The 72,089-nt window shown below is 36.3% G+C and overlaps 1 long non-coding RNA gene across 2 annotated transcripts; it reads left to right on the top strand.

The window, feature by feature from the left end:
• Positions 1-24,274: 24,274 nt before the first annotated feature.
• Positions 24,275-56,470, top strand: LOC138107370 (uncharacterized). Of its 2 annotated transcripts, none has more exons than XR_011149455.1 (4): positions 24,275-24,595; positions 44,536-44,592; positions 51,430-51,463; positions 55,936-56,470. It is a non-coding gene; the product is annotated as an uncharacterized lncRNA (long non-coding RNA). The 2 variants fall into 2 exon arrangements; XR_011149454.1 differs by lacking the exon at positions 55,936-56,470 and adding an exon at positions 51,791-52,216.
• The last annotated feature ends 15,619 nt before the right edge of the window (positions 56,471-72,089 follow it).

Raw genomic sequence — 72,089 nt, 5'->3', positions numbered from 1 at the left:
ATAGCATTTTTACATGTTTATAAAACATAATTATTTTGATTTCCTGTTTTCCATCTAGCTGTGTCATACATTTATGAGTTTTCTTTTTCTTTCTTTGGGGTTTTTGTTTCTTTATTTTTATATATCTCAGATAGCTCATGAATTGGCAATGTCATACAACGAAGGAGATTCAGTTAGGCTGTAACAAAAATGAACCCTGATTATTTTTTCCTTTTCTGCTACCTTTTTTCTGAAGAAAAAGAGAAGCATTAATGGCTTATTTAAGTCTGTTATGTTGGTTTTTCACTATTTACACAGTTTTATGAGGCAATTGTGATCTAAAAATAATTGTACGAAGAACTGTGAAATCACTTTTTTATTTAACTGTCAATACAAAAGAGCATTTTCCCCCAGAATTAACAGTATTAAATCCAGTAAATATAATCTTTCCTCACTGAGTGTTCCTCAATGTTTTGAGGACCTATAAAAGAAAAATAAAGCATCATTTTATTTCAGCTTATGGATCTACCAAGAGAACTTAGCTGTGATGAGCAACATACTCTTGATCATAAATACTCTGTGATTCTTGTTTTTAATCATCTTTATTTTCAATTGTTGTATCAGCCTCAGTGCTGACATTACTGATTTGCAGGGCTGTTAGGACTCAATTCAGCAAAGTGCTTGATAAGTGCTCATTTTAAACAGGGGAATAGATCAATCAAGTTACTTATATCTTTAGAATTTAAGTACAATAAAGTGCTTTTATGAATTCCCATTCAAAAGGAAGAGTTAGGATCAAAGGTTTCTTCACATCCTTCATAATTCACCTGCATAGATGGCATATTTGTAACTGATTGTCAAACTTTTATTACCTTTTTCTCTCCACATAAGACTGAAGATGTAAAAGAGATACAGTTTGAAAAGCAGGATTTTTAAAAAATGTATAGTTTTAAAAGATACCTATTTTGGCAACCAAAACATGCAAGATTGTATCATCAGACATATCAACTCAGAAGAAAATTCAGAAGGCTTCCTTGAATATTTAAATAAATAGGACTTGATTGTATTCTGTATAATATTGTCTTCTAATAGCAATATACAGAGTGAAGACAGAACTGGGAAGCTGAGGCAACAGAAAAAAAAGTCTTGCATTTTGCTTATTTGTTATCTTTTGAGGTCGATTCCCTATCAGCATTTCTGTAGTAATATGTTTTCCATATAAATAAATGAAAATTCAGAAAAGGCTAAGAAGCTATTACAAGATTAGTTTTGATCCTGACAGTTTCTAACAATGCAGCCACATCTCATTCAGGAAATTGCAGCTACCACAAGCATTGAGTATCCAATCATTCTGAGAACTATCTTTTGAGATAAATAGGGAAACATCCTGGTGGGGCAATACCATGATCCTTACAACCACAACTAAATTGTTCATATTTGATGAATAATGGAAGAAAATTAATCTCCAAACACAATGCAGGTATTATTAAAAGAGAAAAAAACAAAATTAATTTTACCACTGCCATGGTTTCTAATGTTTCTAAAATTTCAAATCTGAACTTCCTGTAGCAAAATAGATCACTCTTGTTCTATCCATCTGTCCTGGGGTATGATACCGTATTCCCGATCATCTGCTCTATGCCCAGACATGAATCCTGTGCCTTTCTGTACCTTTAGGAGGGAGGGGGGAAAGCTGGTGGAATTCCTTTGGTGCTGTGTTCAAAACACAGATGAGCTCACTGGCTTCTCCTGCCCGGCTGCTCCGCTTCTGCAGCAGGGAAAAGAGCTACATTCCTTTTGCTTTTTAGCTAGGTTCTTGTTCGTTAGCTAAAGTACGGAGCCCTGGGACTTTGGCTTCTTCTTCTTCTCTTCTGGAACTGTTCAGAACACCAGAACACCAGAACTTCACTGGGAGGCCTTTCCACCATGGCCTGGAGGGGCCCAGGCCAAACCCCAGCTCCAAAGAGGAGAAAGCCAGACTCATAAAGGACTCTGAAATCTACCCAGGTTCTCTCCAAAGCGAGAGGTTTTATTATCTAACATTATTCTTTTCCTGTGCCTGCGTGCATCGTGTTTGGTAAATAAATAGTTTTTTTCCCCGTTCACTTTCCTCTCAGGAAAATTCCTTCCGAACCTGGTGGGGGAGGGCTGGCTGTAACCTGCGTTCTATCAGAGGACATTCATTTTGGATGTTCCCCTGAATTTGTCTCAAACTGGGACACCATCATTTAAAGAGAGGATGGCAGATACCTTGTACATTGATTGCATTTCCCAATCCACTCATCAACTGACATGTTGAAACAACACGAGGAAGGATACATTGCCATGAAGTTGTGAGCTTCCAGTATCACTCAATTTTTGCTGGTTTTTGTTACTTAACTATACTGCAGAGAATCTCTGGAGAAAGTGTAAAACATTTTTGTGTTTGCAGCATGCCTTTCAAAAAATCCAAACAATCAACCCCATGCTATTGTATTGTTAGATAGAAAGTTTTAGAAGTTGGTAATCTGAAGCCTAAAGTCATTCCAAAATTATATAATACTGCTATATTGTTTATAATAATGAGCTGCAAACATTGCTATTAAAGTATGTGTACCAGGTTCACTTATTAATTTGTTAATCTGTAAATCAACAAAAAGTACACAATTTAATGGAGGGAAACACTACACTTAAACTTCTAGTAAAAGGGAAATCATTGAATCACTTATAACTGGATAGACAATTTTTATTTTTACAATTGTGACTTACGCTATTCCAAAGATGTGAGGAAATCCTTATTTTGTTTATAGAGGTACAGATCATCTAACTTGAATTCATGTGAGGGAAATACAGTTTTACCTTTATTATTATTATTATTACTGTTACTATTGCTATTACTATTACTATTATTATTTTCACGAGGAGAGGGAGAAGGTTTAATTTACAAGGACTTCCTAGAGAAATCCAGAGAGAGAATCAAACATAATTTTTTCCAAAAGAGACAGTTATCTTTACATAATTAAAGTCAAATTCAACACATGCAGAAACACAGTTGGACAAGATAATTGCTGTCATTAGGTTCCAACTAGATCTACTCTATTCTAGAGAGATAAAGTTCCTGAAAAGGCCACTTCAAGAAATTATTTACAGTAACTGTTTAAAAAAAACAGTTTCAGGCTGACTTTTCTTATGAAGGAACTTAAAAATCCTTTCATTTCTTCTTGAGTATGAATAACAGCTTGAATTTGCAATTTTCCTAATTTTCCATAAATTTAAGGATGATTTTAACTTGACAATAAAGCATTTGCCATCTCTAGATACACGAAATCTGTGGAATGAAAACCTGTGCCTCTTCATTGTGGGAATTTACCTAAACAGAAGAATTTAATGCTTGAACAAATATTTAACACAATATATTCATAGACAGTACAAAGAAGAAAAAGAGTAGTTTGCCATGGATGTGGTTAAATAAAAAAATTCTGCAGCATGCAGCAAGACAGAGAGGAGCATACCTGCATCTGAGAGGTCCTCAGAAGATTTGTTATAGGGCTAAGCCTAAATTAATAAAAAAATCAAGCTACACACATTGAAAAACCCAAACTCATGCACATCTTTTCCCTTATAAACTATAGCTTTCAAATTTACTTAATGAAGGACTTTCATCATTTAGTCAGTCATACAATGCACAAGAACTTTGCTACAAGATGAATGCCAAATAACTAAATTTGCTCCTGTAGGTTGAATGAAGTTTAAGTGCCTGCAGGAAATAATATTTCAATAAGTTATGCTTACACATAACCTATGATATAAAGTAAATTAGTACATGAATATCTTGATAGCTAGTGAATTTGATCCATGAATGAAGTTCTGACATTCAACTTTCCACACAACTATTGCACAATTCTTTACCCTGACATGAGGAGACTGATCAAAAGATTCCACTATGTTTGCTCTGAATTGAGCAATGATTTCATTCAGATACTCTCACCTGCTTGTTTTCTTTTCATGTTGATCACAAAAACGTCCTAATATTATATTTCCTCAGCTTTTATTGCAGCAGAGAGCAAGAGAATTTGCATTTGTTTAGCTTTACTCAGGTGATTTTATGAAAATATTAAATGTCATGAAATTTATTTTTATCAGGTTAATTTAGAATGCTTTTATTTTACAAGTTACTAATATTCAGAATTTTTCTTGTACCATTTATTTAATCAAAGAATCATAGAATGGTCTGAATTGGAAGGGAATTTAAAGATCATCTAGTTCTAATCACCCCTGCTGTGGACAGGGACACTTTTCACCAGACCAGGTTGTTCCATCCAACCTGATCTTAAGCACTTCCACAGATGGAGCATCCACAACTTTTCTGGACAACCTGTTCCAGTGGCTCCCTACCTCCACAGTAAAGAGGAGATTGTAATATTAGATAAAGAGGAAATTAAATCTCTTTCAGTTTGAATCCATTCTCCCCAGTCCTGTCACTGCATGCTCTCGTAAAAAGTCCCTCTCCACCTTCCTTGTAGGCTCCCTTTAGGTACTGGAAGGCTGCAACTGGGTGATTCCAAAGCCTTTTCTTCTTCAGGCTGAAAAATCCCAGTTCTTCCAGCTTTTCCTCATAAGAGAAGTGCTCCATCTGTCTACAGAATCACAGAATAGTCTGAGGTGCAAGGGACCCAGAAGGATCCTCAAGTCCAACTCTTACATGAATGGCCCATACAGGGCAAGCAACCTTGGCGTTATTAGCACCATACTCTAACCAACTGAGCTAATCTAATCCACTTGGTGGCCCTCCTCTGGTCTTGCTCCTGTCAATATTCTTCCCTTGATGGGAACTCCAGAGCTTGACGTAGCACTCCAGATGGGGCCTCACCAGAGCAAAGCAGAGAGGCAGAGTCACCTCCCTCATCCTGCTGGCCACGCTACTTTTGATGCACCCCAGGAGTGCACATTGCCGAGTCACATCCAGCCTTTCATCCACCAGCACCCCCAAATCCTTCTCGGCAGGATCCTGCTCTTGATCTGTTCATCCACCAGCCTGTATTGATATCTGATGTTGCCCTGATCCAGGTGCAGCACCTTGCACTTCGTCTTGTTAAGGCACATGACAATTCTCAAGCTTGTCCAGGTCTCTCTAGCTGGCATCCTGTCCTTCAGGTGTGTCCACCACACCACTCAGCTTGGAGTCATCTGTAAATGTGCTGAGGGTGCACTCAATGCCTTCACTGATGTTATTAAGTAACACCGGTCCCATTATGGACCTCAAGGGACATCACATGTCGCAGTTGTCCATTGGGATTCTGACCCATTGACCACTACCCTCTGGATAAAACTGTCCAGCCACTTTCTTATCCATCTAACAGTCCACTCATGTTATTTATTCATTTCTTTGCAGAAGCTTCAGTGCAGAATTTTCACACTTGTTCTGACCTGGTTTATATTATTCCCATATTTCCAGAAAAATACACATTTTGCATAAATCTAAATGTATTTGTTCAAGCTTCTGTGAGTCAGACGTTTACTCATTACCCAGCTCAAACAAAGTGTACTGAATACTATCAGAATAATGTGATAAGCTTTATTCTTTTTTAATGTGATATTTGATGAATAGGTTTGCCAGTGTTCAACCCGATCTCATGTGACTTGTTAAAAAACTAAGAGTGTTGAATTTTGGGTTACACATCTAAGGAGGAAAGGTTTTCTTGTAACATCACTGCACTTTAGGTTGCAAGTGTAATCTGAAATATTTTAATTGCTCAGTAATGAAGCAGACTAAATAAAGAAAGAAATAAAATATTTACTTGTAAATTCAGGAAAGTTTTTGAGATTGTCCGCACTCCAATGTCTGCTCTCACATCTGTTGTGCTCAGCTATTCCAGTGTATCAGCTTGGTATTTGGAGACCACAACAACATGATTAACCTTCTTTCATTATGATGAACTTGAATTCAAGTAAGGAAGTGCAGGAAATCTCTAGCGGAGTGCAACTCCCTTCATGAGTAAATGGCCATGTGAAGGATCTAAGATCTGATAGGCCTGCATCATCTCTACTGAACTTCTCTCTTCCCTTTTCTCTGTCCCCCATCAACTGCCCTGAAGAAAATATCTTCTCCCTAACAGCCAAATGGAAAAAAGAGCATGGCTGGAGTTTCTTCATTAACATAACCAGGGTAGTAACTCTGAACAGCCACTCTCCTCCAGACCAGGCAATACCCTCTCACACTTATGACCCAAGACACTTCTCTGCAGATGTACTCAAGTTATTTCTGGTCCTAGAGGAAATGGCAGTACTGTACTTGGTTTTATATGCTGAAGCTAATTCAGACAAGCCTTTATTGGGCTGAATTAGATTATATAAAAACATCCCTAATTTTAGATCCAAAGTATTACGGAGTCTATTGGTTTACTGACACCTGAGCTTGGAAAAGTTATGCAGCTCAAAGAACATTGACAAAAAACAGCCTTTTCATCAATGAGCCACTTTTGCTTAGACAATGGCCTTGTTGGATTTTTTGGGCCAGATGAAGAAATACTGAAACATCATAAGAAGCCTATATTCCTGGACTTTCCATTGAATCATAACCAGGGGGAAAAAAAAGAAAAAAAGATGGGAAAAAAAAGATGGTGAAAAGAACTTTTGACATTAGAAATAGCCTATCTTCCACCTGTTCTTCACGAGTCTCTGCTTTCACGCTTTAGAATTTCAGTAGGAAAGGAAAAAAAAATATTCATGAAAATCACTTCTTTGATCTGTGTGTGAAAGAAAAGTTCTCATCCCACTTAATGCTGAGGATGGCTGCGAATTTAACCCTTTAATTTCTAGGAGAAAGTCTGGTATACTTTAAGAAGTGAGAAACTAATACTTGAGACTTAGTTGAGTCTCAACACTTCACCTTTTAAGGTCAAAGGATAGTACTTAACATTTAATAATGCACAGCCACCAGCTGCTGCTCTGTAAGGTATCACTGTGATATTTTAAAAAACCCCTTATTTGCTTATTTTTATGGAAGCATAACATGAATGAGATTTTAGGACTAATGATTTACAGATGTAAGTTGGAAAAAAAAAACCAAACCACAAATAATAATTTTGAAGCTCAATAAAACTAACTGGAAATGCTGAACACAGCTGTCTATCACGTAAAGGCCTTGATGTAGATCCTGACATTAGAAAGTATTTCAGTAGGCTTTCAGTAGTATTTCAGCATTTCACTAAACAGAAAACAATAAAACATTATTAGATCTGTTCTCACATTGCCAGCATTAATGAAGCACCAATAAATCCTCTTTTTGAAATCTTCAGATCAGTGTATCCTCAAGTTATACCTGACTTTGAAATATTTCAACTTCTTTTTACAGTCAACAGGATCTTCCAGACCTGAGCTAAAATTAGAGAGCAGAGGAGGACAGGAACAGGCATGATTTCCTGGTCCAAGGTTTCCCTGATTCCAGTTACTGTCTATTTAGGGAAAATGAAGGTAGACAGGTGTACAGGGTGAAGGTGCCCTGGTGCTAACCTCAGTGGGGGCTGCAGGGAGTCTCTGTGAGGAGAGGCTGGGGCTGTCCCATGTAGAACACAGATGGTTCCACCTGGCTCCAATCCACCCATCACAGGGCACAACTGAGGTGGGGATACCTCAGGGGAAAATGTATTTAAGGAGGAAAAAAAATAAAAACACCACCAAAAAAATGGAGTTGTGAGAGAGAAGAATAAGAACCTGTGACAGTAGCTGCTCTGCAGACACCAAGGTCAGTGAAGAAGGAGGGGAAGGAGGTGCTTCACGAGATGGAGCAGAGTTTGCCCTGCAACCTTTGGAGAAGACAGTGGTGGAGCAGTGTAACCCCCTGTAGCCCATGGAAGTCTATGTGGAGCAGATATCCACCTGCAGCTATGGAGGTCCTCTCATTGAAGCAGGTGCCCTGAAGGAAGCTGAAGACCATGAAAAGGAGCCCACATTGGAGCAGGGGAAAGCTGTGAGAGGAGAAGTGACAGAGAGCAGCTGTTATGGACTAATCCCAACTCCCCCTTCCATCTCCCTGCACAACTCAGGGCAGAGGAAGTAAAGGAGTCAAGAATGAAGAACTGAATTTGAGGCTGGGATGTTTCTCACCATCCCACTGTTGGCAACAGATTAAAATAATCTTCCCATAGTCAAGTCTGTTTTGCTCATGATGGCAATTGGTGAGTGATCTTCCTGTAATTATCTTGACCCATAAAGATTTTCCATCTTTTTTTGCCCCTGTTCTGTTGAGAAGGGGGAGTGAGAGAGTGGCTATGTGACAGTCAGGCAGCTATCTCAACTCACCTTGAGAAATGGCTTAGCATATCTGAGTTTACAAAAATGTTCTTGGTATTATCTCAGAAGTCTTCCTTACATAACTGTCCATATTTCCACTCAAAATAGCTAACAACTTTTGGCAAGGCATTTATTTTTTCTCTAAAAAAAAAAAAAGAAGTAATTTGGAAAAACCTCTATTTATCTCATAAAAATATTATTTATTTCTAATATATTATCCTAGGTAGTAGTTATTCCTGCACACTCTTCTTTTATGTAATATTGAATGTAAATTTTGGCAAGGTGTTCAACAATGGCTTCTTCCATAATGTGAACGCTCCTTCTGTTTTTTCAGTCTCATCTTTTAGACCCTTCTACCTTTAATTGTGTTATGAAATTTTAATCAGACTAATGGACAACGTCATATGACTTTGTAGTTTAGCAAGACTATAGTGCTTGCTAAAGACATTAAAGATAAGGGGCCAGCATCCTCTCCTCTTTGTGTTATAACTTCAGAGGACTGAAAAAATTCCAACTATAGTATCATGACAGAAATAATGAAGTCTTAGTATGTTTTGGCTGATGTGCTGCTACTTGTGTGAATCAAGCAGTGAGAAGGATTGATTGTGATACTTTCACATGTTAAGCAAGTACTTACACAGTATTGCTGGGCATGCAGGTGTCTGTGATTGCAGTAAGTCCATCTTTGTCCTGAATTGTACATGTGAAGGTGAAATTTTTGAACAGTCAGCCTGATAAGAGTTGAAAGAAAAATACAATGTCGTGAAACACTGATGGGAAATCCAGACAAAGAAGAATAAACTTGATTTCAGAAGGTAGTTAGTTATGTAAGGATGCAGGCAAGCATCCAGTGACATTTTTACTATGCCACTGGCCTTTCATTAGCCTTACTGCTCTTGAAAGAAAGGCTATGAGTTACTGAAAATCCTACTTATGTGCATATCTAGGAAACTAAGTATTTAAGTCTGGGTCAGATGGTTTAATTGCAAAACCAGCATGATCTCTAGTTGCACATCATTAGTAAATAGACTGCACAGTAGTAAATTAAATCAGAGTTGGGTGTCTTTCGACTTATCTGTGTGCATATCACAGAAGCTACAACGTGTATGCGAAGAGCAGTGCACCTCTTAATCAGGCTTCATGATGGTAAATAACGGCAAAAAAAAAACCCAACACTTCCTTCAAACCACACCTCTATATTGTCTCTACAATGTTTATTCATTCTTGTGGAAGAACAAAAAGGAGGTGAAAAGAAGTGTTAAAAGCTGCAATCTGTTCATTCATTAGTGCAAAATATTTTGATTTCCTGTTAAAACACATTTTTCAATATGTTGAAATGTGTCCAGTTTTGAATCTAGGAATTCAGTATTGTAGTTTTAATCACTCATTAATGGAGCAAATTATAAGGCTTAGGAAAATGAGTAACAGGGTTAAAAGAAGAAAAAGCAAAAAGTGAAAGTGTTTTGAATGCAGCTCTATAATCTGTTAAAGACACATATTCATGTTTTAAGTTTTTGACAATTCACTAACCACAAATTTTGTCTATACTTATAGGAGACATAAGAAAAAATAAAAAGGGAAGCAAGAGAAAGACACAGAAAGCTACAAAAATTTTCAAATTATCCTATGTGGAACTTTATCTTAAATACCTGTAAGAGCTTATTTTTTGCTTATTTCAAGTTATATATCAGTTTGTTAGTTTACAACAATGTAAAGTTTATAAACTAAATCAATTGTTACTATCAGTAAAGATTTTTTTCTGCAAACCAAAAGCTTCACTTTCAGCAAGAACATAAAGTCATTCAAAGAAATATTTTTTAACAGGTATCTCTTTATTTATATAACAAAGAAGCTTCATTAGTATTAAATGCATTTTGATTATTCAACGATCTGTAGCAACTACTAGATATCTGTTAAAAGAGAAGCTGTCAAAGACATATAAAATCAGATGTGATTCATGGCTACAATCACCTTTTACTTAATGCCCTGAAAGTTCAATGTATACTCACCTCATATTCCTCTTAGTTTATGACTTCTTGTAACAGGTAGTGCACACAAGAATCCAATGCCTTCCATAGAAACTGGTTCTCAGCAGAACTGAGAACAATTAAAACACTACAGTGCTCGATAATTAGAGATTTAAAACTATCATGGATGAATTCAGTTCAACATAGTGTTTAGTTTTTGTGACTCCACTGCAGAAAAAGATAGTTCAACCTCTCTATTACAATTAAAAGTTGCCCAAAATAGGGTTCTGTCCACAGTATGTGATCTTTTTTTCTGGAGATATTTATAATTCTTGTTTTGCCTAAGGACTTTATTGAGATCAGTATATATTCACCATCAATGCACTGCTTGTATTTTGTGATTTTTTTTCTAAGCAGTTCATGCTGCAAGGGAATGAAACCATTAATGCATTTTCAATTTTTTTTTTCCCCAGCAAGAAACCTTAGATTTTCAACTGCATTTTATTTGGTAGCAGAAGATTAAAAAAGTGATGAACAGTAGGTTTTCCATGGCACTCAGTGTCATAGCTGAAATGACTTTGTCAGGCTAGCAGCCTGTATTGGTAGTATTCTTTTTCATGAGCCATGTTTTGACAGATAATATTCCACAATACAGTAAAAAACTGCAACCCCTGTCAAATTTAGATTTACTTCTTACACTAAGAACTCATGGTTTTTATACAAGTAGAACACATAGGAATTTCTAGCATCATCTTTTTTTTATGTGTTACTTTGTTTTTTTCATTATGTTTGACATAGTGAGACAGATGATTGCTATTGATGGCCAGCCATATTCTTAGGAGAGTAAAACTTCAGTGAAATATAAAATATGCAACAAGTTCATAGAAACTTGAAATGAACCTGGCTGTGTTGATAGATTATCCCAGAGATAATTTACTATCTCCAATCAAGTGCAGAATACACATAATATACCTGCAGGAAACTTTCAGAACAATGAAGATTCTTCTTCACTTTAACAGACTTTAACTGAAAAAAACCCTCACATAATTCAAAACATTTGAGATGACTTGTTAAAGATGATTTCATGACTCAAAAATTGCTTCATGGTTTGAATAAAATTTTGCTTTATACCGACATGCATAGTTTTCTGTCTTTTTCTGTGTGATGTACTAACAATTTTAATGTAATTTAGAATTAGGATCTAAAATTAAGTAAAGGTTTGTACTTAGTATGTGTATGACCTTTAATTGTACATATCAGTTATTTCCTATAAAGGCAGCAAAGTACGTTATTTGGTCAAAAAAAAGCAAACAGTATTCTGAAGGAAAGCTATTCAAAGAGCACTCAAATTAGAGAAATGGATAGAAAGAAAAACCATGAAGTTCAGGAAAAGGAACTGCAAAAAGTCTTGCAATTGAGATAGAATAAGGCAGCAAAATGAGAAGATAGGAATTGAAAAGAGCAGAAAGAAGCTTTGCAGCAAAGGACTTAGTTTCTTGGTGGGCATCACATTGACCATGAGTCATGAGTGCACCCATGTAGGGATGAAGATAAAACATGTGTGGTCTGCACAAATAAAAACTAAGCTGACAGATAGAATGATAGGGTTACTCAAATCTGTCCAGTGTGTATGAGACCAAATCTACAGTTCTGTGTCTAGTTTGGGGCTTTGAAGTGCCAGAGATATTTTAGAAGGCTGGAGAAAGTTCCAACAATTGCTGCCAAGATGAGTGACAGGCTGGAGCTCAGAGGAATGAGGTGAGATTGTGAAGCTACAGAACAGAATTTGTTCAGCCTGAAGAAGATGATGATCAGGAAGGAAGAAATTTCCATGTTTAATTACCATAGAATCATTGAATAGTCTAGGTTGGGAGGGACCTTAAACACTGTCTAGTTCTAATCCCCCTGCTGTGAGTAGGCACATCTTCCATTAGACGAGATGGCTCAGAACTCCATCCAGCATGACCTTAAACACTTCCAGGGATGGAACATCCACAACTTCTCTGGGCAACCTATACCAGTGCCTCATTAACCCCAGAGTAAAGAATTTTTTCCTAATCTCTTGAACTAGTTTGAAAACAAACCAGTGGGAGGCATCAAGTCAGAATAACAATTTAATAGGGAAATTAAAAAAAAAAAGTCAGAAAACACTGGTTCAAACTGACAGAGTCAGGATACAACCTGACACCGTTAGTCAGGGTGGCAGTCGCAGTCCAATAAAATGGTGGCTGCAGTCCTCCTGAAGTGGTGGATGTGTTTCAGTTGAAGCAGTGATCCTGTAGAAAGGGTCTGCTCTTCCTCAGAAGGTCCAGTGGTGGCTTTGTAGCTCCTGTCCTCTGGAAATCCAGTGGAAAGGGGGCCTGTGGTGTTCGGAATCTCAGATTATATCCAGGATGGAATGCTTGGTTCTCCCTCTGGGTTGAGCATCTCACAATGGGATGATGAGTCATGAGGCCAGGCATTGATTAACAGAACATCATCCTCTGGAGGGAGTTATCTCTGAGTCATGGGGCAGGGCATTGATGGGCCATTAACAGAGAGAGTCTAGCGGGAGGAGGCAAGGAAACACTGCCCCACCTGATTTCAACAGCTCATGAGGATGGTAATAGAATACACTGCAACTCAGGACATCTCTAAACTAAACCTGCCCCCTTTCCATTTGAATCCATTCTCCCTAGTCCTGTCACTGCATGCTCTCGTAAAAAGTCCCTCTCCGTCTTCCTTGTAGGCCCCCTTCAGCTACTGGAAGGCTGCAACTGGGTGACCCCCAAAGCCTTCTCTTCTTCAGGCTGAAAAATCTCAATTCTTCCAGCCTTTCCTCATAGGAGAGGTGCTCCATCCCTCTAATCATCTTTGTGGCCCTCCTCTGGACTCACTACAACAGGCTCATGTCCTTCTTGTGTTGGGATCCCCAGAGCTGGATGCAGTACTCAAGGTGGGGTCTAACCAGAGCACGGCTGGGTGTGGAGAAAACAGACTCAGGCTTTTTTTAAAGGTGAACAGTGTGAGGAGTAACGACAGTGGAGAGGAGTTTCAACAAGAAAAAAATCTAATTAGAGCTGAAGAAAAACATTTTCACCAGGGATGTGAGCAAGCACGGGAACAGTTTTCAGAGAGATGCAGTGAATTTTCTGTCTCCAGAGATATATGAAACCAAACTGGCCTTGAACAAAACGGCATTACTTCAAATTTAATCTTGGTTTATACAAGACATTGCACTAGCTTACTTCCAACTTCTAACTTGCATCCTTCTATGAGTCTGAGGTATCTAGACATTGCTATCAAGGTTTGGTAAAGGAAAAGGTCTTTGCTGAAACATTTATTCACTGGTATCTTACACAGGCTCTTCTAGCATCTTTAAAATGGAGTTGGAGGTCTATATACCTGTGCATGAGGATGCATACACAAGGAAGTGATGTATTTTATGGACAATATGTACACTGAAGCAACATGAAACTAAAACTATTTATTCCATTAAAACTGGAATAAATATTGCAGTCATATAATAAGTTGGAAAATATTTTTATTTTAACTTATTATCTGTGCTCAGTATTCTATTCAATCCAGACTGTATTCAAGCATCTGACCTCCATCTATCTTTAAACACTTACAGAAGAAAGGAAAAGAATCAATTTACAGTAGATGTTTTACCTCTTAAAGCATCAGTGGTGGTCACGGATTTCTGGAGTTCAGGACTCCCTAATGCATAAGATAGGGGGCACTGCTCACCAGGAATGTTTTGGGTTTTTTGTTTGTTATGTACCTAACAACAACATGAAGAACTGCATGTAAAAAAAAATAACACAGTTTTTTAGTGCTACTACTGGAAGTGATCCAGAAAAATATCTTCAGTTTTGAAATGTTATTCCTGCTTGATTTAATTTAAATATTTATGATCTGGGGAAGATATGTAGTAGACGAAATTATTTGAAGGCATGTTATTACACTCAAAGTCATGTTATGGGCCATAGTCCCATTAATAATGCAGTTAAATTGTGGGGGTTGTTTTTTAAAGTCTTCTTAATATCTATGCATTTTCTCTAATGTTATGATTATCTTTGCAACGTCCCTCTGGGTCCTAAGGTTGATGCTTCAGCCCTTCTCAAGAAGTATGGGAGACAGGGGGTCAACACTTACTTGTCAGCATGTGCAGGTGTCTGCCAAGAGAAGCGTGACATTGATGTTTTCTTTCTCCTCAGGCTTGGGCTCTGGCTGGTGCTATATTTATAGGTTTTCCTGTCACATTCCACTTACTTCTCTTGCACTGCCAGCTGCAGCCTGGCAGTGGCCCCTATCATCCCAAAGGGACTCCAGGCACACAAAGAGGTATGGTTTTTCAGACAGTGACTACAGTGAAGAGGGGTGTCACCTCTCTGTTAACCTCAGAGCTGAAGCTGGAGCAGGAGAAGCAGAAGTAACTGGCCCTGGTGCAGGGATTAAAACAGTGACAGCAAGCTCCATCTGGGCAATTTTCTACTCCTGTGCTTGCTGAGAGGATGTATGAAGTTGATATGTGTTGGATACTGTAAGAATTACATACTTGGCTTTAATACCATGCAAAAATATGACCTGAAAGATGAAACAAAGAATTTCTTATATCAGTGAGCTAGGCAAATTAGTAAGAAGTCTGGAATACAGGATTACAAATACACAATGCTGTTGACAAGTTAAAGGAGTACTTTGAAATAAACTAAAAAAAGAGGAAAGTACAAAATACTTCATCTGGGTAGGAATACTCATCTGTGTATATATTAAAAATGGTAAACAGTGGACTAAATCAAATTTTACTGCAGAATGTGACTGAAGAATTGCAGTGGATCACAAAATATATTATCCCAAAGAATAAGGTGTGAAATAGTCTCAGGTGTCTGTCTGTTCTATCTCTGATTCATTACAAAGAATATTTTGTGTCATCCTTGACCAGTATTTGTCTAGTTTATTCTCAAGGACTTTGAGTAGTAAAGGCTGCCTAAGGTCTCCGGGGAATCTACTCCTATGCTTTATTCTCCTGCTTTTTATGGCAGTTTATGTAATACTGAACTTTTTTTATTTACTGCAGTATAATCTCATTTTTCCTTTTCCATTGTGTGCATAGAGAACATGTTTCTCTTTCTTATTTTGCAACCTGTTATGAACATATAGACAAAACATGCCTTTCCTCTTTAGGTATGAGGCCTACAGCCATGAGATATGTGATGAAGGGATTACAGGTGTTATAGGCTGCTGATAGGGATAATAGGTAATCAAGCAGAGGATGAGCCTTATTGCTACAATCAGCCCTGTGGTACGGGGAGTGATACTGAGGTGCCAGATGCATGACCCACAGTCTTTGTGATCTCGTTTTTAGTTATAAAGAGAGATATTAACTCAAAAGCTGCTGCCTTTCCCTCTTCCCTTCCCCCTCTTTATGAGGGCTGCAACAGGTTATTTGACTACAGTCTTACCTCCACTTCTCCCAAAAGTATAATTTTGTCATTTGAAATACTTCATGGAAGAATACAGGGACACCTCTTTGGTAAGATTTGTACCTCTGGCTGCATCGAATGATACCCAAGTGAAATTAAGCTTGAGTGCTGGTAAAATTAGCCTGACTGAATTACCACATTTATGAATGGCAATTCTGAGTTTGTATCTCCGTAGTTTCAACAAACCACGAATCTGTGATTGTAAAAGTTCTTGTTGAACATGTGCAATCTTACAATACCAAACTGGCTACAATCAGAAATTAAGCCCAGCTACACCTGATATTTCAAGAGTCAGAGACAGTTAATAATAAGCCCAGGGGGTTACAAGGAAAGTGAAGTGGGTTCTGAAACAGGCTCTTGCCTTATCAGTGAATTAAAAAACAAGCCTCACAGCCTCAAAGATGGGGAACAATGTATTGTTTTGCTTAGTTTGTTTAGGTCTACAGTTTTACAGCAGAGCTTGGGAAGGATTTGCCACTGGTAGTGGACAGAGCTCAAGGACATTTGGCAGAGATGAGAAATTAACAAAACCAGCTCAGCAACTGTACTGAAATCAGTCCCAACTAGGTAAAAGGTGATTCCAGCAGGAGGAGATTGCAACATACAACCCACCAACTCAAGAAATCATCCAGCTCAAAAGAGGAGAAAGACTGAATGTGGACTAGTTAGTATGAGAAGCAAGAGAATCATTTAACCAATAGAAGGTTGAATATCAATTAAGAAGAGAACTAGGTAACTTGTAGTAAATGAACCTTAATTCTTTTGTTTATTAAAATGCATATATAGTGTAATTTTTTTGAGAATCGGTGTGCTGGCTTTGTGGATTCACTACCTACCATCCATCTTCACACAATATGAAATAAACAAAGACCTTGGCTCTGTGTGTGAGATTGGCTTATTGTACACTGGGTGACAAATCCCGTTTTTAGGGACAACACACTCAGCCCCTCTGATATCTGAGGTGTGGCTAGAAAGCAAGGGTGTTTATATCCTTCCAAATTTCTATACTCTAGACTTGAAAGTCTTTTATGCAAGCTAGCAAATAAGTTTTCTTGGTCTTTCTGGGCAACTAAGGATGTTGTATGAGGCTGTCTAACAGTTTGAGCTGCTTCAGATAATCATTACCAAAGCAACCTTGATCTTGATATCACTGGTTTCTGTGAGGAAGCTAGGGGCTAATACAACCAGCATTAGTCAGGTTATGCTGCAACTTGACTATTGCTACATCTGAGGCTGGATCTTCAATGTACTCTAGAGACACTTTTCCAACACCCTTCTGCAAGCTCCCATGTTGGAATCCTGTCCATGGCTTTGCAAGGTAAATGGTACATATCTTTACTGTAGAAAGGTATGATGTGTACCTGATTGGAGGCAAAATGGTGTTACAATAGAGTGTTGTATAATTCTGGGCATAGCCAAAAAACTCAAATTGCTCTGTCTGCTGATCAGGTGACAGATCTGATCACTGTAACTCAATAACCTCTAACGTTAAATTAATACCACCATCCCTAGCTTTCTTTGAGATAGTGCAACTTTTTTCCATCAGGAAATTTCCAGCCACAATTTTATGGCTGGCATGGGCCAGGTACAGCTCCCAATAGGCAACCTGGATATAACATCCTTGCTATGAAACCTTAAGGAATTAAATAGGGTGGATATTTAGAGTACTGCTTGTTTACTTCAGGGTCATGGAATAGGCTCTAGTTCTTATTTGACTATTTATAATGCAATTCTGCCTTTTTACCCTGCCCACATCTGGGCACCGCACTCCAAAACATATGTTGGATTAGTTAGAGCAGAAAATTGTGTTCTAGAAAATGTGTCCTAAACAAAATCCTGAAAGAGCTAGTATTATTTGACAGTAAGTAGAAAATATTTCAGAAGCATACAGTAATAGCATTCTATGAAAGATCATGGCAAAGAAGCAAATAATTACACTCTACGCTATGAACAAGACAAGAAATAACAGGCCTATTTTGCAGCAAAGATGAAGCCTGAGTGCATAAATAAAGGCCTCCTGATGGGGAGAGAGCTAAGCACCCAGGTGAGTCACTTAGGCAGTCTATGGAAATAGCATAGCTAAAGATTTTTAGATATACATTAGAAAAAAAAATTTTTGTTTAAGTAGAATTAAAACAGAACATCCTGGGTTGGAGGAGACTCATTAAGGATCATCAAGTCCAGTTGCTGACTGCATATAGGGCAACAAAAAAGTTTAACTATGTATATAAGAACATTGTCTTAACACTTGTTGAACATGGAGAGGTCATAAAACAAACAAAGCAAAAGAAAGGGAAAAGAGACCGAGGGGGAGCAATCTGCTTCATTTTATAGTTAACCTGGTGCACGCCTCTTATGTAAACAAGATTTTTTGGGTCCTTTCATTCACGCACGTGCAGCCAGCCCTTTTGAGCTCTTCTCCACAAAGTGAGCCTGAGGTGGGGCATGACCGAGCATGAGTCTCCAGGTGGAACAGGAAGTTGGCTCAAAACAACATTGCTCCACCTTTTTGGGACCCTCTCTTCTACGTCTGAGACAAAACATGGTTACACTTGGTCCTCTGCAGACACCAACCTCCGAGCTGAGACTATGCATTGCATGAGAGATTACTGGTTGAATGGACCTAAAATAGTGCTGGGGATCATGCTAACAATTCAGAGCTATGTTGTTCCAATACTCCACCTTGTGCTCTGGCTCTGACAGTATCCTTAGTGCAGATTTTAGCCTGCATGGGATGATCAGGTTATATCTGTGTGATAAACCAGTCTTACAGCAGAATTTAAAAGACAAAGGGATTTGCTAGATAATAGCTGGGAAAATATTTAACAAATGTATAGAACCAAGAGAGAAGGCATGGAGGACTGACAAACCTATAATTAATGTTGCTGAACTAGAACAGGGAGAGACATGGTAATCCAGCCTGTTATGTAAGGTTTGATTCAGGATAGAACTCGAAAACCCAGAAGAGAAACTTAAAGTAAATGTAAGTCAAAGATTAATTTGGGGAAATTTTCAAGTAATTTTGAGAGAAAAATATTTCTTAGATTGTTATGTAGGTGGCAGTCTAGGCTAGTGGTTCTTAAAATTGCAAAGAGTAGCTTGTTTTTATGTGGGTCTACATTAAAAAAAATGCTTTAAATCATTCCTCCATACTTCTTTTTTTTTTTTCTTTTTTTTTTTTTTCCAGAATGGAGAACAGCCTGTCACTATCTGTCACTAAACTAAAAAAAAAAAGGGAAAGTGGATTTTTCCCAGCTTCCTGAAAAACTAAATATACACCCCCATTTTAAGGCAATGACTAATCCTGAGGCAAGCAAGGCGCTCTTAACCTATTTAAGGTTTTCGTCTGAAAACCAGGGATTTTAATGAAAATTCTTCAATTAAAAATAAAGTGGAGTTTTAACATTCAGAACAAATATATACATCTGACTTTCTTTATCTAAAAGGTTTTTACTGGCTTGGTGAAGTCACTGAAGCTACTTATAAATGATGTATGAAATGAAAGCTCACTGTCCAAAGCACAGAGAGAACACAGACAACATTTTTCAATCACTGCTTCCATAAGATTTATAATTTACTATACTGTTAGGGGTTTAGTTTTTGTTTGTTTATTTTTTCTCTCTTTGGAAAAGGAGCCACAAAATAACACAGAAAAGTCAAGAAAAAATATACAAAGAAAACTAATTTGTAAAGACAGCTTGAATTTGGGTTCTTACATACTTTTCCATTATTTTTCTGAGGAGCTAGAACTGTTTAAAACCATTTCTTATGTTTCTTTTACTAAGAGAAGTTACACCCAATCATACAGGTACTTCTTCCATAGTCTCTAAGAATAATGCCTAATCAGTTAAATTCCATAAAAATGTTAGAAAATGGAAGCTCTACAATGTAGTATGTAATAGCATTTGAACCTCATTTTAACAACAAAATACATGATTTTAAATACAATCCGAGGTTTTGACTTGGGGGTAACAGAAATGCACCCTTTCTGATCAAGATTAATGTGCAATTCCCATTTTTAATACCATAAAGAACATGGGTAAATTAATTTCTAAAAAAGTTCATATTGCACAGTCTTTACATATGTTGCTGAAGTATGTCCCTAATCCAGATTCAGAGAACATTATCTATATCAGTGAAATATATACAGCAATAATTGAAGGTGACAGTACTTGATGCAGCTTTTCATGTTTTCTTGTTACTGATTGCATAAGTCATGGTTTAACCCTAGCAAGGAGCTAAGCTCTGCACAGCTGTTCACTCGCACACCAGCAGGATTGGGAAGAGATCGGAAGGGTAAAAGCTAGAAAACTCGTGGGTTGAGACAAAGACACTTTACTAGGGAAAGCAAAAGCTGTGCACACAAGCAAAGCAAAACCAGGAATTAATTCAGTGCTTCCCATGGGCAAGCAGGTGTTCATCCATCCCCAAGAGCCCATCAAGTGTAACGGTAACTTGGGAAGACAAACACCATCACTCCAAACATCCCCTCTTTCTCCTTCTAACACCCCCTTTATATACTGAGCATGATGACATATCATCTGGAATATCTCTTTGATCAGTTTGGGTCACCTTCCCTGGCTGTGTCCCCTCCCAGCCTCCCATGCAGCGTCAACTTCCTCACCAGTGTGGCTGTACAAGAAACGGAGAAGGCCTTGGCTCTGTGTAAGCTCTGCTCAGCAATAACAAAAACATCTCTGTATTATCAGTTTTGTGTTCAGCACAAGCCCAAAACACAGTTCCATGCCAGCCACAGGGAAAAGAAATTACCAGCCTAAGCCTGGCACACTATACTATTTTGGGTATTTGTACATACTGATGAAAAGACTGTGTATTCTGATAACATAAGGCTACACTGCTGTTACTAAAATAGTAACAGTCACATACCCTTTGCAAGACTGAAATGTTTACACAAAAGTTTGTCAGAGGTCAATTAAGACCTCTATTTTCTTTCTCATCTGAAGATTAATTCCAATATATGATATGATATGATATGATATGATATGATATGATATAATAATATAATAATATAATATAATATAATATAATATAATATAATATAATATAAGTATTTATGAAGTTGATGCCTAAAAATGTATTATATGAAAATATTTAAGATAAAAATTCAAAACACTTGTGGCATTTATTTTGTGTAGAAGACAAATCCTGTTATACTGTATTGTTGGATTTTCTCAGCTAAACAAGAACAAACCCAAAGTAAATTCTCCCAACCTCAGTTTATAGCAGGTATTCGCCTGTTGTATGGCATTTGTTGCAGCTGAGTCAAGTCCTAGCAAGAGTTAAGCTAAGTATCTCTCCCATGTATCTTAAATTCCAACACTGGATTATTTAACATTGGATTCTCTTTTATTCATTTACTTTTCCTTCCCAACAAAAGAGTTGAGAATATTCAGGAAGCAGAAATAAGTGTTTCCTTCCAGGTCTCTTTTGAATGCATTACTTAACAACCATGTTATGATTGATTTGTCAAGTGTAAGAGATTAATTCTTATTTACAGTGTAAATTAGTTTCTCATCTCAGGTTAATTACTCTAAACAAAAAAATATATATGAAATCCTCACATTATCTTTAGTGGTTTAGACATCATGTTAAAACACCAAGCAGGAACTTGAAGAAGAGAATAAAACACATATAACACTCCTGAATCTGTATCTTATAGTGTACCAACATAGTCAATATTTAATTCCTAAATGTGAACATGTATTTTGAAAAACAAAACCAAAAAATTTAGCTGTAGAAAGCTTTCTAGAAATGTGTCTTTCTCTCCACTACACAAGGAAAGCTATATGTGAATTTCAGAATCTCGCTTAGGTGTCTAAATAGAAGCAGAATGGATATAGATCTTTCTTGAATTTTTGGATGATAAGTGATTTTAAGCACTATGCTGTCTTTTACAATGTGTTAAGGTAGGCTCTTTCTGGAGACAAGGCTTTTTTTTTGAGATTTGTTTGTTCTGTGTTGAATCTGTATCTTTTTCCTTGTAAGTACTATATTTGGCAGACAGCTCATTTAAGGAATACAAGTATTTCCCATCCCATTTAGTGTTTATAATGCTTCTAGAATAATAAGAAAACAAATATTAAGCAATGTTATGTGTGATAAAACTGGAAATGAAAGTGAACAGAAATCCAAGTTGTCCATATTTCTCCATTATCAAACTGAAAAGGAACGTATCTTGGTGCTGAAACTGGTGAAAAGACAAGATAATAAAACACTCGATGTCCATGGTTTAAGTACAGAATTACAAACATGAACTTGGATAAGAAAGTCAGTAACATTTTTCACATATGTGGAATCAGGAGTGTCGGGCCCCTTATTAGCAAGAAAACAGAGAAATTGAAAAAACAAGAGTTGCAAGAGTAGCCTGTTTCACCAATTTGGATATGACATTTAGAAAAGCCATAGCGTTTGAATGGAAATCAGTAAAGAATAACAAACAGGCATGTAAAGCAAACTAACAAGAGGATATTTTTCTTCTTTTAAGCCTGGATTTTAACAGGCTTTGTGTTCATCACTGGTGCTCATCATGCATGAGTGGAGAGAAAAACACAATGAACTACCAGGAAAGGGAGAGACTAACAAAGGTTTTAAACAAATATTATGAAAGCCAGAAGGCAACAACCAGCCTCCACAGCTGCCTACCTGCCAAAAAAGTGCAAATAATTGGGATGCTCCTATCTAAATTGAGTGCGTGGTTCAGTTGCTGAATGTTCCTTTATTAGCTGTTAGGAAATTATATCACTAAACAACCAAAGAATTTGCTACACAACAGCTGAGCATTCTGTAAAAAGTGCAAATGTAATTGAGTGTTTTACATAACAAAAGTACTTCTGAAAGGGATAAAATGTACTCAGTAATTATTTTTTTGTTTATGATACTTGTGTTGCATTCCAGTGCTTGATTAACAAATGCAAAATAAACTACTTCCAGAGCAGCCCTTATGGAACTAAGATAATATACCAAAAGACAAAAAGAAAAAATAAACAAGGGGTACAGGGTAATATTGGTCATTCTATTTTTATTTTAAAATATGAACCTTCTAAGAAAGACAGAAAGATTTCCTTGTTAAACATCAGGAGGGAAATACAAAGACAAAACACAGTTCTTCAAGGTTCAAAGTAAAAGCTACTCATTTATTCCAGGAATTAAATTTGTCAGAGCAATGAATGATAGCCTGGCACATCTCCCTCTTTTATTCCTTCAAACCATTAAATGAAAATCTGGCATGAATCAAATCAAGGATCTTCAACATGGAAAGAATCAAACCAAAGGATTCATTTGATTTTCAGGCTGATTAATTTCATAAGCTCTGTGGATCTGGGTGTGAGGAAGTGAGCACTACACTGTTTAATACTGGCGGAGAACACATTTCTGTAAATTCCCAAGACACACAATCATAGCTTTACCAAATTTTGATTATGTTTTAGTTTGGATAGACTGTTTGAATGAACAACTTCATAATGTTTATGGAATATGCAAGGGTACAGAAGGGAAGAGCATGTGGTCAGCCATCCTTTGTGCTACTGGACTCATGGCCATTAAGCTATTTGAAGAGTGTTGCTTTTTGTTAGCTGCTCAATCATACCATGTTTAATTATTTTAAGAAATAGCAGACTCTGAGAAATAAATTGTCAGCTCAAAAATAGGTATTATCATGTACTACTCTCAATGTTCATATGCATGTATATATATTTAAAATTTATATACATATGCTTGAATATAGGCATACATTCCCAAAAAAAATTAGAGGTTCTAATATTTGTTAAAATTTATCTAGGAAGAATGATACAGATTTGGGTCACTTTAAACTACTTTAGTGATGGGAGTGTTAAAATGGAATGATTAACGTATTTTCTTCTAAACTTATCTACCTTCTAATGGTGAGATACAGCTGAGTACCAACACATTTACTATCTTGAATGGGCCACTACTAAGCATAATGTATCCTCTGTTTACTATAATTAATGACATTCCCATTGATCACAAAGATACATTATTTTTCAGATGACTGATCTCCATATATCAGCATTCAGTCCTAATAACACATCATCAGTAAGTCAGTATCAACTCGGAACAGCAGAGCAATTGAATTGTAGTTCCTTTATCATAAACTTACAAATGAATAATTCTTTCTGCTTATTGCCTCTTCTAGTTTCTGTCACTCCACAATAAATTATCTAGTAACTCTTTTACAACTCACAAAGTTTACTAGTAAAATATAAATGGGCTATATTTGCAGTGTTTTTTTCTTCACATTAATTTCCATGGTTAGAGTCAATATTTTATTAGCCACCTGTACAAAAACTGGAGAAAAAAAATTTGAGAAAAAAATTTCAGGAAACTATGTTAGATGTGGTAGTGCAGGTGGCTCCAGCCACTCTGTCTCCTGAGGAGAACTCAGACAACCACCTGTGGCGGTCAGCAACCCAAGTTTAGCATGTAACTTCAGTCATGGTGAGAACCCATGATTCCCTTGTTCTACATTTTGCATGTTTTTCCCTGATTGGTTAATGTTTTCCCTGTCCTGCTTTATGTATGAAGTTATGAATATTCTTTTCCCTTCTTTAATATGTATCAGTTCTAGAAAGTTCTTTGTTCCTCGATGCCCCATTGGATCCTTCCCTAAGTCCCGCCTATGTGTTGTTCCTATTGGTTTCTTTCCTGTCAACCCCACCTGCTTGTCTCTATCCCATTGGCTGAGATCCCTTTCCTCGCCTATTCTGTACCCAGTATAAAAATCCCTGGACCCTCCCACCAATTGGTCTCTTTGTCCCTGGCTTTTCACGGGACTAAACCTGCGTGGAACACATATGGGGAGTCCCGTCTCTCTTTCTTCTTTGCCTTCACCTGCGTGCCTGCCTGACAGCGACAGAAGGATACAGCCCCTTTTGGGTGAGGAGCTCTGCCCCTTTTCATTGTGTGTTGGGCACTGAGTGCCGCCTTCCAGAGGGGTTTCAGCGTTGACCTCCGGGCTTCTTTGTGTCAGCACGTGAGGGGTAAAGCTTCCCTTCTGCCAGCTCCCAGTGGCTGCAAAACCCCTCAGTTAGATTAGTACTTTCTGAGGTGTTTCTTTATAAATCAGGCTGAGGATTTTGGGACTAATTATTTCTAATGAATAAAACTGCATTAACTACATAAGGTTGGAAGACAGTCCATGCAAAAATAAAAGATAAGAATTTATGGCAAAGGAAAAGAAATAACTCAAAATTCTACTGCATTGTGTATGTAGGGCTTATTCCAATAGTCTTGATATTAGAAGGATCTCCGATATTTCAAAGGCGCAAATCTTTTAGATGAGCTAGTTTTGTGTACCTTTCCTGACATTTTCTGACAGATACTGACTTGATGCTGAGTGAAACTGTAAAATTAGTCTGCTTAAAATTGTCATCCCTACTCCTAGCTAATTTCACTTAACTATTTTATTTTTCTCCTCCCTACATGTGCTTAGTAACTATATCATCTAATAGTTTACCAGTTAAATTAATACAAAACTTGGACAGCAGTGATTGTGCTTCACAGATTTAAACAGTAAATATTCAATTTGGAAACTTGGAATTATTATATCCACAGTTTCACATGGCAAATATTGCATCCATCCAACTTCTTTTTATATCAGTGGTTGTCTATATACCCAGTTTATACAGAGCTGGATCAGGTTCAGAATCAGTGACAAATTCTTGTGCATCAGACTGAAGGAGAACATGCAATAGATTTTTCTCCTCTAATCTTTAAACAGTGAAGGCTAATCAAAATAACAAAATGCCAACTGCATTTCACCATGCACAGTTTTCAACCATGAGCTGTATTCTGCTTGTTTTTTCACCTAGAAGGATCAGTAATGAATTATCTTGGAAGAAAATACATAAAGTTTAAGATCAATAGTTGTTCAGCACACATTGTAGGGGAGAGGAGTGAATATACAACAATAACAAAATATATATATTGCAGGTGATGAATATCATGTTCTTTAATATGGTTCCAATAACATAAAACATTAATGAGAGTCTTTAAACGCAGGTAACTTTTTTGACAAGGATCTATCAGCCAAATTAGTGTTTTATACATTTGAAAATGGGAAGAAAATCTACTCACGTGCATTATTTTATTTCCATATCCTTATATGTTCTCAAATACAGTTTCATACCCATCACACAATATTTGCACTAGGATATATTACAGTGGTGCAACTACATACATCTGTCTTGAAATGGTACACACTCAGTGTATTCAGGTATGAAGGTATCCAGTCCAATTCTGTCCTCACTGTACTTTCTATGAAAGGATTGCAGAAATGCAGGGAAGTGGTATGAACATGACAAACACAAATTCCTTATTATGAAAAAAAATCAAAAAAAGGTCAGTTTGAAATGAAAATATATACATTCAAATGTACATTGCAGACTTTTTATAGTCATTTATGAAGTTTTTCAAGAGACAAGCAAAACAAACCATGCAAAGAATACATTTCCCCTTAATTCTCTTCTGTTTAAAGGCAATCTGCCAGTCTGCTGGAAGGCTCACTTTTCACATCTGTGTAGTGATTTTGATTATGTGAAACCAGTATTTCTTCCATCTGTGAGTGACAGTTTATGACTTTAAAGATATATGCTTCTTCCATTAAAAGAATATATTTTGTTTCCAGAACTAAAAATATTTTCTCTCCTAAGCAGTACTTAAGTTGATGTGAAAGTGTTCTGCTTCTCTTCTAAGTGGCAAAAATGAGAAGTTAAATCAGAAAATGTAATCAGCTGGAGAAAATACAGAAACTTAAAACTTCCAAGTTTTAATTACACATGGTTCAATGGAAAAAATGTAAGGTCATGAGATCTAGAAACTGTTTATTTTTCCATGGAGCATGAGACACATACATGAAACATTCTTCAATTCACTTTTCATTCTAAAATCAGATGTGGCTACCTAGAGCTAATCAATGATTATTTGTTCATGAAAGCTATCAGTCATAATCCTAAACAGTATAAACTATGGTATGTAAAAGTGTATTTGCAAAGACTTGTGCTTTACAACATGTATTGTAATGGTCTCAGGCTTTGTGAGAAGCTGGCTTGAAACATTTCAGGTGCATCTGTGGGGAAAGGGGCAGGTCAGGTCTTGCCCTGCTCCCCACACCCCACACCCCCAGGGGCCGTATCCCAGCCCCACAGTGGGGCCAAGCCCTGGCATATGGGAGGCAATGGTCCACACTATGACCCTGGAGCCCCTAACCCAGGTCTTGAGTGACCAGAAGTCTCACCTGGGGAAAGGGCCTAGGAAAGCCAAAGTGTACAAAGCCAAAGCATCATGTGAGCACATCTTTATCCTACTTTCCCTTGGATTTAAATCAGCTAAAACACCATTGGAAACAGGAGTGGTAGCTACCTTTGCTCTTTTTTATATCTCTTAGCTCTTTCTTCTTCTTCTAACGGCTTCTTCTTGAAGTTTGATTAATTTAAATTGTATGGGTTGGAGTTTGCTAAATTGAATGGACTTAGAATTTGCCAAGTTAATGCTTTGTGAAATACTTTATGTTGATTGAATGTTGCCTTAAACTTTTGCCAAATTTCCCTGATTTTCTGAAGTTTGCCAGTAAAGATTTTGTTGCTTTGACCTTTTGAGAGTATCTTGCCAGTGTTTCTCTTGTGTTCAGGGTACCTAAAAAACCCCAAACCATATGCCGCCTCTTTAAGGGACTTTACCAAATGAGTTCTGGGGCCTTACAAGCTTCCACTATGTAAACTGCAAGTGTGGGCTCCTGCTGTCATTTGTTTGCAGTCTAATCTTAGTCTGAACCTAAAATAATGTCCTAAAATTGAAAGGAGCTTTCAGACCTATATGTAACCCACCTGTTTCGGTTGATACTATAAAATCCTTGCAATCCTTTTTTTTTTTTTTTTTTTTTTTGAGCTGAAGAACTTTAAAGTTTCTTGGATCTGTAGTAGCTTGCTTCCTCATTTTGGGTATCTGAATTTATGGTCCAAAATTCAGTAAGATGAGTTTTGCCTTTCTTTTTACCACTAGGAGAAAATTTAATTCTTCCTACACTCTTAATATAGGTTCTTTTAGAAACAATGACAAAAATGTCAAGCAACATGCTTTGCCACTGATTTGTTATAAAAATGTAATTTTCCATATTTACCTAACAGTCAAGTTTCTGCACAGTCTTTTTACTATGGGTGGCTCAGGTAGTAGGGAGTTATATCATGATGCTTTGCTCAGTGTATAATTTAAAACCAAGCTTCCTAAGTAATCTGAATATTACCATGAATCTTAACAGTTTTTACTGGAGTGGTCTTGCAGCAACACTTCTTGTTTAGTCTCTCCTGCTGTCCTATGCACATACCACAAGTAACTAAAGCAAGTTAGTATGCAGAATAGTTTATAGTTTCATTGTTGTGGGCTTAAATTTAATTTTGCTAAGAATTAAAAATACTATTCTTTGAAAGTTCCAGTACTAAGAATTAATACATAACTAGAATACATGCTTGCTATTGTGCTTTATAGAATAAAATTTCTCATTTTATAACCAAAACCATTAGAATTATATTTCAAGTTGACTGAAATGTAGGTGTAAAGGGGGTAAAGCACATTTTATTTCAGAGTCTACTCTTTGCATTCACTGTTAGAAAATTAATTACAAAGATATACATAGAAATAAATCTATAAGACATATGTAGAAATATATGTATAATATTGGTTGTTTTTTAGAAAACTATTTTTCATACTACTGTGGTATGCAGAAAAAAAGACATTTTTTCTAAAGACTCTTTATGGGAACTTTTTTGTCTCTTAAGGTAGAAGTGATTACCCTGTATTAGAAGGTATTTCACATATTGTAGAAAATTACTCAATAATGATTAGTTACTTCAAGTTTAGACATCCGTGCCATGGGCCTCTTACTTTGAAAATCTTTCTTATTTTCTTATTTTAAATATTTTATTATTTAAAATACACAGCATAGTCTCAAAAGCCATTACAGTCATTTGCTGAAGTTGAGTAAGCAACAGCCGGCTGGGTCAGGGATGACAGAAGAGATAGGCATCTCTCATACACAATACTTGCCTGAATACCTACATCATTATTATATATATTATATATACCAGGAGATCCTGCATCACACATAGAAAAAGTACTTGAGTATAATTGACTCAGAGTCAGGCTCTGCAAGGTCATGTTGACCACTTGCTGGTGCGTTTAAATTCCAATTGAGGCAATAAAAATACAGGCTGGTGTACCATCTGGGAAAGACAGGTGACCCCTTCTCTGAGAGGTGGAGACATAAAAAGAAGGAAGGCTGCAGCATAATATGGTCACATTTTATACCTGTCTCAGAGAACTAGAAGCTATTCGCAAGGAACAGACATTTTGATATATTTCGTATGTCTTTTTCAGGTAGGAAATTCAGTTTGTCAGATGACAGCTGCTTTACCAGCTTATATAGTTGCATTCACCCTCCTTAAATGCTCAGTAAGGAGTTGGAGGTTTGTCAGTTAAATATATGACATTGTTATGACTCTTGATGACATGTGTGATGACACAACTTACCTAGAGTGCTAAAAGTCATCTCTCTGCCAACAATGTGAAGTGACACAGTGCTCATCCACTGCCAGTTTTGACTCTTCAGTAATTGATATATTTGCAACAGTTGTACCAGTGATACAGTTTTGCACCTTTTATACAGTTTTCATCCAGGTCATGTGACAGCTCTGAGAGGCTCCATATTTATCCTGCAGGAAAAAAAGACAAAGAGGAATTACTCCACTTCAAATCCACCTTAAAAATGCCAATCTCATCTGTCCTGTACTTAGTTAAATAGTATTCTCAGATACAACAGGGGCAGACTTTACCCTCAATGCCAATGTTTTAACATTTAAGTCCTAGAAGAAAAACCTCAGCTGAGGTCTGAAAGTGTCTGTAAATACTGAGTTTATTGTGTCTGTTCACATCCCAGAGACATTTTTGAGAATGCAAAAAGTGTTTCTGTTTTGAAAATGGCACCTAAATATTAAGGGAGAACTGTAAACCAAAGTATGAACATACCGCCCTTAAAAAAAAACAATCTGATATGCTTACAGCCCTGAGAAATGAAAATATCTTTTTTGATTTAATGCTATCTGATATATACAGCCTTGTTCACTGTCACTAAAGTAATTGGAAAGCTTCAGCTGATTCCCATAGGAGGTGAAAATAACTTTAGTGCAATAATAGAAAAATGGTTATAGGAATTAGCTTCCTAGAAAAAGGAAAGTTGTTCCTGGAATATATCTGTATGTTTACTGCTTTAGGAAGTACATTATTTGCTACCTCTGACTGTCCTTTGATGCAAAGTGTGATGGTAAATGTCCAAAAATATACATGAGCATTGTAATACTCAGCACTTCGTTATGTTTGTCTCTGCAAGGATATAATTTGTAATCTTTATTCTCAGCTGAAAAGAGAGAGGTGCCTAAGCATGGAACTCACTTTAGGCAAAATACTAAGTAGAAGGGAAAGTGTGCCCACAAATCTGACTTCCACCCAAACTTCACAGAATCACAAGATATGCTGAGTTGAAAGGGACCCACAAGGATCATTTGAGTCCAACTCCTGGCCCTGCATTGGACCTTTAGCTTCTAATTAGGCATTAAACGAAAGAGTTGCAGAATCTATTTCTGCATAAGAGGTAGATGGCAAATGAATTCCCAAGGAAAAGTGGAAACGTGAGCTTGAGTAATTCTTAAAATAACATTTTTTCTTTTAAAGGAAAATCATCATATCTTTTTGCTGTCTAAGCTGAGCCATTACATAACTTCAAGATTCATAGGAACTGAAACAAGAACCACAGTTCAAAAACACTGGGCGGTGCATTCAGCTGCAAATCAAGTGTGACTTCTGCTGCCTGAATTTTTTTAGTTTTCTGTGTTAGGTATGAAATAACTTAAACTTCTCATAGACAGTTTGAACTTACACTGGGTACTATTTATTATTATGTGTAATGGGTTGGGGGTTTTTTTTGCCTATAATTTATTCATAACAAATCACTTTAAAAAGTACTATTCAAATTTTGTTACTGATTATTACTTTTTTTTTTTTGAAGCTCTTTCAAAACTGATAGATTCATTCAAATTGCTAAAAACAGTAAAAAATATTTTGTCTTTAATGCAATACTTTCTGTACTAAGTTTGAGCTATAGTTTGGGAAAAGTGCATATTAGGAAGGTGACAAAGAGCAAAATATGGAAATTACAAATGAAATATTGTGATGAATGCCATTAGATTATATAACATGCAGAATTAAGAAGCCCTTCAAGAAATTGGTGCTTTCTGCTCTTTCTGCTTCAACTTCTAACGTGACCTGGGGCTCGTTGACACGAGCCTCAGCGTGCCCTTGGGCAGGGGCGATGCAGTGTTAGCCTCTACAGGGTCCTCGCTGGGCGACTTCAGAGTGGGAAAAGGCACAAGGTGGACGCGCGTGCTGGCTCCTCTTTGGAGGAGGCACATCAGGTGGCCGTTGGATTTGGCTTGCGTCAGCCCGGAGGCAAAGAAGGCGAGAAGGGCCTCTGGTGTGGGTTCCAGCGAGTTTATTAGTAGGAGGGTCCAGGGACCAGAAGGGCGCCGAGGGGAATCGTGCACAGCTTTTTATGGGGGGGGTGGAACAAGGTGGGGAAAAGGGAAGTAACCAATGGGGTACAGTCAAAGGGGAGGATACAATTTGACCAGAACCAATGGGGAAAACAGGGAGGTGGGAGTCACAACAGGGAAGCAATGAACAACTAAGCAGCGAAGAACTTTCTAGAATGAGGGAGGTAACTCGAACCCGGGAACCACCCAGGGGGAGGTGGCCTAGACTGCAGTGACATCCTCTGATCCGCCCTCCGACCCGCTGTCTTGGGTGGGGAAATCCACCCAGTGGATGGCCCTGGTTTGATTGGCATTCCATGGCCTCAGCCCAGGAGTGGGCTGAGCCACCCCAACCAATTTCCTTTGCTCAGGTTTTGGGGAAGATGAAGATTGCCAAAGACATTAGCAACCCTGTTGCTTTCATAGACTGACATTGACTCATGTTTTGCTATTGAGTTTTAATTTGAATTTGCTTAAAAATCAAAATAAAAGAAAGGTTAAATGCAAGTTTAGTAGGTGCACTGAAAGAAGCATTTGCATTTTGATACCGGAAAGGTTTTGAAACATTTGCAAATATTGTAACTTTTTTCTGATATGAATATTCATCAAATGTAAAAGACCACAGTGTGCCACACATCTGACATACATTTACATTTCTTAAACGAAATGTAATAATAGATATAAAACACAATGTCTAGTGTAGTTTAATTTCAATGGTGCCTTTAGCAACACCTGGCAACAGCTACATGGAAGACAGAAAAAATATGGAAACTTCTTTCTGAGTGATTAAACAGCTTTCCTTTATGAAAACACAATAATGTATTCTGAGTATGGATTAATCTACTCAGAAGTGAAGAGGTTTCTTGAAATATAAAAGGAAATAAAACCCTATTTTATTATTGCATTGTTTGTATTTATGCAAGGCAAAGCAAATGCAAAAGATAAAATGAGGGAGAGTAATTTTGACAATTAAATAATTTCTGTTAATAGTAAGTACCAATAATGATGAAATTATTATCCAGATATGGGAACTGTTGAAGAAAAGATATGCCTCAGATATACCAGAAAGGGGTGCATAATGTACTAAAGCACAGGGACCTTGTATAATTTAAGAAAGAGAATCAATTTGGTAATAAGTCAAGAGTGAAGTAATTTGTTTTTCAGAATTATTTTCTGGTAGATGCATTTTGTATCCCAAGATCTACTAAAATAGCAGCTTAGTAAACTCTGGTTTGATTTTCTTTTCATTTTTTCCTCAAATTAGATGTGTAAGATCACATGCTTCACCTATTGTTTATATTATTTATCAAATGGATAAGTATGCCATGATTTTTCAGGTTTTTTTTCTGTGTAGACTGTGTCCCTGAATTTGCAAGTTAATCCATGCAAATTGTTCCTAAGCTTGTTTACTTTTAAAATTGCAAGGTAATTCAACCATATATAGTACTTAACATTAGTTTTTACTGTGCTCCAAATTTATTTCTGAATAGAAGGATATAACTTCATTTGCACATCCATGAAAACAATATCAAAAACTTTAATAAATTATGAAAGTGCCTTTCATTTTCAACTTTAATGATATTTGCATGTTATGTTTGCAAAGCAGAGCACTCCAAAGTTAGAATAGGTTAGAATGAAGGAAGCTGTGGAATCTTGTCTTCCTGTGCATAAGCAGTATAATTCAGTTTTTAATTAGATGCTAGTGTACTGTTCTGTCCATGAGACCCCTGCATCACTCAGCACACAGGATTAATAGTATTCAGTAAATAGATAGCTATTCAATATTTTGTTTCCTTGTTATAATTCACTGTGCAGCCTTAGGCCACTATTCAAGTGCCACTAGGGAGACAGAATTACTAATCTCCTCATGTTTTATTTGATGGAAGTTATCATTATAGCATCTAATGCTTTACAAATAGTAATTAATTTGCTTTCACAGAACTCCTGTGAAGTGAGAGGGTATTATTCCTGTTTAAAAGGTGGGGAGCTGAGGCAAAGAGATATGAATTACTGAAGGTTAAGAACATTTTGAGATTTCTGAGATCTGTTTCCTTGGAAGAATGTTGAATTTTGTAAATTTCATTTATCAAAATATAAATCTCATTTATTTCAGATGCAGTGTGAGGTGTGCATTGATGCAAAGGTGGGCTCTAGGGCTAGGGATCAACTCATGAAATACAGATGCCTACATTGCAGAAAACAATAGTTGAATTAGATACCCTTGACTCCTTTATTGTCAGTGGAGAGACTTTTAAGCTTTAGTTCATAAAAATCTTTAAATAGATAAGTCAAATGCTACAAATGCCTATTTTTCTCTCTCTTGTAATCTCTCCTAGTTCAAGAGTCAGTGTACTCATCATCATAACTTAGCTCCTCATCTTACTGCTCATTCTTATTAACACTCTAAGTCTAAGACCTTGTGTTATGGTTGTGTATTATGACCTTGTACAATTTCTTCTTTTTGTCTAAGGTACAGAGAGAAGGAAAGCTGACAGACCACATACCTTTCGTACTGTCAGATTCTCATTTTGTACAGCAGTTGTCAGTATTCAACACTAGGAAGTAGAAAAGTAATTTACAATGATAACTGGGAGCAAAATTTCTGTGGGTGGAATAAATTATGTAGTTCCCTAAAAGGATTTAGTGAATTTTGCTGCTAAGATTGAAAAATAAAGATTATATCTGGGCTAACACATGCTTTCTTATAACTTAAACAAAGGAGGTAGTTTTCCATGGTAAGAAACACCTCCTTGATTGCATGGTTCTTCATGTGTAAGCTAGGTCTGTACAGAAGCAGCAAAAAATTATTCAAAGTAATCTAAAACCAATTCCTTAAATTCAACATAGATTTTATTTCAACAAAACCTATAGCTCTGTAAGATCACAGATTATTTTAGTTTGCCTACTTCTAGGAATTTAATATCTTATTTTGTGTGGTTTATATTAATTTAATTGGGTTGCAGTGTTTAGTTCCATGAGCCTCTTTTTTCAAATATCAGATATTTGAAACGGAGAGTGTGGTCTTAAATGTCACAGAACCTAGCTACAAAATCTACAAATCACTGTTTGAAACTCACTGCTACATTTACCTCATGGTTTGTTTTGTGCCTGTCTACCATCACTTGCCAATTGACAGAGTTAATGGAACAATCAAGAATTACCTTTCTTATATTGAACAGCAGTTTTTAGGGCAACCATGAATGATAGATGTGATATATTCCAGACCAATGCATTCCATTCTTTCTTTTTACTTTACAGTTGTGAGAAAACACCTCTCATGATAAAAATTGGAACACATCTGCTGAAGGCTGAGTGATAGAGGTCCCTTGATGTTTAAATGTGCCAAGTGTATCATCACTAATGCAGAGAACTGAGAGAATATGGGGTCTTACTATGAAGCAAATAGTGTGAATGGTGAATAAGGTTACAGCAAATGGAAATGTTTTCCTTTGTTCTGATTTTTTTATCCCTTCACAACACACATGTATCTCTGTTACTGGGTTCCAATTTTTATGCTAACACAAATACTGGAAAATGAAAACTTAGTAAAGCATAGAACCTTCAGAAATTTAGTGGCTTATATAGATACATCTATATGACACATAAATTCAGTCCAACTATTCTTTCAAATGCTTTATTGAAATAAATATTTAACTCTTCAAAGCAGGCTGAGATTTAAATTCAAATAGTTACATTAGAAAATAGATTAATAAAGTCATAAATAATATAGGTGCATTCACTTTTAAAAAAAAGGCAAAAAACAAAAGCAAAACCAAACAAAACCCCAAGAAACCCCTCCAAAATATCATATGGAAGTGTAAAAAAAATCACCATAAAGAAATTTAAAAAAAAATTACTTTACACATTGAAGTGTTCAGATTTATCCTCTAAACTGGGGATAAATATAACTAAGACTGCCTCCTACAGAAATATTTTCTTCCAATTAATTCCTTTATGCTTTAGTGTTTATTGAGCTATTCTGCCCTCAGTTAAGTAGACCAAAAAAGTGTGCACTTAAGAACACAAAGAACGCACAGAAGCAACTCACCTTGCTGCAGCAGAAATTGATATGTACGTGCTGATAAAAAGCTGTTGAAAGATCACCAGAAACTCAAAGGATATCTCCAACATGAGGCAGAATGGTTTTGCTGCAAGAGCTGAAGAATACACAGACTTTAGAGAATGTCAAGCTTGTTTTCTTTTGATGGTCTAGGTCCTTATATTCATATATGAATAACAAAATTAATTTGGGAGACTAAGTGGATTTCTTGTTCATTTATGCTTGAGCTGGAAGGGAGTGATTAACTGACGACAACTTACTGGTATTTAGAACTCCCATGTTTGTTGAAGCCGAATTTGATATTAATAAAATATCTTAATACTAATACCAATTCTCAAACATGAAATTATGTCTACTATGTTTTTATATGATCACAACCAATAAAGCCAAACATTATCATGGTTTTATTTGATGAAAGGAATCTATAATTTTCTCTAATGATATTTTTAATTCTATTAGCATGTGCGAAAGTATTTTATTGTTCAAAGACAAAAACAAACAACCGTCAAATCAGTAACACCTAACAGATGAACACATTGGTGGATATTGGCAATAGTGTTCTGATGTGTCTAATCAGTAACTGAAGGGCAAAACAATAAAGGAGTAATTATAGTCTGCAACTGTTGTATCAGAATTTAGAGCACATCATATTTGGACTATAGTGCTCTACAGATATGAATGACCAGAAAAATAGTAGTGAGCATGAGAGTGGAAATTTTAAAGAATCATTTGAAGTGCTTTCACATGAATATGAATATGACATATTGCATGGCAAAGTCTTACAAGCTTACCCCAAACATTGAGAGGCATGAAAGAAATATTTGCTCTATCTGTAATAGAAAATCAAATTCACAACTGCAGTTGAGCATGTGTAAGACATCTCCTCCTATTGCATCAAGAAATATTTGAACCTGTTAATATATGATTATTATTAACAGGTTGTTATAATTATGCCTGTATTAATGTGCAAAAAAGACCATGCACTGAAGGCAGTAATAGGGATTTTATTTAAACATGAAATCTGAGGTAGAGAGATAGAAAGAAATAGGAAGGGGCTGAGGAGAGAGAGATCAACATATCAAACAGAAGATAGTCACCAGTCATGGATCTAGCGGCATCCCTTTGGTCTTTCCTCACCCTGGGCTTCTCATTGCTGGAGGTTCTGAGGTCATTCAAAACTTTCCACTGTTCATACTTTTTAACAAACAAGGTAAGGGATTCTCATTGGCTGCACAGTTCTCTTATTCTATTACTTAAATGATTCCCTCGCTTCTAATGCTAATGAGTTCATATGCTTAGTCTTTCTCTTCTTTGCATTTGGTGGGATTCTTGATTTGGTGGGACATGAGTTGGTGGTCATGATCTCCCCTCTACAGAATTACCTTTTACCCAGTTAGAGATGATTTCAGCACAGTTGCTGAGTTGGCTTTCTTTGTGGCCCTTAAATTCTACATACTTTGTGTCCATTATCAGTGATAAATTCTTCTCCCTCAGCTTTGTTAACCTCACCCAAGGTCTGAGATAAGATGGTAGTACTGCCTTTATCTTACTTCAAGTTCCTGCTGTGGTGGCTTAACCACAGTTCCAGGTATCCATGGAGGCATCTTCAAGGGGGCTTCAGTGGTCACTGGTGGTCACAGGTGCCATCTATCACATAACTTGGGGTGACCTTTGTTTGGCTGATGATAGGTGTATGAGCAGTTGCTTCTTTACAGAGTTTGCCACAGTGGGAATATTTATCTGGATGCATTGCCCAGTATGTGCTAACTAGATCTTTTGTCTGCCAGGCCTGGATTTAGTGCCATCCTGTCTGTCCATTCTGTGCTTTTCTCATGGCAAAGTCCTTCTATGTCCTTAACAGCTTTTGAGACAGGCAACTGTGCTCTTTAAGTCCTTAGAGAATCATACTATTTTCAGATGACTATGTAGAAATATCTTCTGAAAAGATAATTTATAGTACATACGTAGATCTGTTGATCATCAGAGATTATGTTTAAGATAGCAGCAACAACAGAAGTTTCTCAATGTAGTGAGAATATTTAACAACAATTTACATTAGAGCTGTTTGGCTAAATCCCTTAAATAGGTTTAAATAGAGCAATCTTACTAATTCAGACTATATGGTCTGCATGCTTTAATATTAATTTGGGTGCATGACAGTAGTCATTCATGGTTGGATGGTTTATGCACTGCGTGACTTACATAGGAACCAATGACAGGAACCAGGAATAAAAGGCGTGGTAGGCATCATCTCACTACTAGTCCTGTCTTGAAGACAGAATGGTAAAATGAACAGGCAGAAAATATGGCAGTGCCTTAAATCCCAGTCCTTTCCTTCAAACCATTCAGAAGTTTAAGGTAGCAACTTAATGACTCCTTTTTTGTAAGCATGAAAACAAAGGCTCTATAAAGGTTCGTGACAGACATTTCTGAGTATAACATAGATTTTGGTGTTGCAGTTTTGGTAGTATATGTACACTGAATCTGAGCACTTAACTTGTCCCGGACTTACTAGTTCTGAATCTTAACTGAGAATCAGATATGGCTTGCATAGGGTTGCTTTGTAACTTATATTTTCAATGCTGCCGTGAAACTCTGACTTAACAGAAAAAAATTACCCTTTAACAGTAAAATTAAAACAACATAACCTTCTCATTGTGGTAATAATGAAAGAGCGCAGTCTCATGTGGGGAGATTAATATTACATACTTTTACCTGTATATTAGTACATCCACACCAGATTTTGTATTGATTGTGGCTCATTTGATTTCATAGTATTGTTTCTCTATGCATATATCCCCAGTATTATAGTTAAAAAAATCCATTATAATCCTTGTCTCTATTTGTCTACAATTTGGCTGTCATGAGCATGACAAAGACTGTGGATACAGGCTGTGAGAAACAAAAAGAAAAGGCTTCTTTCAAACTGCTAGGCAGGGTTAAGCACAAAGGATGGATTTCTTCAGGGTGTTCATGAATTCCTAACTCAACAACTGAATTCAAATAAACAGTGTGGTTCAACAATAAAAAAACTATTAATATTTCTCATCCAAAAAGAAGTTTCAGACTGTTATTTAGACTTATTAATTACCTTTGGTTAACTGGCAATCCAAAGCTGAACTTCAGTGACACAGTGCTGATTTACTTCCTTTGTGCATCTGGTTTGTAACACGGCAATTTACACAACACTGCATATATGAAGAGCCTGTGTCCTGAAGATTTTACGCTGGAAAAATACAGCAAAGGAATAGGCATCACAGGAAAAACAAACTAACCAACCAACCAAACAAAAGCACACCAAACAATAACAGCAACCTAACCAAGCAAAAAGTGTTTTTTCTTCAGGAGTTTGTTCCTGTATGAGGTGAAAATCAATAATTTAGCTGTACTCTCAATTAAGATAGTGTATTTAAACAATTCTTGTTTGTTAGAGATTTACTGAACTTCTTACCATCAAGATGATATTTGTAAGGCAGTGATAGACATGATATGTTGTCATATGACAGGGACAGATTTCCTTGAACCCTTTATATTTGATCAATCTATCAGTGCCCCAGGATAGACAAGACCCTTGAGCTCTGCCGGTCTGTCAGAGCCCTGTTATAGGAAACCCACTTGTTGCCTAGAATCAAAAGAGAAAAAACCCTTGCACCAGTGTTAAAATAGTAAAGTAAAAAGCAGACCTTTATTTGGAAGCTTCCAGGTGTCCCAATGGTGATGGGCACACGGTCATTGGATTTCTACAATTTTATAAGATTAAGTAATTAGGATATCTGACAGGTACATCCAATAGGAGATTCAGCTGCCCCAGTAACCCACCCCTGGGTCAGCCCCTTGGAATTGGTCCAAGGGCTTCTTTGCCCCACTTCTTTTTATGTCTTCTTGTAGGTCCCCTACTTGGAAATAAGACTAAACAGTATTTCAGGAATGTGTTAGAAGGTTAGCTTATTACTCTAAAATCTAAGAGACAGGGTAGGAAAGATACCAGGAGCTATATAATTAGTATACAAAGCTATGAATATATGAAAAACACATAAAAAGCAAAAATCTTCAGGCATCACACTGAACAGCCCACTGTATCAGAGGGTGGTCTGACTAAACTATTCAGGGCCACACAGTGACAGCATCCACATTCTTGGTATGTTTTCTGCTGCTGGCTGCTGCCAGTGTCCTTGAAGGACTCACACTAGCAGTTTATGGGACCACACACTTTATTAACAAGCACACAGATGTTAGAAAACATTAGTGACAAGTTAAGGTTCAGAGATTGTCGTTGATAGTAATTGACTGCAAAGATGAATCTGAAGTGTTATACAGACAGGCTCTAGTCACCAATTAAAGCTAGCTCGAGGTCATCATTTAGCACACATAAAGTATGGTTCTTACCACAGTAGGCATCCCTGTGAAAGAAAAGACAGGTTTAGCCCATTGACCAATCCTAGAAGTTACAGTGAAGTATTATTTGTCCCACTTAAACTACATTTATGTTATTTTCTTTGAGAAAGGAGAAATGATAAAGTTACAGTTGATGTCATTTAATGTTTGGGTGGAGTTGAAGTGACTTTAGTCATTAGCATATGTAGTGCATAAAAAGGAATATGTATTTTCGAGTTAATGAAACAAAGTTAAGCTTTCTGTTATCATCTGATCATTCTTTTGATATAGTTCCTATTGGTTGTATGGTTCTTGATGGAGCATAACCACAACACTGCTGCTGTTCCTCTAGCTTTATTTCATATCTGCATTGGTTTCCACAAAGGACCACTGGAAGCACCTTTGTGCCTCTCAATTCTTTGTTTCCTGTCTCTCTTAGATCAGTACACCAAGCTCCCTCAGTGTTCCTGCTCCTACAGTGTGCAGTTTGTGTCTGGTGTACTATGGCCAATGTGCACAAATCTTCTTGCTGAACTTTGTTTTTAGGTCCCACACATGCACTAAATTTTTGCCACGACCTTGATGTATTTAAACATCTCTGATTTTTATTAATATAAAGTTCTTCATAGGGATTGCTAAATTTTATTATTAGTTTTCTCACTGAAGGTAGGGACTTTGACCAAAGAACTGTTGGAAAAGAATGTAAATTAGGCAATACTTTAAAGCTTCCCACCAAGAAGGTGCAGAAGTGTTGGTCCTTTTCCTCTTCAAATTCTATTCCTCCACAGGGAGCACTCTAATGATTATTCACTGCCTTTCCTTTCTATTTTTCCAGCCCAATTGAGTTGAAAACCATTATGTAACACTAACATAGTTAGAATTCTCTGCAGGAAGAAATGACCCTTGATATTTGTTCAGAATTTGTTTTTTTTTCCTTGATTTATTTCTTTATCTTTAAATCTCAAGTGCATAATTTTTTTTCTAGAAAAGAGCCTTGGTTGTTCAATATTCTTTCAAATGTCTTCTTATAAAGCATTTTCCATGTTTAAAAGGCTGACCACACTAAGGAAATCAACACATTTTCCTACCACCTTTTACATAAAATTTTCTTCAAAAAGCTGATAAAACTGGTACAGGTGGCATGCAAAAATCATAAGTTGGAAAATATTAATCTGTAGAAATCTTTGTTGTTCCTATATTCAAGTAAGTATTAATTACTGCTTCGGGGGAATCTTTGCTCTGGCACTTTGAACAGCTTATTCCCCTCTTTCACTGAGCCAGCAGCCCGCCTTGGAGTCAGCATAGCTTTTGTTCTCGCATATTCTCACTCCTCTGTCTCACAACTCCAGCATTTTTTCACCTTCTTACCAATGAGATGCCACAAGCATCACTGATGGCTCACCTTCAACCAGTGACAGGTCCTTTGAGATGGCTGGAACTGTCTGTGCCTGACACTAGGGCAGCTCTTGGTGTCTTTTCACAAGCCCCGCCTCTGCTACCACAACCCTGCTGTGTAAACCAAATGCATTAAATCTAAAACAAAATGTAACCACAAAAACCAAAAAAAGGCCACAAAAGCAAAACAAAACACAAAACCACCTCCTACAAACCAAGCCAGTAGAAGCTGGAAAAAAATAAAATTAAAGGAAATTTGGAATCAGATTTATAAGAAAATACTTTGTTCTGTACTTGCTGAAAAGAGCACAGAACTGTTTTAATGTGAGTCAGTCTTGCTTTCTGACTCACAATTTTCTGAATCACTATCAAAGGTTCAGAACCATCAATCAAAAAAAAAAACAAACAAACAAAGTATGAGCCCTTGAGATGTTTTGTTGGTCTAAATATGTTTGCTTACAGATTCAAAGTGGAACCAAATTATCCATGGCTGACTTGCAACAGATGAGGATCTGACAGATAGGTTCTGAAAAACTGTGTAAAATCAGGTGTTTCACCAGTTCTGCAAATAAAACAAACCAAAAACGTAAGGTTAAATCTGTGGTAAATTATGGAATTCAAATTTATTTGTTTTGTATACCTTCATCTGCTTGAGATTCATAGTCATTGGTCCCTTTTTGAAGGTAATTCCAAACATTACTCAAGGCGGAGTCAATTAAACTTCTACCTGACAGATAGCAAGCTACCACTTCTTATGAAGATTCCCTATGAATCCTTAGACTAGTATAAAACCTTATTCTCTGTGAAGGAAGGAGAACAAAAGAATACAGCTACTGGGCAGTGTCCTCAGATGACACAAGAGTGCTCTGGACTTAAGTAATTTCTTGTGACTAAGTCATCCTTCTGCTAAAGTGTGCTTTGCTGCATATTCCTTGAGAAGGTCACTTTTAGGACTTAGATGTCTAGAAAAGGACACCACTTAATTCGGATTTCCTAACTCCTAAACATGTCCACTAATTCTTTTATAGCAGAAGATCTTTACAGCCTCTTGATTGCATCCTTCAACTTAAAACTAAAAAGCAATAAAAAAGGTAGCAGCTCCTTCTTCTCAGGAGGGCTTGTCCTAGCCTGTATGTTCTAGGATAGTGCTAAGAACAGCTGCCAAGCTGCACCTTTCCGAGAAGCTAGGTTTTCCTGCTATTTAACTCAGCCTTTCTTTAGTTCTAGTCAAGGTCTAACAAAAACACATGCAGAACATTCAGACCAGATATTCTGGGTCTGTACCTATTCCATAAGAGAGGCTGCAGACAGGGCTCTGGCAAAGAGATAGACACCTATTTAGGGTGGCTGAGAACTGCTGAGGAAGAATGTGTCACTGCAGCATAGTTGCTTTCTTCTGACCATGTCAAATTTAGGCAATAACTTTTCAAGAAAGTGTCTTCCTCTTAGTTCCCTGAGTCATGCAAAGTTCATGGAATTGCATTGCCTGCACATACAGTGCATTAATAGTAGTGGAACCATGGTCAACAAGCAGCATATGTGGCAGAAGCTCACTCTATTCTACAATAAGCCCATTTTATCTTTTACAGAACTGTAGAAGGAATTAGAGAGAGCAAACTAGACATATGGGATTTGGGCTGGAGAGATTTTTTTTTATTATTATTTTACTATTTGATATAATGTCCAAAGATATTTTAGACATTTAGTTCAGATCAAAATAGGCATGAAATCCTGTGGATGAAGATTGACTGAGGCAATGCAGAGAATAATCAGGAACAACATTTCAAGATGAAATGAAGTGTCATATACCGCCCCAGGGGTCAGAATCATCTCTTGCCCTATTAGACATCTTCATTAACAACCTGAAAGTAACAGTAAAGAGCATATTAATGAAACTTGCAATTGAAAGTGCAGTGAGCATTTGTGAGAAAGAATACAAATGCAACTAGAAAGTACAGAAGTATTTGAAGAAAAAAACTTGAAAAACAGTTTAATTAGAAAAAAACTAAAATAAGTATTATGTAGGAAGATAACACATGGATGATAATGTTAAAACAGCAATAATTGAAAACAAATAGTCAGTATGATTAAAAATGGTCAGAACATTTCCAATGAGGTTTTTTCTTTTTAGATCTGTCAAATTATTCATGCTATGAATATCCATGGAAAAAGTGCTTTTCTACATCTCATTGCGTACTAAATCATTCAGAATTACTAAAATACCTTATTTTGAACTTCAGCATGCATAAAAATATATAATCTTTTTGTGTAAAAATGTTAGTTAATTATAGGTGACTTGTCATTTAGAAAGATACAATTGCAACATTTGGAAAATGTCAAAATGAAATATTTTAACTGACTTTAATATAGAGAATTACTGGTTCGTAATTTTTTTTTTAACTATTTAGTTCTTAAAAAAACCAGAACATTTACTTTTTGAAAAATTTCTGGCAGTATTGACATTTCTCTTCCAGCTCTAAATGTGATATTTCAGAGGAAAAAATAATCCAAGGTCAATGGAGGTATTTGTATCATATGCCAAAACATTAGGTAATCAATCATAAAAGTATTAGTCACTGTTGATCAGGTCTGTTAAGTCTGTGTCTGGAATACTTTATATGTTTCTCAATATCTTGGTACCTGATTGGGAAGGGAAAAGGAACAAGCTGAATGGAGATCAGAGAAGAGCAACTTAACATGATTAGATTGCTTGAGAAATTAATTTAAGAAGAAAGGTCACAAACACCTAAATATTCACTACTTGACTAACAACATGTAAAGCTATGCAGCACATTAAAAAAATGATAAATAGAAACACTTATTTATACAATCCTTATTCAACCTATGGCAACCTATATTGCAAAGAGATGTAACTGATGATAGATGCCTGAAAGAGAAAAATAAAAAAGACTAGAAAAAAGTCTAATCTTTCTTGAACAATATTTACACCAATAGCCATAGAAGGCATATTAAAAGCAAAATATAAGAAAAACTACAGAACTTATTTACATCTTCTAAAAAAAAAAAAATTCTGTAGATGGAAAACCACCACTTTTTTGTAGTTTATCTTATAAAGTCTCACTCCAAAGAATAAAATTTCTCTATCTTGTCCTGGCTAAAGGCAGGAAAAATGTATTGGACTAGATGAGTCCTAGATAGAAAGTGTCTCTTTTTCTTGTACAACCAAAGAGGAGCGACACTATGATAGAGTATTAATAGACTCTGTAATGAATGTAGTGATTGGGGAAGATGTTTTCTGTAAATACCTAACAGAAGAATACAAGCTGAATGTCAGTCAACAGGAATCCCTTAGGCTCAGTCTTACAGGGTCTTAATGAGATATAAATGGTGTACCAGTGTGGAGAGGTGCAAGAGTCTTAACTTCTATTTACTTCATCACTTTCTTTCAGTTATACAGAACCATTTTATTCCTCATAACATTAACAACCAGAAGGCTTCTTTTGAAGGTAAGTCTAAAATCCTGATCAGTCCCTTCCTCAAAACACAGCTACCTTTCAGTGATGAAAGGTTCTACTTCTACTACTACTTACTACTTCTTCATAGCTACACTGACCTAGAACAAACCTGGTGAACTGGGAAACTTCTCTTACTGTTTCTTATTTACCTACTAGTTACTGACAACTAAGTGTGTTTGTTTCTTTGTGGGTTTTGGGTTATGTTATTTGGTTTTGGTTTTGGCGTTTCTGTGTGTTTGGTTGGGTTTGGGTTTATTTGGTTTTGGTTTTTTTTCTTGCCCCCTCCCTCCCCCCCAGTCACCATCTTGGACTTTAAAAAGTTCGGTTCCATCCAAGTCCATTCCATTATTTCAGTTCATTTTAAGATTTGTCTTCTTGCTCCCAGGAAATGAAATTGTTCCTCCATGTGTAGTTGCACTGATTCTTAAACACTTAGAAAACAGTCCAAAAGAAAGAAATGTTAGACATAAAATGCCAAAATTAAGTTTATGTTTACAGTTGGGTTTGGGTTTTTTCTCCAGAAAACTGTTCTTTTCTTTAACTTCCTGCTTCTCCTACTTCTGTCTGGTATTTTCTAAACAGAAATATTTCCAGAGATACAGTGTACTATATATTCAGTGTGAAATGAATTCCAAGTCTGAGATATGCACCCTGCACAGATGCTTTTCATTTGCAAAATTAATTGGTCACATTGGAAACATACTGGATTCAGGCTGAGAGGCATTGGTGGGATTTTGGCCTGAAGGAACTGGAAAATATCAGATCTATTTATCGATGCTTGAATGTTAGTAAATACAAACACAAGGACTGTGTTTAGAATTGCTGGTTCACAAATGTTAAACAATTGTTTACATTTTCCTCCTACTATACATGGAGTATATGTAACACATGAGGAGACAGGAACCCACTTTAATAAATAGTTCCAGTGAAAAGGGATTGAAGAGAAAATCTGTTTAGTAATGTAAGGGGCTGCTTGGAAGATAAGCTAACATATATGCCTTCTTGAAAACAATTATAAAGGAATATTTGCTGTCTTTAAGCTATTATTGGCCTAGATTTCTGGTGCTTAGAGTACTTCACCTACTTGATCAGCTGACTGGTAATATTCATCTTAGTGCAATATAATTATTTCTTCTCTCTTTCCACCTACAGATTACTCACAATTTCAAATTCCTTTTTTTAACTGATTGTCCTGGTTTCAGCTTGGTTAGAGTTAGTTGTCTTCTTAATAGCTGGTACAGTGCTGTGTGTTGGATTTAATATGGGGACAATGTTAATAAAACCCTGATGTTTTAATCCTAAACCAAGGACTTTCTAGTGTCTCATGCTCTGCCAGTGAGCAGGTGCACAAGTAGTTGGGAGGAAGCACAGCTAGAACAGTTGACCCAAAGTGGCCAGAGCAATAGTCCACACCACAGAACATCACGGTCAGTGCATAAACTGGACAGAGTTAGATGGAAGGAGGTAATCGTTATTTGGGCATGAGCTATGCATCAGTCATTGGATGGTGAGCAGTTGTATAGTGCATCATTTGCAGTACATTCATTTTATACTGCTAGATCTTGAGACTGTAAGAAGTTAATGACTGCCTCTAATGTGATAGGGGTACACGGAAGATATTTTTGGTTTGAAGCCCAAAATTTTACTGTAAGTCTCTCCATCTCTTGAAAATACTATTTTAGTTAATTCCCTCAGTCTCTCTTTGTCTCCTGCAAAGCCTATTTCAATTAATTATTTCAGCTTTCCTTTTTCTCTCACATTTTATTTATTATGTCATTATGCTCTTAGACTGATGCATTACATCATGTAATACAAAATAAGTATAATTGAGTTACCTTAGGGATAGTAGTAGCAATGCCATAGTTGAAGTTGAATTGGCTGTTATACTATAAATATTTGAAGCATGATTAATATCTTGGCAATTTCTAGTCTCATTTGGAAAAAAGTTGAAATGCAAGCTGAAAATACATCTGTAAATCTACATAAAGGGAAAATACTCTGAATTTATCACCTTTTCTAAAACCTATCTAGGGAAAAATTTTCCTCTCAGTGCAGACAGAGAAATTCCCAACCAAGTTCTTGTTCATCTTTTTTATTTCCTGAATTCTTTGAAGCTTTGGAATGCTCACTTTTTCTTGGGTTACGTCTTAGGACAGATAAGATCTCATGATCATGATCTGTAACAAGAGATGGAATTTTTTAATGAAAAACAGTTTACCTCTGTAAAAAAGGGAAAAATAAGATTTGCTTCACGGTACACAAGGCAATAGACTTGTGTAAAATGCCTTAAAAACTAGAGTATTTACAAACTACCCTTTAGGCTGTTAAGAAAATGCTAAATTCTCACAAATAAATCTTCCCCTCTATTGTATATAAAAGGAGCTTAAAACAACAAAGTTCCAAATCTCTAAAAGACGGTAGATAAATCCAGACCACAATGCCACATAAATATCAGAGAGATTAAACACCTCAGGAGAAATATGGGCCAAAGAAAACTTGAGTGAGACCAACAGCTAATCTAACTTGAGCCCAGAAAGACTTTGAATTACTGTGGTGAACTTTTCTTCCATTTCCTCCTCCCTTCTTATTCCTCCTTTTAAACATTATGTAGATTAATTTAGAGAGGGAAACAGTATAACTGCAGCTTAAAATAGGACACATAGTATTTTCTAAAGGTGGGATATTAACATTGCCTCCTGTCTAATCTTGGCATGAAGGAGCTTGCTTTCACTGCTGTAATAAAAGGTTTTATGGGCTAAAACCCTCACAGGAGTTTTGACAAGGACAGAGCTTTGGAGCAATAGATGAAAAAGCATTAGTGTTTTCTTTGTGCTTTCTATATTGACAGTTATTCATTATTATTTTATTCATAAAGTTTCATATTTTCTTTATCTAATAGCACCTAAAACTGGTGTTTATAAAAATATGTTTGCACAAGCATAGCAGTACAGGTCATAATGATAGGAGCTAGCACTGAGTGGTGCATGGAAGTTTCTCAAAATATAACAGTTTTATTAGAATGCAAAACAGAAACGCGAACAAAGTAAAAATCAGACTTGCTGCATCAAATTGATTAAACACGAGGTTTAAAAAATAAAGATTTCCAACTTTCAGTCTCTCATCTTGCTGACAGATTTGGCGACGTTCAGGACTTCAGACATTCTTACTATGAACATAACAGCTTCCTTGTCTATAGGAGTAGTTGCTGACCCTTTTTAAGATTAGATTTGGCTCTGCTCTCTGCATCAAGCTCTGCTTTCCTCAACACATTCAGCATATGTCATTTTGTGCCCTCTTGGCTCTTGTAAACTTGCCTAACCGATGATCCTGGAGATTCTCCCTATTGTGCATGCATCCATTAATTCAAAGTAGAATTTTTCCCTTTCCTGTTCATCCTACCTGCCAAAGCATGCAGCAGCCTTGACAATGAAATCACTTTTCCTCTCTGCTTCCCATCTTGTCCTATCCAATATGTAGCACATGTACAATAAAATATTAACAGAAACTTTCAACAAGTAGGTAATTTGTGAAAAATATGGAATTTGTCTTGAATACCACATACTCCATAACTGGTCACTCAGCACATAGAAATAAAGGAGGAGCTTTGTATATATAAGTTTTTTTTTGAAGTGTGTGAGCATAAGTAATCTAATAGGACCACCTGACAGAAAAAAAAGTAAAGTAGTATTTTTCCTGGTTTTTTGTTTTCATTTGAAAAAGATATAAACTAAAATTTATACTAAAAATACTTCCTTCAATTCCTATTAACAGTGTATACACTCCTCAACCAGGTGCTAGTCCATAACTCACAAGAAATTAACTTCATGCAAAAAGTCAACACAAATTATAGCTATCAATTAAACATTACATCAAGGGCTTAGGGAGGATTCAAGCAATGGATGGGCTTTCTGTTTGAAGCAGATAACTTAATTCTAGATGAAAAAAATAAACAAATGTCAATTATGACAACAATTTCTGTGTCTTTCAAGATGTATAAATCAGACAAGAACATTTACTAAGTAACAGCCTTTAAAGCTTGAATGAAAAATAAGGTTGCTTCTGAAGGGCCAGAAAACAGCAATTTATTAAGGCATTGAAAGTTTTACTGAAAAAAAAATAACAAAATTCTTGTCAATCACTGTATTTCATTCTGTCTGAACAGTTTTGTCTTTCTCTTGCAAATAAATACACAGTCCTTGTTTGGTGAAAAGAAAAGTGAATAGAAATATGATTTCCTAATTCGGAATGTCTTCAACCTGATTTATATGAAATTACTTCAAAATTAAATTATACATTAAACATATAATCTAGATTTAATATCATTTTTAAGTCAGGTAAAATACATAATATACATAAACCAAAAGAAGTTGGAAGTTGCTTAAAATGGTTAAAAGAAAAAACAAGATTAAATTTTTATTGTAGGCTAAAAATTCTGAAGGGCTTGAATTGTTTTATCTTTTTAAAAAGTAATCTAGAAAATAACCACATTTAAAAGGTTTAAAAGGTTTTAATTTTATAAAAAAATCTGCCTTTCTTTAAGGATAAAAATTAAATTTCCTCTTTCACAAATCTTACTTATTTTTTTTGTTTTTATCTACAAATTATATTCTGTAATCTCTAATCCTCAATTGCATGAGGAAGATGTAAACACTTCCTGATAAAATAATTATAATTACATGCAAATATTATTTTGAGAGAAGAAAACTCAGATGAAGTGGGATATGTGAGATTTTGTGTGATAGCTTGAAGGCCTGTTTAAGGTGGCTATTCAGAGCAAAAACATTAAAAGATATCTGAGCAAAATGTATTGAAATATATGTTACTGGGTAATGACTTGTGTGTCATCAAGAGCAGATGCCTGATCTAGTGACAATGACATGCAGAATTTTGATAAAGTTTAGTGAAAAACAGACTTAACCTATCAGCTGACACTAAAATAATAATACCAAGGATGTTTTCCAGAAACATTTTCCATAAAATTTCATGAGATGAAGAATTAAATTTTTTAAACGCTGATAGAGCATCTTTGCAAATAAAGTTTATCTATCTGTAAGTAGAATAAAATAAGCATTCATAAGTTACTACAGATTACAGGAGTTTGCTTTTTTTAAAATATAAAACTCAGTATTAGTTGGAGGTCATAATAACACTGTTGGGACCTTAGCAGTAACATTCTAGAAATTTTATGTGTTCTTTTGGGAAAAAAGTATTATTTCTAAACTCATGGTAGATGGGAAAAAAACAATGAAATAATTCTTATGCAGTGACAAGTAAATGATTTACAGGGAAATCGTCTGAAAGTTCTCTATTTTCTTCTTCTTCTTCAAGCACCAAATCAGGAAGACAGAAAAGAGGATCTATATTACTTTTCTTCAGTCTCTCCCTGCATGAAAAGGAAAGGCTGCAGTTAATGCAGCCTTAATATTAACTGTGATTTTTTTTCTCCCTTTAAAAATTCTAAAATTTTAAATAAGCTTTAAAAATTAGGATTAGTTTTTCTCTTCTTAATTATTTAAATGTTCAGAGAGGAATCCAAGGAAATTATTTCTCTGAAATGTTCCCTCTAAGTATAAATATCCCATAACTTTGCCATGTGGCTAGTAAGTGTGTATTTACTAAAATAAAAAAATTGGTTCCTATTGGTAAAGTAATCAAGCCTTGTGTAGAATATTTAATCTAATAGAAGGATTAGTTATGTACCTGGAAATCATGAAATATAACAGAAAATAGAAATAAAATTTTAAAGAAAGTAAATCTTGAAAAGCATTTGGGTTGTGTCTCTGGCGCTCATGTAAAAGACAGCCCTTAGGCTGAAAGTGTTTATATGAAAATACAGTGTTTGGAATATTTTTAAACAGAATTTTGTGTCTTATCCATAAAAACAATGCATCAAAATAATGTCTTTAAAAAAGAGAGATAGTTGAACACAACTTCTTGAAGATGTTGTTAGACTAGCTCTCTACAAGGACAAAGTTACCACTCTGCTGCATTGTTGAGAGATTAAATATTCATGAGTTTAAAATGCAACTGAAACTATCAAATTTATGTTCAGCCAATAAAGGAATGACAGCATTAAAATTTTAGTCCAGATCAAGTTTCAAAGAGGAATGTCTTCTTTTTTCAGTGAAAATATGAAAGGCAAGCAAACAAATCTCTCTGAACAAAGTAAGCAACTTTGCCAGTACTCTGTTCCTGTCTTTGAAGCAAAATCCCAAAAGTCTCCTCTCAGGGGTCTGAGGCTTGAGGGGAAGATGGTTTTGTGTGGTCCTGTGCATAATGCTTATTGCAAAGATTTTGACCACATCAATGACTAAATTGCTACCAGGTTTTGCCAGTCTCCCAACTATTAATTCAAACAATTTGTTTGGTCCCAGAAAGGACCTGAGAATGATTCACCACTTTGATCATGTATGGTTCATTCTGTAATGAAGCAAGAAGAGGTCCAAAACAGCAGGATATACACAAAGAGTGTGATCTGAAAATTCTTGCTTTATTATGTGCCTATGGTTTTGAGATAACTAAATAATGGATTGAATACACCAAAAGACATAGCAATACTCTGATGCCCTATGTTAAACACTAAAAATTATAACAATTATTTGTGAAGAATTGTATTGGGTCTATGGATTACTGGCTGAGAATTTTGTTCATTGTTTGAATTATAAGCAAAATATAAGCAAAGTATTTCTAAGACTATATTAGAGATAAATGACTATTTCAAGCAATATTGTTAAAAAAATTATCCATCATTAAAAGTATTGCGATCAGTTTTCTTCACACTTTGCCAGAACATTTCTTTTTCATCTCAATATTTCATTCTAATTCCAGGGAAAAAGAATTACTAAGCCAAGCATGCAGAAAGGTAGGTCTATAATGATATCTACTTGCTCCGTGACTGAGCTATGGAATTGGATAAAGATTTAAGTAAATAATTATTATCATAGTTTCTGACACATGAAATTCCTCTGTAAGAAAAGAATCCCTTTTTCTGTAAGATAATCATTGCACATAGGTTTCTGAAAAAGAGGAATACTTAAAAGTGAAGAAGGCTTTGTGGAATATAATACCTTTGTCTACCTGTGCACATTATATCATTCCTCAAAGTATATATAAATATGGAATTAGAGCCTAGGACAACCCAGATATGGCAGAAAAATTTTAGCATCAGTGAGCCAGACTTCTCTTTCAGATGAACAGAGGAATTTGGGATGTTGCTGCTCTGTCTCTGAGTCAGATTTCACCTTCTTCTAGTTGCAAAAAGAACAACTATTTGATCACCCAGGGAGTGTGAATACTTGTTTCCTGACTTTATTGGTATGGAAATACTTCTCAGTACCTCTCTCCTCAAGTTTCTTTTATTCTTTATGTAAAGAGAAATTTTCAAACCTGATTTCTTAAAACTGGTCCTATTTCCACTGGATATGGAAACTGAGCTTGAAAATGGTTCTTTTTATCCTTCTTTCTATTTTAAAAAAGGTAATTTTGTGTCCATGTCATCTTTCTCCCCTTCACATTTTTAATGACAGATGAAATGTGATTGGAAATAGCCGGCATAAATTCATTGAGATAAATCATGTTTGACCATGCTTGACTCTGTCTGGAATGCTATGTCCAGTTTTGCAACCCAAATAAAAGAAAAATATTCATGAACTGGAATTCAGCTACCTGGGGTGGTCAGGACCTAATTGCAACCGTCCCATACCTACAGAGAGATTGTCAAGATGTTAGAGCCAGGCCATTTACCCACATACGTGATAAGTGGGTCAGTGTCCAGAACCCTAACAGGGTGACAGGGAAAGTTCAGACTAAACACGGGGCAAAAATTCGCTATGATAATCAGCTAGAGTTGGAACAAGTTATCAAGGCATTTTTGTAAACTGTCATTAGAGGCTTCTGAGAGCTGGGTGGACAAAGCATGAGTAACCTGGTCTAAAGTCAGTGCTGATGAGGCACAGGAATAGGAAGAAATTGTCCCTTTCTCAGGATGGGAAAGGTCGCATCCATGCGTTTTGTGACAGTAGATGGTATTATCTATGGAATACAGTACAAACCTCTTCAAAGCCCTGATCAGAGATGGTGGAAAGGCAGGCAAGAGGACGGGGTTGGGGTAATGACAACAGGGGGAATGTAATGATGGAGGGGGCAGCATCGGGGGGTACAGGACAAGACATGCACACAAAGACCCAACTATATTTTGCTACAATCACACCAAACTAATAAACAATAAAAATAAGAAGATCCATTAATAAAATTATTCATAATAAAATTAGAACTCTCAGTTTTTTTATCAAATCTTTCTTTATGCTTGGAAAGAATGTGCAAATAGAACAGATTTTTGGAGATGAAAGAGACTACTTTGCAGTGATCTCATCTGAACATAAGAGGAGCCTGAATTCCACAACTTAAAATTATATTCCATCACCACAGGTGATGCCTAGGTATAGGCAGAAAGCAGTCATAATATTCAAGCACAGCAAGGTTTGAAGCCCACAGTTATTATAAAACAAGGAATTTTTTTTTCTTGTTAGTAGCACACCCATTTTCTAAACAGCAAAGACCTCACCTTGTACATATAAGAATTCAGAGGACTGCCTAGAAAATTATGGCTGAAGGAAACTCTTCTATTGCAAGTACTGCTTTCAAACTGTTTTCAGTGACAAATACAACCTTGAATATGTACTAAAGCTAAACAATAAAAACCAAACAAATCATGATCCTTACAGCTATACACAGAGTAGCTCATGGCCATTTTCTCATCTTCCTTTAACATTTTCTTCATCCTGGCAATGTAACAAATGATAGCAGTAGGTGCCGTCTCTCCTGATAAACTTTCTGTAATCTTTGCTGTTAGCAAGGGCTCCAAAATACAGTTTGAATTGTCTATCATTTCTAAGTGCAGCAAGACTGATTCCAGTGCTGCCATTCTACCCACTCAATCACTGTCTAGCTCTCTTGTACTTTTTCTTTTCTAGTTTTTGGGGTAGGGGACAGCTTTTTTTGTGTGTCCTGACAGCAAGCATGGCTGTCCAGGTAGTGTAACTAGGGTTGAGGTTCATTTGACACTGGTCTGGGTAACTGTACTGACTTTATGCAGTCTTGTTACACTGCTAGGATGGTGTTCTCCACTCAGTGCTTTTTGGTTCTGTTGAATGTGGTGAAGTACAGGCTTGTTGCAGTAGTAGCTACAGTTGCTTGTTCATGCTGCTGGAGCCAACATCATATCTCCACGCTGATGTCCTGCAGTCAGAAGCACTGGCCTTCTAAGATACTGGCAGATTCAGAAATTTTGACAGATTTTACCAGTAGGACTTGAATAGCTGCTTAGCTGGGGTTATGTGTGCTAAGTTCATTTACTCATCCTCACCATCATAAGGCTGAAGTCTCAATAAAAACTTGTCCAAGAGTATCCTAGTTTGCATCCACATGGAGGTCCCAAGTCTACAGTTTTGAAGGCAGAGGTTTTTCTTCAGTTATTAGGGTATTTGATTTCTTGTTTCTTGGATGAAGAGAAATTATCTCAGGATGGTCATCCTGACACAATGTAAAGCTTAAAAAGATTCCTAAAAAATGTAGGAAATATCACTAACAGATTATACCAGAAAAGGATATAGTTACATGGAACATAATCTGGATACATCATAAATAAGAGAGATGTATCCCAAACGTAACAACATAAATAAAGGTAAAGGTTTACAAAGCATATTCAGCAGAGGGCCAGGATATTTCATTATTTTTTATCTAACTGGGAAAGAGCTAAACAGTTCCAAGACTCTCATTCTGACTTCGAGATTCACATGTAGTCTACAATGTGTGGTCTATGATTCCCACATCCTGTTTTAGTTATTCACCCAAATGGATGTTTTTTCCTCCATCCACATAACTATTAAAAATACTTTTTTTATGAAAAACAAAACAGAAAAATCCCAATTTGATAATATCTTTTACCTTAATTTTTTAAAAACAATATATTATTTATTTTTATTCTATTTTATCAAACTTCAGAACTTTCTAAACCATTCTGGAAGTGTTTGATAGTTTAACCTTAAGATAAGATCTGTCTGAGCTTGTATTTCCTACATGCTTTTATAAATTTTTTCCTTTCTAAATAATATTCTGTCTCTAATTGGGTCTGTGAGCAACACCCCTCATTAATTGTTCTTAACAGTCATTATATTTCAAGTAAACTCTCCTTGCTTCTATTCATTGCTATATTTCTCTGTCTACCATCTGTGTTTTACTGAGATGTATAAACTATAATTAGCAGAAAAAAATCTCATCCTAAGAGTGGCTTCAGCATTCAAAGGTCAGCTTTAAATTCACTACCCATGCATGTTTTTCTCAGATAGCTAAGCACTCTGAGGTCAGAAGACAATATTGAGGGGGTTTTTTTGTGTGTATGTGTGTCTTGCACAGTAAATAATTCTCCAGGAAGAATTTCAAGGAAAAGTGGAGATAAACCTTGATGTTTTATTAAAGTATTGGAAAGAGCACAGAAGAAAAACCAACAAGGCCTCAACTCTGCTTAAGACCAGAACTTCTTCAAAAGCTGTTCACGATTTTTGAGTTGGATAGATAATTATGCACATGATGAAGTGGCTAAAAAAAGTAATGCAAGTTACAAATCAAAGGCCAGAAATAAATAGCCATTTATAAAGCCATAACTTTGAAAAGTTTGATTAAATGTACTTTTCAAGTGGCAAAATTGAATGAATACAGGTACCACAGGGTACGAATTGACCTTTATTTCTCTTACAACTGTCAGAAATACTGAATGGATTTGTATGCCACAAATTAGAAGAACTGCTTTAATTTTGCCCATAGGAAGATAATGCTAGTTTAATCTGTTCATAGTACATGCAATACTGCATTCAGAGCTTTAGGGAAAGTTATATGACAGAACTGAACTATGATTTATGATAAGTTAAACACCTTCATACTTCATCAGAATTTTCATAGCATTGTGAAATATTTTGTAGACTTCATTTGGACATTTTGCAGTGAAGGATTCAACCCGTGGGTAAGACTTCTTTGTAAGCGTATATATTAAGTATGTGACTCTTTTAGTATCAGTACATGATTCTTGAAGGATCAGTGGCTGTATTGGTTTTGCTCGGCCTGGTTTTTGGTAGCAGGGAGGCCATAGAGGTGGGTCCTGTGAAAACCTTCTGGAAGTTTCCATCGTGTTCAGCAGAGCCAATCTCTGATGGCTCTGAAAGATGGACATGCTGCTGGCCAAAACTGGGCCAGTGAGAGAGGGTGGTAATGTCTCTGTGATAACATACTTAGGAAGAAAATCAAAACAAAGTCACAGGGGTTTTTTTTGCTTCTTGTCAGAGAGGAGGAGGAGGAGGTGAGAACATGTCAGGGAAGCAACATGGCAACACCAAGGTCAGTGAAGAAGGATGGGAGGAGGTGTTCCAGGCACCGGAGCCGAGATGCCTCTGCAGGCCATGGTGCAGACCACGGTGAAGCCGCTGTGCCCCTGCAGCCCATGGGGATCCACGGGGGATGCCGAGATCCACCCACAGCCCATGGTGGAGGTGCCCATGCCAGAGTGGGTGGATGCCTGAAGGGGGCTGCGATCCAGTGGGAGACCCGGTGAAGAGAGAGAGGGCCCTGCTTCCAGGCGGGAGCAGCCTGTCCTTGGAGGGCTGCACCCCGTGGAAAGAGAGAGCCCCGGCGCAGCAGTTCGGGAGGGCCGTGTGCCCGTGGGAGGGGCTCACGCTGCAGCAGGGGCGGTGCGGCTGCTGCTCCTGAGAGCGGATCCACGGCAGGGAAGTTCAGGAGAACTGTCTCCCGGGGCAGGGACCCACGGCCTCACAGGGGAAGACTCCTCTCCTGGAGCAGCAGAAGGAAATCTCAGTGCTGAACTGACCAAAACCCCCATCCCTGTCTCCCTGTGCTGGTGGTGGGAAGGAGGGAGGGGCTGGGGGGAAAAGGTGTTTTTAAGGGCTGATTTTATTTTTCATTATCCTCATCTGTTTCTGTTAGCAATAAATTCAGTTTGTACCTTTAAGTTAAGCGTGTTTTGCCCTTTAAGTGTTTTTCTCCCAGTCCTTGCCTAAACTCATGGAGCCATCATCAATTTTTTTTCCTTCTTTCCTCTTCCCAGCTATGGCAGGGGAGGGTGAGAGAGCTACTCTCATGGGTGTCTGGCATTGGGCCAGTGTCAAACCACAACAGTGGCTCAATGGGAGCTTTCCCTGGAGGGACCTAGCTACACTGAAGTGCAAATTTACACATACATAAGAAAAGCAAATGCATTTATTATGTTATATCAAGGATTAGGAATGTTTGAAGTTACATGTATTTTGTACAGTGTAACCCAATTTTTTTTCTCATCTCAGTATTTATTTTGATAACGTGTGCACTTAACTTCTAGAAAAAGCCATATTCAAAAAAAAAAAAAATTAAATTGTCCCTATATGGCTTCTGAAGCATGCCTGCGCAATTTGAGGGTAATTATTTTTTGCAGTAATACTATTTCTTTAAACATTCTGCTGAATCTAATAGGTGTAACTGAATGACATATGAATGGAAAGAGGGGATCATAAAGTGTGCACTAAACTAATTGTTACATCTCACTCAGAGTTTCAGTGGAATGAGTTTAAAGTACAAAATATTAGTCCAGTGAAATACCTGAGTAGGATGGGCTTAGTATTGAGGGTGTGGATGGAGAGGGAGAGAGAAACAGATGGGCAGACAAATGGATATGTTGGATTGAAATGTCCATGTACTTTAATATACAGCTGACATACAAAATAGACTGGTCAATATTTAAAAATCAGCATTGAATAATAAATAAATTTCACCAAATGTAATTTTTGTTTCAAAATCTGAATTAAAGTTCACCAGATCCTGAAACTCTTGTTTTCCTCAGAATTTGGTTTGCTGTTCAAAAGTAGAACACGATGGAAGCTTAATGTCAAAGAATTTCTAACATTTTGTCTCAGTATAACTGAAAAGATACTTTAGCAAATTTCTTTTGATGCCTATATGATGTTCCAAAATATGTGCCAACTAGTTTTAACTTTGGAGTTATTAATGGAATTTTTAAAACTGTTGCTCCATTTAAACATGAGAATATTTCTAGTATGAATTTGTGTTCACTTGTGTTCCCATGATACTTCAACTTCCTCCTGATCTTCTTTTATTGGATCCTATACTCTTCCACCGCAGCATGGTTCTTTCAACCTAAATCTCAGAATAGACTCTCTTGAATCTTAAAATAGAATAACACAAAAGCATTCTTTTCTTTTCCATGTTACAAGTAAATGAGTATGCATTTTCTCTTTTTTTTTTTTTTTTTTTGTCTTTTCATTCCATAAAGCTTTTAAACTCAACATCAGGAACAAACTGATTTTTTAAAATGCAACAGGATTGCAAAAAATATGTGCACAGTGAACTCATCTTCATTCTGTTATAGAGGTACTTGAGGGATCAGGTTTTTATTGGTTGCAATTACTCACAAGATGCATCCTTCAGTAACAATTTTTCTTCTTGCAGCGTTGTTCCTTATCAGAAAGGAGGCATGTCTATCTGAACTGAAATCCTGTATTTCCATTTACACAGGCTAGATAAACATCTTGCAGTAACAGTTTTCTTACAGCCCTCAAACACAGCAATTCAATCTCAGAGGGCCTTCTTCAGTTCACAAATCAACCAGAAGCAATTGTTAGTTCTTTTCATAGGGTCTCACACTGTCAAAGGCTGGTTCTTATACAGAACTCAATCTTCTCTTATTAATGATAATTCTGGACGAGACAATACCCAGCTCACATTCAAAATTCATTTCACTAAAAAGTTATTTATGAGCAGGAAATGCTACCTACCTTCAAAACATGAAACACGTAGAACCTACACAATATAGGATTATTGCCTTTAAATTCTCTGAATATTTGCAATGCATTTATACTTGAAATGCCTTTATGCATTGATGTAGGAGAGACATGTTTTTTCATTATATTATTATCATAATGATTTAATATCCTTTTCTCTACCTATATGTATTTGAATCTCCTACTTTTTTGTTTGGTAGACAAACATCTGTATTGCACTTCTCTTAACCAAAGTCTCAGACAAAATAAAGTCTGAAAAATTGAATAAAAATAAGGCCTTGATAATGTCTTTAACTTACAAGCAAATGTAATTTATCATTTACTCGAATGGGTTAGTAAACATCTAAAAACAATAGGGTAATCATATTGCTATGAAAACTTGATAGACTTTTGAGCATAAAAAAACTGCTGCTGACCACAAGCCCAGAAGGAAGCAAAATAATAATTTACTTAATTACCACGTGGTAGACAAAAAATCTGCATTGTCAGAACATTTCAGTCAAAGGGACACATACCAAGATGTCCAAATGTCTTATTGAGATTTTTATCTAGGTCCAACCAACCAACCTTACTGTTGATATGTTAAACTAAACTTGAGCCCTTCTTTTTATTGATTCCTCTGCTTTATAAATTTTCATATCAAAGGGGAAATAATACGTAGGAGGGATGAAGAGTGCTAATTTCCATCAGAAAAGAAATGCTCTATTATTTATAATACATTTAAAAACAGCCCTCAACACTCAAAAGTAATCATAGGCATTGTCTCCAACTTGAAATAGATTTGCTTAGAAAAAAATATTTAATAATGTGTACTGTTCCTAGAGCAATTTGAAATACAGATGATTAGCCTGTTTCCCAGATGAGCACTCTATACAATTACTCTGAGAGACAGATTCTTCCTATTCTTTTTCTGTCCATCACAATTTTTTTCCTACAGAAAATGCTATCACTTTATCTATCTGGGGAAATGTAGTATACTCTTCACCACTTTCCAATTCAGACAGTCTCTTGTCTGCTAGTCTGTTTGAAACTCCTAAGGCATAGGAAGGCACTGTATTTTCATTTCCCATATGTGAAAGCATTGCGTGGTTATGACATAATCTCTTTAGTCATCTGTGTTTTAAAATAAATGAAACTTTTTATAACATGTTGTGAAACTATTAATCTTGGGGGTTTTTTCTTTTTTTTCCTGCTACTTATATTCTAAGAAATCCTGTTTATAGAATTTAGGAAGAAAAATGTACAGATACTAAGAAAACATCTAGAAAGAGTTGCATCTAGAGCTCTCCCTGCCCATGGCAGGAGGGTTGGACCTAGGTGAACTTTAGGGTTCCATCCAACCCAAACCATTCTGTGATTCTATGTTTCTGTGATTCTATGATTTTATGATTCTGTGCCTCCAGTCTGCATTGTTGTCCCAGATGAGGGGCATGATACAAGCCTTACCCAAAGATTCAGGTGTCTATCACTCCAGAAGATTTCTCATTCACAGGGTGAACATATAACCACAGAATTTAATCTAATATTTTTCTGAAGAGGCTGTCAACATATACTGGCCTTAATTGATAATGAAAAATTTTCTCCCGTTTACAGCAAACTTCAATAGAATCAGAACATAAAAGAGGACTATTTCCCATCAGTTTCATTCTGATATCTTATTTTTTATGACAGGTAAATGGAAATCATCAATCCCTAATATAATGCTTTATTACCATGATACCATTTAACCTAAGAGATTTAAGCTCTATGTAAGTATTGCGCATGTAGGATTAATTTGGGTCTGTTGCTTTAAAACAGTCCCTAGAAGTAAAGCCTCTAGCTAAAGAAGTTCCCTCATTTAATGTGATAAAAAAGACCTTGACATAGGGTCATGAAATTAGTTTTGTGGACCAGTCAGTGTTAGGCTAATGGTTGGTCTCAATCTTACAGGTTTTTTTCAACCTTAATGATTCTATGATTAAAAAAAATAAATAAATTTGAATGCAAAGTTTAAATTTTACAAACTGACCTTTGTGTAAAATCATGCATAAGAGCTTAATTTTCCAAAGGCATGAGTGATGCTCTGCTTTTCCAGATGCTGTAATAAAGGTTATTTGTATTGTGTTTCACCTGTGAAAAAATCCAAGCTGTCTGTTAGGTTTTGCCCTGTGAATGCCTAAAAAACAAATAAATAATATGTAATTGGATTTCATTAAATTATTAAAATGAATCAACATTATATTTAAATATGACACTGTAAAATGTGAAGATTCTTTTCCCAAGAAATAGCTATCAGAAACTTGCAGGCAACACAGCATTATGCTTATAAAATGTTCCTTCTCTTTTGAGATTTATTTATATTGAGACTTAAACAAATTTTAAAAGTTTTTAATATACTTTTTAGTAGATTTTGACATCTGTATTGTTTTAACCAGAGGCTAAATATCTTCAGAACTGGACTCTGTAGTGCATGAAGACAGATTCAATATTACTGTGGAAATATGATTCTTGATAAACTGATAGAGGTGTAATATAATAACTCCATGTTTTTAACCTCTGCTTCCATTAAGCAGTCATATATTTTAATGAAAATGCAAGCTAATGGAACTTTCTAATATAAGAAAACAAAAAACATTCGACAGAACTTCCTCTTTTCACAGTCCATTTCAGTGATTTTGGCTAGTATATTTTCTGAGCAAGTTTAAAAACCTTTAATATTTCATAATATGGAAATTAAATTTGTTATATATGAAAAAAAAATATTTGACAAAAAAATTATTTTATTTTTGCTTTCTCTGATTTGTCTTTGACCATCAAGTAGTTGAGTTGAGCTAAAACACAAACAAAAAATGATAAAAGAAGTAGTTGTTTTGCTCTATATTTAAAAACTCGAATAACATTAGTCAGTGATAGCTTTTTAGTGCTCTAAACAGCTTATAGCTTAAAGATTTGACCACAGCTGTAGATGGGATCTTGTAAATGCCAATTGGGAGCAGCCGGAAAATCAGACACTGCGGTAAGTTTGGAACTGAAGATTTGCTTCTGTGCTTCTATCAACAGAACCTTATGCATACCTCAAGCATGTTGCTTCTTCTAATAATCACAATGTCAGTAAAAATTATGACATAGTTTGAGCTCCTAAGTTATGTACTGTATGGTAAAACATGCAAAGGAAATATAATGATGTTTGCATTTTTTGAAGCTGTAGTGCCAAAAGTGAACCTGTATTCAAGCTAACTGTGAATTTTATGTAAAAAATTACTATTATTTATTAAACCTGCCATTCAATGCTATCTCATCAAGTAATGCAGAGATATCAGCATATCTCCTTTGACCATTCTTTCTGCCAACATTCTTTTTAAAGATAACAAGAACCTCTGTTTGGCCTTCATGTTCATTTTTCAGCAAAACACATTCAGTTCCAGATTTGCTATTCTGTTAAATGTCATTCTTTAATTATCAGACTCAATGCCTAGCATTTCACTGACAGCATCAGCCATCATAGTGTAATTTACTGCATCCAGAATTGCACAGTGAATTTGTATTCATTAGTAGAGGAAAAAAAACGACATACTGAACTAGCCAAATCAAATACAGATGGCTGGCCAACCATGCAATTAAAAGCAATAAGCATGGCAGAATTTCGTGTTTACCCTTCACTTCCGTCTACTCTTTGAATTGAAGAGTGGATATTAGCTAAGTAGTTGATAAATGGTGTCTGATCTGAAAACCATTATACTAGCACATCAATATATTCCTTTCAGACTAATTCAATACAGAGTGTTACAATAATGTAATGTCAGGCATTAGGTGTTATGCAACAAAATTCATTCTGGGTACATTCTGTGACTGTGCATAGGCAACATATGATCCAAATACTTGGCAGGTGGAAGTGAATCTTGTGAATTACTCATGAACGGTTTAAATCCTTGAACTATTTATTATCTGCTTAGTACAACTCTATTTAAGCAGCAAATGTAATTTTCTTTTTGGGGAAGGCATCAAGGGAAGTTTTGTGACTGTAAGCAGGGGCTTGGTTGCCTGGCTGCTGTTGTTGGATAAACTTTGTATCTATAGGAAGAAATATTCAATCACAATCTAATTTTTAAAGGAAATGTCTTTTATTTTTACTTTCATGGCCTATGAGATTTTTTAACCCTAAAATTATCATATTCAGCATCACAGATTTTTGTTCCTAATTTCTGTGAAATTTTACACTGAAGTAGCAGTGATGAAGAAGAAGAAAAAAAAGTAGATGTAGTTTCATATGTGCTTTTTATTTAGTTTACACTGCTCATTGGACTAGTGTGAGACAACCAGTGACACATGCAACATAAAGATATTGAAGAGGTGTATTAAGTTATGTCCTAGTTCCAATATTTCTTGTATAAACATGCCATACACGTTAGGCTTACAAATTTCAGTTTAGAATTTAGGGGCATTAACACTATCCCCAGTGATGCAAAATTAATAAAAATGTCAGTAAAGTCCTCGCTCTCTGTTATACTATAATCAATGGCCTAAATTTAGCAAGCCTCTTATCTGTGTATACATTTTTAGGTATATACATTGTAGTCATACCTTTGTTAAAGTCAGTGGCAGGTCTGTTAATGAGTTCAAGTGGTGTCTGAGAGACCTCATTTGCATTTCAAGAAAATTAAAACTATTACTTAAATGATTTAACGTAGAACAAAGTTTCTGTGTTAATCCAGAAGCATTTTTAAGAGAGCAAAATATTATGGTAGTATTGTGGAAAACATAGCTTAACTGTCTGCAGAAGACTGAAGCTGCAGAAGACAAAGTGGATTTAGGAGTTTCCCAAAAGAAACAAAGTCCTCAAAGATATCAGATATCAAAAAACAGGAACAAAAATTATCTCAGTGACCTTACATTAAGAGCTTTTTTAATCTCATTTTTTATCACACTCTCTTTCTTTAAGGGCTTTATTTCTAGGAACCATTTTAAAGCATCAGACCTAAATGAAGTGAAATAAAAATGTTAAGCTTCAATTAAGGTGAAGTTCCCAAATGTCATAGAAAAATCTAGTTCAGTCTTCCATTTGCTTTTTGGTTAACTTCTAATTTGTGAATACTGAAACAATTCAACGGTGTGATAAAAAACATATTCTTATCTCTACATTTAATTATGAAGAGCTGTAAACTGATAAATGTAGTCTACAATTAATAAAAAGATGAATTAACATTCAACTAAGAAGCTACCAACTTTGCAGTCTGATGATAGAAGTGCTTTCTGCCATAAGAAATTATTCTTTTGATTGAAAAAAGAGAATAATGCAGTTTCTGCTTTCAAAAACATCCTAAAACATTTTTAAAAACACATTTTAAGGAGTTATATTTTCATTTAGATTTATTTGTAAAGTTCCTAAAAAAATAAGAACGACAGTTCAAGCAAATACTTAAATAGTGAAATAGTGACAATCTTTATGGTTTTATATTCATTTCAACATTCAAAAAACAAATTGTCTGAGAGTCTAAACTTATGAATATTAGCACTCATGGTCTAATTGTTAACTGTTTTGCAATTCTATGGGAGAATGTTAAATTCCACAGAAGAATACTAAACCTTTGCTAGATATGTTTAAAACTGCCCAAAGAGTGTCTGGACAACTGAAGTTCAAAACTGGAATCATAAAACCTCCTTCTCAGACACCCTTCCCAAGCAAAATTACATCCGTATTTTCTCTTTATTCTAAAGAAGGTACTTTTCTGCTAATATTTATGAATTCACCTATATGCAGTATCTCTCGTGGATGCAATCCATGAGACTGACCTTAAAGGAAAGTTGTCATTCCCTGTTTCAATTCATAAGCATTTTTTAGCTATATAAAAACAGATTTTCAGTGAGACAAAATAGGTAATATATACAGATTTTATCTACACAAGCATTTTATCCAGAATTGTGTGGTTTGTTAGTGAATCCTCCAGTAGTTCTTACTTAGAGTACTTTGCTCAGTCTGTAGTTTCGTGCAGGCAAACTCGGTACCTTTAGGAGTACTGTATCAGGTGTAAGAAAAATGTTCAAGGGCCATATTAAATCTAGTTTAACCAACATCTGTTTCAATGCACTCCTGTTGTGCCAAATGCTTATACCACAGTAATAAGACTCTTTCACTCACAGAAACATACAGATATGGGTAGCATACGGTAGATATGTAGATAAGCAGTCTTTGACTACTAGTTTGAGAAGCCTTTTAGTGCACCTGAACTAGTACTACAGAGTTTAGAGCAGGAAAGTGAACTAAGATAGAAAAAAAGAGCCAGAAGGAAACCAGAAACCAGTTAGTGATATATTAGCATTTGTGTTTTTACAAATTAGCAAGAAATGTATACAGGAGTGGCCACAATTAAGTGTTCTTGTCCAAAGAAAAATAAAAGTGCGAGTCTATGAGCTGTTTAGTAATGATGAGAATGCATTGAATCTGTGAGGAACTCATTTTCAACAACTTTGTCCAAGAGCACTGACAGCCTTCTTCACAATAATTTTATTTCCTTTTTTTCTTTTTTTCTACTATGATTTTGGAAGCAACACTCAGAAAGTAGTCAGTAAACCGAAACATCTGTCTGCAGTTACAGAGTACTTGCTTCACAGCTTGAAGTTTAGGCTTGAAACATCTCTTCAGTTATGTGTCAACAGCATTGGAAGAATTATACCTGCCAATTTACATCTCTTTAACATATAGACACACTCCTGTTGCCTTCAGGAATACTCTTGGAACTATTTTAGTATTCTTGTCAAGGAAATGGATCTTCTTGTAGTTTTTTTTAGTGTGGAGAAAATTTTCTATAACTTGAAAGATTGCCATTTGTTCATAATTGTCTGTGCTTGCTATCCTTGAGCAAACCAGTAGTTTTGTGAGCCAGCACAGATGTGTTGCCTCTTTTGTCAGAAATTTAGACATCAAGAACAGTACAAATGGCCTTCAGGACTGGTATAGGTTGTCATAACTCAGCTAAAACACTGCACAGTTCTTAGTATTTCACCAGTTAGGAAAGGTCTCTGGCATATATCACAGATACTTTCATTTTCAGGAAACCAAGTTTATGAGGAAAACTATGATTCTAACACTTCTAAAAGAAAATATCAGATAATACAGATAAAGATCACAAATAATAGTTCGTGGTGATGCGATGTTTTTATTGTGTTTTTATATGTTCTTTGTGTATTTTTTGTACCCCAATGGTTTATCCCTACCTTCCCTACTTCTATTCACAGTTGGTTTGTCCCAGACCCAAGCCGCTCCCCCAGTGCTCCCAATACGGTTATCCCCTCCCCTTGTTCTGGCTCTTTCCCTGTCAATCACCCAAACCCCTCCTGTTGTTCCCGAAGGTTCGGTGTCCATCACCTGAGCCCTCCCTAATTACCCTTATTATGGTCCCCATCAATCTCCCGAGACCCTGCCCCGTCAGATACCTCCCCCCTTGGAAATCCCCTAAACCTCGACGCCCCATTGGGGCATGTGATCCCATTCCCCCCACCCCTCGAGGCTATTGGCCTATGTGAATGTCTATCCCTGTCCATATTCCCCCCTAAAGATCCCTATTGGTCCCCTGTTAAGCCATCTCCATGGTAATGCCTCCCCTTATAAGGTGTTGCCCAGAGCTGCTGGGGACTTGTCCTCTGTGGATACCATCCAATGAAGTTGGATTACCTCCTGGGGCGAGCCTCCTCGCTGCTTTTTATCTCTCCCTTCGCTGGGGGCTGCTGACTGCTACAGTGTCTGGAGCCGGGGCTCCGCAGGGTAGAGCAGAGGCTTCAGAGGAGCAGCTTTAAAGCTCCGTGCCTGCGGCTGCTCCCCACTCCTGTCACACACCGCTGGAGCCAGCCCGGGCAGTGGACAGCAGCGGGCACTGCGACAGTAGCTGATCCGTTCATTCTTGTTAACATGCTTCCCAGGCTAGTGTGTGTAGTTTTCAGAATTTCGGTGAGCATTTTTTGCTTCAAGTTGAGGCGTTTGGTCAGGAATTAAATCTCAACTCTTCTCAACTCAACTCTTCTCAAATCTCAACTCAATCTCTGAACTTTACAGCAAATGGATACCTAAAAACACTGAGGAATTTATCTTACACTTATTGGATAACTTTTTTACTTTTCTGGAATACTCAAGGCCACAGGATAACTGTCTGTAGCACTTCAGTGTGAATAAGGCTAATGGAATAATTCCAAATGCCTAATCGGGTCATCTAAAAACCAGACATTTAATTCTAAGCCATTCAGCACAGGTTTTCTCAGTAGCAGTCAAGAGAAATACCTGCTTCTAGGACTACTTTTATAGGAATATATGGGAGTATGATAGATCAGGTGAATTGTCCTTTAAAAGTATCATTCTCCTCTCATTGATTTTTCAAACAACTAGATAACTTGCAAGCATTTGAAAAGGGATATATCCATATGGTTAAAGAAAGCTGTTGCTTTTTCAAAAGCTAGGTATCATGAATACAAGCCACTCTCAATTTTGAGTTCAGTGGTAAAATGCTTGAGACAATACCAAAGTATTTTGTTTAACAAATGTATCCTTAAGAAACTCTTAAAAACATGTTTCAGCATCCACGAGGAGGCTGATGAACATCAACAAAGAGTCCAAAGGTACTATTCTGTTAGGTTTTCTATATATCACCAATGAATTTGAGTGTATGGGCTCTCTTGCGTTTAGTATGTTACTTCACGCATGACCAGTGAAAAGCTTACATTCTGCCTACTTGATCCACCTTTGTAATTAATTTTAAAGCAATGAATATAATTGGATTTTACTGTTACATTTTTTTTTACATTAAAAGCATAAGCTTCTTGTCTTTTCATAAACTAAGTAGTTCTTTAAAGGGCTTTTCATCATGAGACACTATTCGCTGTTTCTGATGAGCACATTCCACACTCTGGTTGTCCATTTGAATATTGAATAGCAATAGAAGTTCTTACAGTTGAAACATTTTCGTTTCAAGAAATTGGTTTTTTCAGCACTTACAAATGTTAACTGTATTCTCTGCTGAATTACTTTTCACAAAAGTCTTTTCCAGGTAATATGACATCATGATTATTCAAGCCAAGATCTAAAACATATTCTTTCTGACTTAACAGAAGACACTATTTGGTTTTCAGGTTGGTTTAGACAAGACCTATTTGTGCACCCTTTGTATTAAATTGCTTCAAAGAATAGCAGTTATTCACATCAGGAAGAAGGAGACTGGAAACACTTAAAAATATTTATTCATGCTAAGTTTTTGAGGCATCCAAGTTAGAAGCTGTAGTGTATTGACCATGGCTGGATGCCAAGCACCCACTAAAGCCTATCACTCCCCTTTGCAGCTGGACAGGGGAGAGAATATCTAACAATGGGTTCATGAGTTGAGATAAGAATTGAGAGATCATTCACCAAATACTGTCATGGGCAAAACAGACTCAAATTAGAGATGTTAATTGAATTTATTTGTAACAAAATCAGAGTAGGATAATGAGAGGTAAAATAAAATGTTCAGAACACCTTCTCCCCCACCCCTCCCTTTTTCCCAGCTCTACCTCCTCCCCCAGTGGCCCAATGAGACAGGGAATGGGGCTTATGGTCAGTTCATCACCCTTTGTTTGTCCCACTGCTCAAGAAGAGGAGCTTGCCCCACTCCACAGTGGGGTCCTTCCCACAGGAGATAGCTCTCCACGAACTGCTGCGATGTGAGTCCATCCCATGGGCAGCAGGCCTTCCCAAACTGCTAGAAAATGGGTCACTTCCACAGGGTGCAGTACTTCAAGAACAGGCTGCTCCAGCATGGGCTCCTCTTTCCACAGGGGTCCCAGAGGGTCACAACCTCTTCTCAGACATCTACCTGCTCTGGCATGGGTCTCCTCCCTGGGCTGCAGGTGCATCTCTGCATCCCTGTGGATCTCCATGGGCTGTAGGGGCACAACTGCCTCACCACAGTTTGCAGGAGAATCTCAGTTCTGGTGCCTGGAGCACCTCCTGCCCTTCCTTTTCCACTGATCTTGGTTTCTGCAGAGCTGTTCCTCTCACATGTTCTCACCCTGCTTTTTTCTGGCTGCAATTACAACTGCACAAGAACTATTCTTTTTCTTCTTCTTAAGTATCACACAGTTAGTTACTGCAGAGGTGTTACCACCATTTCTAATTGGCCTAGCTTTGATCAGCAGCACATTCATCATTGGTGCTACCAGAGATTGGCTCTGCTAGACAAGGAGGAAGCTTCTAGGAGCTTGTCACAGAAACCATCCCTGTAGCTGCCCTGCTACAAAAGCTTGGCCATGCAAACCTAATACAAAAGCATAGATTGCCTGATTCCATGCATAAAAATTAAAAAAGATAGATCCCTCTACAAAATTTCAAGTTAGATCACAACAGCTATATCTACAACGTACAGTTTCTATACCGCCAGTTCAAATGCTTTAATGAGATATTAAATATGGTGCATTTAATAAAGGTATTAAATTAATCCAAGCCTAAGTACAGACGGAGTCCAAAATTTATCTCTTTGAAAACTATTGTTCTATTTTTTAAAAAGGCAAGAATTCTTAAGCTACATGTCTCTACACTGAGGTATACATTTCTAAAGGCCATGTAAACCATATGTATAACATCTTTAGACAAAAAATTTCTATTACTTAATAATGCTCCTTTTCTACATACAATCCTTTCCCTATTGTTTTAGATTTGAGAACATTTTAGAATCTAGACAGCATTGGAAGAACAATAAATAAATACAAACTGTGCCTAAGGCTTAGTTTCCTGAATATTACAGCCAGTTCTGATTCAATGAAAGGATTTCTATTTATACCAGAAACAGCTGAATTAGGCCATAATATGAAAAAAACTGCTAAATGGTATCACTTTTTTTATACAAGACTGTAATTTTTGTTAACATTTTCAAATTCTTTGACTAAAGCAAATGAATTCACCTGAATAAAAGGCACTGGGGTTTGATCCTTTATGAACACATTTATGTGGAATATCCCTAATAGCAAATAAATGAGATTAAATATAGTTACATGTGCTTATGAATGGATTTGCATAAAAATGTAAATCTACAAGCACAGAAAATTTTCCACTTTATTAAAGATATTAGATTAATTGCTATATCCTTTATAGAAGCATTTTTGATTTTTGTTACTTTGATGCTGCAAAACCCTCAAGACAACATTTTACTTCATGGAACTTGTACTATTTAAAATTATTTTCCTGAATCATAGCCTAGATTGAATTCATAATAACTAAGGATCATTAAAACCTTTCTGCTTTCCTATTCATTTTTAATTGGAAAATTATTTAGTTGGGGTTTTTTTGCTAAAGTGCAAATGAATAGAGGGTTGCTTCCATATCAATTTCAATATTAATGAAAGAGCACAAATTAATCATACTCCTTGTATGAAAATTAAAATTAAAAAAAAAAATCTAAGATATAAACTATAACTTTAGTAGCTATACCAGGCTTGAGATAAACAAATATTCACAAACCTAATTATGTACAAAAAAACATATCCAAAAGTTAAAAACAAATCAAAAGAAAACAAATAAAGAAAACAACAACAACAACAAGAAAAGGGAGAATTCCCAATGTGATTCCGTTACACAGAGAAACCATCATTCTGGTGTCACAGGATTAGAATTGTAGAGGAAGATAAGACTTGTTTATTATATATATGACGATTGACAGCAGAACCATTTATTTTCTGTAGCCTGGGAAATTAAAAGCTTACCTGCAATTGACTCAGTAAATTGTTGTTGTTATTAAATTATTTTTCCTAAATATAACATAATTAATATTGGCATCAGCAGTTTATGTTTGCCACTGTTATCTAATCACCATGGGATGTATAGTTCCCCAACCTCCCACACTAATTTTTATGTGAAAACTCAAGCGTAATGTTAAATGAGCTGAAGTAAAAGGCCTTATCTCTAACCTACATAAACACATACATATCGTAGATGTAAGTTTATTTGCCACAGCATGCCTGCATGAGGACTCACATGCATACCCTTTGTATGAGTTTTCCTTTGCATGAGTAGCTGGAAACCCTTTATGTTTTTAAATGCAACTGTGCAGACAAATGTGTAATCTAAACATATTCCTTTTCCTATTGTTTCTAGTATTTTTGATATTATACTGTGTAAAAAAAAATGATTCTTTTTCTGATTCATAATTGTTTCAAGCAGATGAAACCTGATGACATATCAAGGATGGCATCTGAGGATTTTTCTGTACATATTCAACACATTTCTTCCCTCTTAGGTCTGATATACATACATATGTATTTTTTTATAATATATGTTCATCTTCTTCCCTTGTGAAGAGGTTTTCTTTTCAATCCCAGGACAAAAACAGGATATCTTAGACCTTCAGCTCACCTTGTCAACTACGTGAATGAATGAAGATTTTGCTACAGGTCCCAGGGTTCTGATGAAGAGGATTTCTTAGTAATGACTGTGGTTTTCCTCTTTTGGTACCCTGCTCCTGGAAGCTTTTACTTGGTAAATCCCCAGAACTGGGAGAGTGGGGGAAATATATTAAGGGAACATACTATTATTTTCAAACTATAATCTTTACTCTTAGCACAAATATTTTTTCTGTAACTTTTTATTACCATTGATATCCTCTGGTGTTTCCTTTGCATCATTGTATTGTTCTGTCAACCACTCAATAAGTGTACTAACAACTCACATCTGCAGCAGCTTTATTAATCTTGCTGGCTTTCTGCAAGAGAAATGCTACTACCAATTTCAAGCCTTCAAAATCAGCTGAAAGAAAGAAATCAGACTACTGCAATATCGAACTCTGAGCCCAGCTCCTCATTTTAATTACCAAATACTGACCAAGAGAAACTACAGACCTCAATAGAAGGAGCTTCCTCTGGAAAATGAGTAGTAGCTTTCCAGCTGAGGAACAAGGCAGAGCCCATGTGGATGCAACAGAATATTTCTCTGTATGTTGTCAGATATGACAAATTCTGAGTTCTTCCTAGAACTCAGAATGTGGTAGAAAACTTTCATGAATCCTTAATATATGGCAAAATGGAGGTTACAGAGAGTGTAAAATTGCATATTAGAAACTGAAAAATCGCCAGAAGAGTAATTTGTAAACTGAGTTTCAGAGTCATGGTAGGAAGGAATTAATCAGTGGTGACAGCAACTCAAATCTCATAACTATTCCAAAAGGCAGAAGTTACTTGACAGAATAAGTTACAGAAGCACCTCAGTGATTCCCTGTGTCCCTATAATATGGAGTAACTAAATTCTAAATAGATTGAAATAGCTTAAGTCCCAAAAGTAGCAGTGGTTTATGTCAGTATGTGATGACCATTTGATGAAGAGTGTTACAAATGGGTCTTTCTAAACAGGAATTTGATTTTTTTTTTCTTATATGGGTGTTCCTCTGTAGATATAACACCCTTTTGAGTTATAGGCTACAAACTAGAGGGCTTTCTTAACACAATCAAAGCCTTTTACAGGACAACTCCACCTCCAGGTTAGGACACATAGTATGATGTCTCTGAAAATGTGCATCAACTTGTAAATGAATATGTCTAGTCAATACAGTCCGCATATTCCACTAATCAGCCACCAGATCAGCATTGGTTGCTCAAACATAGTGACCAAGTGCCAGCTGAGACATGGCATAGGTCATAGGTCTTCACAAATGGCAGCTGATGGACAGT

This window comes from Aphelocoma coerulescens, chromosome 3 (assembly GCF_041296385.1).
Source record: "Aphelocoma coerulescens isolate FSJ_1873_10779 chromosome 3, UR_Acoe_1.0, whole genome shotgun sequence".
In the NCBI taxonomy this organism is placed as follows: Eukaryota; Metazoa; Chordata; class Aves; order Passeriformes; family Corvidae; genus Aphelocoma; species Aphelocoma coerulescens.
This window is presented reverse-complemented; position numbering and strand designations above follow the sequence as displayed.